Source organism: Pithys albifrons, chromosome Z (genome assembly GCF_047495875.1).
Source record: "Pithys albifrons albifrons isolate INPA30051 chromosome Z, PitAlb_v1, whole genome shotgun sequence".
NCBI lineage: Eukaryota > Metazoa > Chordata > Aves > Passeriformes > Thamnophilidae > Pithys > Pithys albifrons.
In genome coordinates, this window is record NC_092497.1 from 69,489,237 (window position 1) to 69,551,097 (window position 61,861).

At 37.8% G+C, this 61,861-nt stretch overlaps 1 protein-coding gene across 4 annotated transcripts; it reads right to left on the reverse strand.

Annotated features, from left to right (window-relative positions):
• Positions 1-12,862: 12,862 nt before the first annotated feature.
• On the reverse strand, positions 12,863-54,858 carry ZDHHC21 (zinc finger DHHC-type palmitoyltransferase 21). 4 transcript variants are annotated; one of them, XM_071581119.1, is made up of 10 exons: positions 54,826-54,858; positions 52,460-52,529; positions 50,784-51,009; positions 49,696-49,891; positions 48,861-48,959; positions 45,726-45,837; positions 44,618-44,756; positions 34,530-34,646; positions 21,480-21,523; positions 12,863-20,946 (listed from the first exon to the last, which is right to left on the reverse strand). In XM_071581119.1, the coding sequence occupies exons 4-10, from the start codon at positions 49,847-49,849 to the stop codon at positions 20,814-20,816; spliced, it is 798 nt and encodes a 265-aa protein (XP_071437220.1). In that variant the 5' UTR covers positions 49,850-49,891; positions 50,784-51,009; positions 52,460-52,529; positions 54,826-54,858; the 3' UTR covers positions 12,863-20,813. The 4 variants fall into 4 exon arrangements, with proteins under 4 accessions (XP_071437220.1, XP_071437218.1, XP_071437219.1 ...); XM_071581117.1 differs by lacking the exon at positions 50,784-51,009 and having other exon boundaries at positions 54,826-54,852; XM_071581118.1 differs by lacking the exons at positions 50,784-51,009; positions 54,826-54,858 and adding an exon at positions 53,654-53,738.
• Positions 54,859-61,861: the final 7,003 nt, after the last annotated feature.

Sequence of the window (61,861 nt, forward strand, 5' to 3'; positions counted from 1 at the left end):
CAACTAGTTCTATCCCATTTCTTTCACAGTTGTCAATTTCTAATAAGTTCTTGACTTCTTCAGGATACCCATGTTTGTTACTGGACATGTTAAATGCTATGACAAAGTCTGGATACATTTTCTTTATTTAATATGCCATGGAAATCAATTATCTTTAAAAATGTGTAGATGGATGTATTTTATTCTTCCTTTGACACATCTCTGCTGTATTTTAGTTCCATTTTTAATTCATTTCCACAACTTCAATTCTTGCCAATGTATCTTTCTATGTTTTGCATTAAAAGTTTGTTTGATGTGAGGGGAGGCTATCTCCAAGACCTTTTGTGCATTGTCTTCTCTTTTAACTCAGGTGTCTCCTTTGCTTGTAACCAGCCAGAAGTGGAAACTTTTTTCCCAATTTGATAGACTTCAGAATTTTACTACTGACTTTGCAGTTCTGTGTATGGGCTTCAACTGGTTTTGTGTGGAAAGGTTCTGGTAGTAGGGCAGCTGCTCTGACAAACTGCTACAAGTAGCCCCATGTTCAACAGAGCCAATGCCACTCAGCTACAAGACAGGCCTGCCACTGGCCAAGACTGAGTCAATCAGCAATGGTAGTAGCACCTTTATGTTAACATTTAAGAAGAAAAAAGTTATTGCCCAGATGTAACTGCAATCAGAGAAGAGGGGGGTGAGAGGAACAGCCCTGAAGACATCAAGGTCAGTACAGAAGGAGGGGGAGGAGGCCCTCCAGGCACCAGAGTTGAGATTCCCATGCAGTCTGGTGAAGAACATGCCTAGACAGGCTGTCCCCGTCCAGCCCACAGAGGTCGATGGAGGAGCAGATATCCACCTTCAGCCTGTGGAAGAGTGCTCGCAGGAGCAGATAGATGCCCAAAAGATAGCTGTGATCCTATGGGAAGCCCACTGTGTGCAAGATTTCTGGTTCTGTGGAGTGAGGAGCCCATGCTAGAGAAGGTTTGCTGGCAGGACTTGTTACCTCATGGGGGACCTACACTGGAGCAGTCTGTTCCTGAAGGACTGGAATCCCTGGAGCAGTTCATGAAGAACTGCAGTGCTTGGGAAAGACTTATGGTGGAGAATTTCATGGAGGACTGTCTCTTGTGGGAGGGACCCCATAATGGAGCAGGGAAAGGACTTGCCTCTTGAGGAGAAAGCAACAACAGAAGCAACACGTGAGGAACTCACCATAACTCCCTTCCCCATCTCCCTCCACTGCTGGTGGGGAGTAGGTAAAGAATCAATAACAAAATTAAGCCCAAGAAGAAGGGAGGAGTCAGGGGAAGGTGGGTTTAGGATTTTATTTACTCCTCAGTATCCCCCTTTGATTTTGATTGGTAATAAATTCACCAAATTTCCCCAAGCTTGGTCTGTTTTGCCCATGAAAATAATTGGTATGAGTCATCTCTCCCTGTCCTTTTCTCAACACAGGAAGTTTTCATTATATTTTCTTTCTCCTGTCCAGCTGAGTAGGGGAGTGACAGCGTGGCCTTGGTGGTCATCTGGCAAGTAGCCAGCATCAACTCACTATAGGGCTTTCTGGGGCCATTCTGCCCACAGCAAGCAGTTCTGACCCTGAATCCATAGTCACTACATATGCTGAGCAGTCTGCTTTTCTCCTATCAGCTGGTTAGGTGCAAGGACTACTTACTCTTGGGTAAGGAGATGTGAGATTTGATTTAAGATTAGAAATCATTTCTCTTTAGCTAAAGATTGTCCAGGCAACCACTTGGTATGGCAGATCACACCTGGGATGGGAAGAAGGTAATAGGCAATTGACTAAGGGACAGAGATTTTCCCATGTGGTTGAACATCAACTCCAGGGCCTGACAGCAAATTCTTCAAGGGCAGAAAGACTGGGCATGGGAAGTGACTTGGTTTGAATGCTGGCCAGGGTCTTGAGATGGCAGAGCTGGAGCAGAAAATACAGACTCCACCAGTTTTATTTGACGAAACAAAATTCCTGAAGAAGTGAAACGCAAAGAGGATGACCCTGTTCCATCTGGGTTTTTTTTAAATATTTATATTTAGTTTCTGTATTTTGTTTCAACGTTTTTGCTGGAATGACATAAAAGGCATTTGTTATTAGACATAGGCACAAGTAATGAAGTCTTGTTGGGTTTGGGGACATCATGTATCTGTGTTGCTGAGAATAACCCAGGAGTATCAGAGTAGATGCTGGCTTACCTCTGAGTTGCTTTCATTCCACCTGGATACTCAGGTAGTAATGGTTAATGATTTCCCCATGATGAGTGTTTTCATGGTCTTTCACATCCTTCTGCAGTTCACAGTCTGATTTTTGCTTGTAAAGAGAAAACTACGAAGTCAGGGCTAAGTTGTATGTACCACTTGGCATTGTGGCATGACTGTTATCACTTTTACTTCTTCATTTTCTTCACCAATCCATTTCTGGCAGGATTTTCTCCATTCCAAATATTGCAAATCAATCCCCACAAATAGGCCAGGACTAGAAGAAAAATTCCTATGTGAAAGATGTAGTAACTTTATTTCCTGTTAACCCCTGGACTGTTCAATATTTTTGACAGCATCTTCCAGCAAAAGGAATCCTCCTTATTTTATGTTGTTAGCAATCATAATCCCCTCCAGATACTAGGCAAAGACTTCTGACTTCATGAAGCACCAGGCTAAGTCAGGCCCAGAATCATTTTGTGATGAATGCTAATGCACTAGCTGGATGAGTTCCCAGCTGCAGGAACACAGGAAAGCACAGGAGGCTTTTAAACAGTGTTCAGAAGTATGGTCAACACTGTTAGTCTTTGCAGCTGCAGTCACAGAGGTTGTATTACTCAGGAACTGAGCATACACCTTGGCAAAAGTCTTCTTTGGTCTTCCAATGAATCACCATTATGAGTCCTACACAGGGGGTATAGAAGCAATCTCTGTAGATTTGAGATGTTTCTGCTGGAGTTTCTGTTGTTAGAAGGACTGTACCTGCCATGATTTTCTTGTTAACATTCCCTCCTGCTCAGTTCTGATAGGTTGGTGCTGTCCTAACAGACAGGTTGTAGCCTATAGTAGGCAAGCCAGATGGGCAAGAGTCAATGCAGAAATATTTTGCCCAGAGTTTTGGTGCCACAACATTGGACTGCAAATAAGTATCTGTTTCATGCCAGAGAGAGTTGACTTCTCCCAACAAAAGCAATAGCTGGACTGAGTAGTTATCAGTAATCCTGTGACTACAGGCATGTGATTTAGGTACCATCTGTCATGTGAAAAGGGAAAGATTTCCTTGACCCTTAGTGTGAGGATATGTCCTCAACTCTTAGTGTTTGGCTTGTCTGTTGGCATCCTAGGAAAGCCAAGAACCTTGTGTCCAACCATTCTGTCAGCATCCCATTCTGGGGACCCTTCACTGAACAGTCCTGCTGAACTGAATGGTGGTTCTACCGACTTATTCAGAGACATGCACCAACAGCATTAGGGAGACCTCTAGCAAGTCTTCCCACTTTATTAGAATATGTTACTCATTGCCAGCAACCACTAGTGCCTGTGAAGGACCTACACTAAGAGTTTAGAGAATAAGTCAAAATTGTGACAGGTTAAGGTTTGAGGGTCGCTGGTGATAGTATCTGAACTGCAGAAACATATTAAAAGCAATACACAGACAAGCTCTAATCCTCAGTAAAGATATTCAACAAGCATTGAATATGGTTCTTACCTGATAGGTGTCCCTGTGTGGGAGAAGAGAAATTCAGCCCATCAACTAATCCCGGCAGTTACAATGGAGTCTTCCCCAACTTTTCCCCCATTCTTGACTTACTTTTATACTATTTCTTTATGTTAGGTGGACCAAAGTTATTTCAGTGACTTTAGTCATAAATACCTTTGTTATTGATTGGTGTAAAATTCTCTCACTTTGCTTTTAAAGTCAAAAAATACAGTGTATTCCCAGTGTGGGATGGTATTATGTTGGAGGTGAGTAACTTTGAGATGGAGGTGTGTGGTGATATTATAACTAGGCTTTAATGAGCCAAGTCCATCCAAAAGAGAGATTTCACCACAGTTGTTGGCTCAGCAGCAAGACATCTTCTCCCATCTCCCTTGCATGACAGATGCTATGAGATTTACTGCTGCAAAGTACCATTGAGTTCCCTTCCCCACAAGGATTTCTCCAGAACCTCAGTGCAGTGTCTCCACTCTGCTCCCCCTCTACTCCATTCCCCTCAGCAGGTGCTTATTGTCATATAAGGAATCGTTATGGAGCTGCCAATCACATTCCATCCAGGAAATAGCAGTTGCATTTCATCCTGTAATTTCTGTACCATTATAACTTCTGTCAGAATGTGAATATAACTTCTCAGTTTCCTCTAATTTTACCCCCAGCCATCTCTCTATATGTGCTGAATGCCTGGTACTATTATGATTTGACTTGTGAGTTTTGGCCTGCTTTGTTGTTTGGGTTTTTTTCATATTCATGTGTTTCTGCATCTTAATTTCATTCAGTTTTACCAAATAAAGGTTAGCATTATCAGCAGAGTATGAAGTAATCATAAAAACTAACAAATCCTTTGCTGCCACATTAGGTACCCCACACCCACAGGAAAAAGCAAACATAATGAATTAAAGTCCAAAGAGAGATCAGTGGTGCAGCACTAGAAGAAGTTAGATGCATTTCTTTCAGTTCTTCATCTTTCCATACCCCAATGGAGCACAGAACATCAAGCTATAACAAAGAATATCAAGCTGTGTGTAAATGGAAAGAAGAGTAAAATTTAACTCAGTTCATATCTGGGAAAAATATTGCCTCTCTGAAAATGGCTCCAGAGCCTTAGCAGTGTCTATTTTTTAAAGCTTGCTCTTAAAAGAACTTATATAATAGTGTTGTTCAATTAATTTAAGCAACTTAAAATTCTAAGGACATAATAGACAAATTGAATCAGTTATTCCAACCACTTAGCCAGCTCCTCTGGGAGATAAAAATCAAAACATATTTAGTTCATGATACAGAGTCATACCTTCAAATGCCCACCGTCCTTTGTGAAAGAACTGCACAAAACATTTGGATAGGGACAGCATATCCAGCAAAGAGCTCACTAAACAAGTAGAACCACAGCTGTTGTCCTTCTCACGAACTGATTTTACAATGTTTATTTGCCATTCATTTTACATGATAAATAAATACAGCTCATGTTATGCAACAGTGTTTTTGCACATGACTACCACTGTAATACAATATAGACCTTCATATTCAAAAACTTCAGCAATTACAACTGAAGTGAATTTAGGGCACATTTGTCAAAACCTTTTCTTGCCCTAACACTGATAAGTGGACATGTACTCTTCTAGATGCAGATGTAACACTTTTTCCTCCACCCTCTTCTAAGCAATACATTAATATTTACTGCCTATCTTTTATGAGAGAACAAATTGCACTCTGTGGTACTTTTAGTTAGGCCTTTTGGTAGGCCTCAGTTTTAGTAGGCCTGATAGTGCTACATAGATTAGGAGAGACAGAGAAATATTTCATACCAGATGATGCAAACTGGGATATAAACATAGTAGACTAGGAGTTCTCTGAGTTCCTGATGGCTTCTTGTCCGGGAAAGACATATCACATTGTTTTCCTGGACCAGGCTTCAGCGCTGCTTGCTCCTATGGTATCTTAGGAAACTAAAATATTTATTTTTAGTCTTCTCTCTGCTTGGCTCTGTCCCTGAGGGATTGAGTTCTCTCAAGTGATTTGCAGCTAGAAAGATGAGATTTGTGTCCGGTGGGGAGTTATTTTTTGTTATTTCTGACTTGTGTAGGCATGTGTTATATTGTAGTCTTCTTTTAATTTTCTCTCTTTTTTCTAAATATATATATAGTTAGTTCAAGAGGGTTATTTTTCTCTCTCCCTTTTCTCAGAGAGGTTGGGGGAAGGGGACTGACTCTGTATTGGGCAGTTGGCATTTTGCCAGTTTAACCCAAGACACATAACTTTTTTCCTAATTCCTTTATCAGCATTAGTCACAAATTAATATCAGAAAATTTGCCGTTGTTGGCTTTCTCAAACAAACCAGATGCAACTGAGGTAATTGTTTCAACTAAATACTAATCTGTATCATCGGCCTTTCAGATTAATGCAAGATCTACTTGAAAGCATAGTAGTTTTTTTCAGAATTCTTCAAAATTGTGAAAGTATTCATTCACATCCATACAAGCATACTAACTTCAACAGTGGAACTAATTTTTCACAAATCTTTTTCTAAGCAGCTAAAATAGGATATCCAGAGAGTGACACATCTTAGATGTAGCATTAACCTCTGGTTTTTCAATTGTCTTTGAGCTAAATTTTCAGAAAATAGCACCTACGATTTAATGAGAAGACTCTCTGAAGTCTACGGATACCAATTTGGCTGGCTAATACATTCAGGACAGGAGTAACTTTTGCTGCTTTGAAAAAAGGCAGGCAGGTAAGAAACCTGATCAATAGGACATGACTGTGGCTGAAGTTCAACAATTCCTTTAGTGCTACATCTTCTTCTTTTAAATACCTGCAGTTCTGACAGACTTGAAATGTCTGGTTTTTGAAAAGTGAGTTCTACAGGGAATTTGCAGGAATAGTCGGGAAGAGTGCACTGTGTGTCCCAAAAAGATGAACTCATTCATAACAACAATTCCACAGGAAAGCTCCAAGGAGTTGTGCTTAACAGAAAAAATGCAGCTGAGCTGATGATAGCAGAAAGGATAAGAAGACCAAATAAGAGCCTTCTCTTCAGCAAAAATGCTAGTACTTAGCATCAAAAACATCACTGCTTTTACCTGCAAATAGCTTTCATATATAAACAATTTCAATGTATTTCATTGTGGCCTTCTGTTAACATCACAAACCTACTCTGTGGCACAAAGAATTGACTTTCATGCCCCATGCAACACCACCAGGAACAAACTAATAGACAGGAATTATTAGTGGTAGTGAAGATAAAGGCTTACTGAAATGACGCAAGCATGGTTGCAGATCTTTTGACAATAATTACTTTTGACAACTTGCAGTCTGTGGGTTGCAAAAATGCCATTGTAGCATCACTTTGCCAACACCAGAGCTTGTGTGTCTGAACTGAGATTTCCAAAAATACTGAACAGAAAGTCATTTTGACTGAGAAAATGAAGTGAAATGGCATTGGCTCAGAAATATAAAACAATCCTGTTGAAACAGTCTTCATAAACAAACATTTTCTTCTAAAAGGTCTAATTTAAACTGCCATTTTCTAGTGAAAAAGTCAATTGTATATACTTTAAAATTGGATGTTACTTTAAAATTAGATGTTCAAAAGCATTCTAATTTCATTGAACAGTCATAAATCAGATGCTGAAAAACTATTTATTTAATTCAGAGTGTACAACTCTTCATATTCACTTCCTGAGGTCCACGCACACCTTTTACCTGGAGAGCTGCAAGTAAAGCTGTGTTTATGCAACAGATACTCAGACACAGTGCTGCAGAGCTGTTCAATTCATCTATGTTCTCATTAAAAAGGTGTAATGTGGTCACATGGTTACAATTCTTCTCCTTTATCTTTTTTCTGAGAAGGTATAAATGTTGCTGAGTTGACCCTGTAGGAATTCTACATTTAGCTGCTCAGTAAAACATCAGCAAAAATGTCTTAGGATTTTATAGTTTAGATTTCATGTGATTGTTTCCACAAAGCAGGTCTTTTAGAAGGGATTGTACAATCCTTCAGTTATCAATTCCTGCTTATCTGGTAGTATGGGCCAGGCCACTATTTAAATGGAAGATGACAAAAAGCGGAGTGGTTGAGTTCCACCTGATATCAAGCATATCTTTCAAGCAACAACACTTGAGTCCTTTGACTTGAAAGAAGCTTACAGAGTCTGTCAGAGAAAAGAGAAATTCCTGTTCAGGTATCTCACCTACCAAAGAAAACCACTGCCCAAGTTTCCTACAGGTAAAATAATTTCTAACTGCTGCCTCTGTGTTGATGACAAAAATTTTATTTCCCTGGCTTTTTAAGACCCTCCTCTCCCATTCACAAAGATGGCTCTGAGGCAAGAAGCATGATGCTAGATCCCTCTATTCATACAAGAAAACAAGCAAGAAAAGTCACAGAGAGACAGTGCAGCTCCAACTCTTCCTAGTGTGCTGGGGCTGGAGTGCTGTAACTTCATGTGCTTGAAAACAACATTAGGTTAAAAATCCATGCTTTATTCCTCAAACCTTCCCTGTGGACATCCCCTTGTCGCAAGGGAGAAGCTTGTGTGCCCTCATGAGGTTGCAAGCTATGTTGGTGGTGGTATGTGCCTGTTAAAAGTTCAAACAAAGGAAGGTGGTGTTGGGAGGAGTCCTTAGAGAATTTTTCTCACCCTACCAAAACAAAGGTTTGGGCACTGAAGTGCCAGGACTGAGGACTAAAGAGTGGCTGATGGCTTCAGATTCCAACTGAATGATGGGGTGGAGGGGAGAAACAGAACCCCAGCACCTGGGGGTGGGAAAGGTTTTTCTCCTGTGTGCTGGCTTGACTTTTGGTTTTGGGCAGGTGCAGAAAAAGAGCCACTGTTTGCTAGGCTGGTGAGAGCTTTTTTCTGGCTCTGCTCCTTGCCTTCCCCCCTCCATCTCTGGGCACCCTGAGCTTCAGAGAGAGAGAGAAGCAGCTCTGCACGCTTAACATCCTGCTTTGCAGAGGCTGCTGAGCTTTTTGGGCAGGAAGACAGCTTGAAGACAGAAGTTGTCTACCAACCTGCACCTCAGGAAGTCTTTCACATCCCCACATCACCACAGGCAAATAAGAGCTTAAGTCAGTCCAGCAGTTCACCTGTCTGGGAAGTATCATTTCCTCGGACATAAGATTGACAAAGAGGTTGACAACAGGTCAAAGGCATACAGAGTTTTGGAAAATTCCATAAAAGAGTCTGGTCCAATAAACGCCTGAAGAAAAGTACAAAGAACAGTGTCTACAGAGCCATTGTACTGCCTACTCTTTTATATGGGTCTGAATCATGGGTCATCTACCACCACCACCTGGGCAGGACACATCTCCAGGATGGAGGATATCCGCCTCCTGAAGATTGTGCTCTGTGGTGAACACGCCACCGGATGCCACAAGACAAGAACCCCGAAGAGGAGATACAAGGACTTTCTGTAACAATACCTCAGCCTTGGCCATATGGACTCCATCTGTGGTCCACCCTGGCCTCCAGTCGGGATTCATGGAGACACACCATTCACGACGCTGCTGCTTCCCTTGAGAACCTACACAGAGTCAGTCTCGAGGAGAAAAGGCAACACAGAAACAACTGTGCCTCACCAATATCATTAAAGGAGACTTTCCGCTGTGCCTTTTGTGACCAGACTTGCCTATCCTGCATCGGCCTTTAAGCCACCAGCACGCTTGCAGCAAGTGTGGGTACTGCCCTTCCCAAATCTTCGTTTGCAAAGCGTAGCTGCTATGATGATGATGATGATGATGATGATGATGATGATGATGATGATGATGATTCCTCAAACAAAATTTTTTTGACTCTTCAAGATGTAGGAAAAAAACAAACCAAAAACAGAAGCAAAAAAGAATCCCCACACCAAAAGAAAAACAAAAACCACACAAACCAAACAATTCAAAACCAAAAACACTATCAAACACACTCAGACCACTGGAAAAGGCATTTGCCTCTTTAAGAATATTTAGTTATGTATGAGATTATTTGACTATGCAAAAGATAAACTCTTGGCTGTTTTGTTCTGTCAGTATTAAAGTAGAATTTCAGTGTAAGTAGATTTTTCAGTGCCAGGTCTAAGAAGCCCTAACATAAAGCTGAACAGCTGATGATGCTGAAGATGTTGTCCTACTGGTGATGGAAGAGCCTTACAATTAAAATTTTCGTGTTCTGGATGTTAGTGACAAATAACCAGAATTATTCCCCATCCATATACATGCTGCATGTGTGGGCTTTTGCAGGCATATGCCCTGAATATGCAACTGTATAGAAAAGAGCAAATTTGATGCAGAAAGGTATTTTCAATTTTTCTACTAGTGGTACAGCCAGATTTCACGAATGAAGACTTGGCAAAGGCTCTCCCCTCGTGGGTGTGCCCATCCAGCCTGTGCAGTGGATTTTTCAGGTGAGGCACAGCGTGTGCAGAACTGGCCCCACCCTTTAATTCCTAAGGTCAATTTGCCACAGCCGAGTGAGCTTGGACAGTGACAGGGAAGTCTTCGGGACTGTCTACAGTACCTGGTACTATCCAGGGCTGACCCTGCTGAACATCTGAGATCTGATGGGATCGGATGGCAGGGAGGCATTGAAATCCCAGCAGATGGTCCCCACTGAGACTCAAACTCAGGTCCTTGGGATTCAGAGTCCAGAGTGCTCTCCTTCACACCACAGGAGTGCCCCATCTTCCTCCTACAAGTAGTTTCTATAATAAACGAATATACATAAAACTTCAATATTTGAAAACAAATGTATCTCAACATGATCACCAGAGGCATACTCATCTATTATCCTTTAATTTAATCCAAATTAATAGGTAGAAAACTAAATGCAGATTATAGGATCTTTCTTCTTGGCCATTGGTGTATCCACAAAGTTTATCAGGATGAGCTGAAAAAACACATGTACTTTGAATTCCAGTCACCTATGCACTATTGAATGTTATGAAGCCCAAATTCTTTATCTGACCTGTGGGATATGGCTGTTTGTTCTGAAGTGGATTATCCAGGTTTCTGTGACATGGATAATATGCCTTTCGCTTTACAGCTTAACACAGCTCCCACCTCGGAAATCTAGGTGTCTTCTCCAAGAGAACCAGAGGTCACACAGAAAACTGGAGGCAGAACTTCTAAGTTCCAGACTTGCAGTCTAATCCAGTGAGTTAACACCCATTAGCATTATCAAATTCCACCTTTACAGATCTCAAATTACTGCACTGTCTGCATTTACACCTCTTACACTTTATTCTTACCAAAAAAAGATGAGCCCGTCAGTCACATGACAGTCAACAGACTGTGGATTCTGAGGGATTTTGGCCACAGCTTCAGGAAAGTCCTAGCTTCATGGTACAAGAATGAGGTTGTGAAGCATATCCTAACCAGCAAGATCATGTTATGTTTGAGAATAAATTATTACTTGGGCTTCATACAATTGTTACTCCTCAGCAGTTCTGAGTTCTATTCCTGTCCAGTTCATTTTATGTTGATCTCTGGGCAACTGAAATATAGCTTTATGGCTTATTGTATACAAATAATACCTGCAGCATTACTTCTGAAATGATTCCATCAGCAAAGAGAATGTTTTTCAGATGGGAAGCCTAATGAGAAAAAAATTGTGAAACTAGAGGACATACAAAGAGTGTGTAGTAACTGATACAAACTCTGGCCTGGTATTTTTTCAGTTTAACTTAGCCATACTTTATTCAGACTAACATAACTGCCATCCTTTCTCAATCCTGTTTACTCAGCTGGATGCCTACAGGTCCAATTTTCCCTCCAACTGCCTTTCACTCTAGTATAATTGCCGTTCATATGGGTAATTGGTCAGTCCACAGAAGTGTTTGCATGTATTTGTTCACCCTTACTACCTGGATGCCTCTTAAAATGAATTTGTAGTCTCAAAGTACTGTTCCATTCAGTTTATACACATCAAGAAACAATTCCAGGAGCTTTAGGCACTAGAAATACTGGAGTATACATATGAAAATATTTTTATGTGTGAGTGGGAATTTTCCACACATCAAAAACATGGCATGAGTCGTATCAAACTTGTAAATACTAAATTTAATAAACTTCATAGCAGAAATAAAAAGATTTGAAATTATTATGTGGGGGAAAGAGGCCCATTGATATTTCAGACAAAAGAAATTGAAGTTGTTGGCAGAAGTACAGCTTTCTCTGGAATACACACAGAATTTTAAAGGTTGGTTTAATGCTATTGTGGAAGGATCAGTATGGAAGTGATTTTTATTACTGTTACTTGAAGAATCCAGTTCTCGGATTGAAACAGAAGACACAACATCTGTGGCCACAAACCATCATCATGTACTTTTTGCTTTCTTATTCATGAAGTAACACAGTTCAGGTATTTTAATAATTTCCTTGCAGGCATAATCACTGTTTTTTTCTTTGGTTACTAGTCTTGCAGCAGATCTTCCCAGGTGTCTAGAATCTTCCCTTTACCTCTTCTAAATTTGAGACTAGTATGCACACAATACTGAGCAGTTTTTCTTTTATTTCTCTGATACTTTTTTCTGTTGCCTTTGCTGTACTTCTTTTTGCATGTTTAAAGCCAGTATCTCATTTGAAACAGACAAAATGGTATGAAACTTCTCTGCATCAAAATCTGACACAAATTCACACGTACACAAAAAAAGACCTGCTGTTTCAGATTCACATAGCTCTCAAAAACTACTCCAAGGATGAATGATTTAATACATTGTATAAAAAACACAAGCCAAAGATTAAAAAAAAAAAAAAAAAACCAAACCACAAAAAAACCCCCCAAAACAACAACTCTGGTTTTGCAATCTGAAAAATGGCAAGTTAGAGAACTGTTAGTCTATACTTACATGAGTGATTCCTATTCTGGTTGGAGCTATAGCGAACTGTGCTTACATAGGAAAAAACAATAACCAAAACTGTAACTAGTGTTGTTATACCAACACTAGTTGGTACACTAATCCCAGCAGAGAAAGTTTTCAGTTCTTCCACCAACATTCAAGCTCTTCTCTTAAAAGCAAACAACAAAGCTCAGATAATAAGTACCTCATTAACTATTCACGAATTTTTCGCAGTTCAGTTTTTCAAAATTATTTGGGATTATAGCTTATTCTCTTGTCACAATAAAAAATATTCAGCAGTGAGAGTAATTTATAACGGAAATAGAAAATGAAAAAACTGACTGGAAAAATATTATCAAACTATTTACACAACTTTAAACCAATGTAAATAAAATCCACAGCAGAAAAAGAAATTATTTTTATTTAAAAATAGGATTTTTTAAAAAATACAGGACAAAAGAATTCTCAGTATGTATGAAAAAATAATCTGACTTAAATCAACTAAAAAAAACCCACAGTATTATTACATTAATGAAAAAAACCAAATATTAATTAAAAAATACACTGCTTATTAGCTGGATATAGTGTTGCACTTTCAGATTTCATTAAAAGAATACCAAAGTAGGCTTCCCCAGTTTGATACTATTTAGCCATTCACCTCACACATTATCCATTCAGGCATAACCAGTGTTAGACCTTGTAGTTTTCAACAAAATTATTCAACATTATTGAAAAATCAAACTAAGAACAAATTAGTGAAACTCAATCACATCCCCATGTGTGAGCTACCAAACTGAAAACACTAATTTACAAAAATCAGTATTAATTTGCCATTTGCTAAGTTGATAGAGTAATAATTTTCTATCTGTAGATTACACTGTGACCTACAGTTACCAGCCTTGGGAATCTGTACAGAATACTTACCCAGAAATGCACAGAAATAAGTTTCCTATTTTCTAACTCAAAAAGCACCTGTTCTACCGTAAATAAGTTATTCTTACACTTACAGAGGTGATACTTAGATGGCCCTTGTTGCAACAACTGGCTTTAATCATTCCACCACATGGTGGGCAAGACAGGAGATGCCACTGTGCAATTTCAGCAGAACTGAACTTCTAGGCCTAATACAGCCCACAAATACAAGTATTTCAATGCCTCCTTAAGTTCAAAAGCTCAGTGACTGAGGAAATGGCATAAAAATCTTTTGAAGAACACTTTCTGAAGTATCCAGTCATGGCACATGTCGCCTAAGTATGGACTGTATTTAGAAGTACTTATTCTTCCCAAAAGCAATTCCTAGCATCATTCACCATTACACAGATGGTTTTGAAGTCCTAGTATTCCAACTAACACAGAATTAGATTCAGCTTAATAGCAGGGGATAATCACCTTCTTCAGCCTGTTGGCCACACTTCTTTTGATGCAGCTCAGGACACAACTGGTTTCCTGGGCTGCAAGTGCACATTATCAGGTCATTTTGAGCTTCTCACCAACAAAGCATGATTATGTGAATGTCCAGCTATTCTGAATTCTGCTGAATGTGAATGACAATGTGGTTTGTCATGATGTGTTAGTATTGGCTGAGGCATTTTCTTCAGAGTAGCTAGTTTGGAGCTGTGTTTTGGATTTTTGCCAAAAACACTGTTGATAACATGTGGATGTTCTTCTCACTTCCAAGCAGCACTTTCACAGAGGCAAGGTCTCTTATGCTCCTTACCCCAGCTCACCATTGAGGAGGCAAGGAATAGAGAGGGAACACAGATAGGACAACTGACACCAACTGACCCAAGGGATATTTCACACCATATGGCATCATGCTCAGCACATAGACCCGGGAAAAGAAGGAAGGCATGAATGTTCAGAAGGATGGCATTTGGCTTCCAAGTCACTGCCATCCATGCAGAAGCATCCTGGAGATGGTTGAACACCTGCCTACCCATGGGAAGTAGTGATTTAATTCCTTGCTTTTCTTTGCTTGTGTGCACAGCTTTTGCTTTCTCTATCAAGCCTACTGTCTTTATCTCAAAACATGACTTTTCTCACTTTTACTCTTCCAATTCTCTCCCATATCTGTTTGGAGGGAAGTGAGTGAGCAGTTGCATGGTGCTTAGTTGCTAGCTGGGGTTAACTCATGCTACATAACATCGTACTTTGTGTTTTATTAACCATGTGTTCATAAAATAATGAATCAAAACAAATTATCAGGAATATATGAAGAATAGCTCAGAACATATTTTAAAACAGTCATGCATACAAATAAAGACTGATGCAGTGGAGATTAGATTTATTCTTAAAATTCCAAGTATATGAGAATTCAAGACTCAAACTGAACCAATTTTAAAAAGCTATTTTTTGGCACAATAGCCATGGCCCACCCACAGCTAAATGTACCTGTGGCAGCATCAGAACATTACATATACTGGTTTAGGTTAGGAGATACTGACTCAGGAAACAAGTTAAAAACAACTTGAATTTTATACAAAATAATGATGAAGGTTACCAAAACCTCAAGCTCTGCTTTATTACAGAAAGGGGCGGGGGGTGGGGGAGGTAGTACTTGCTCAAAACCCATTAAGAGGTGTGACAACTTCCTTCTGCATATTTCAGTGTAAAGAATCCATAAGAGATTTCAGATCACTTAGCAACTGACTATTTGCTCTCAACTCAAATCCAAATAAAACCAGAAATCTAGCACTTTTTTTTTTTAACTAACTCAAACCAATACTCTGTATCTCAACACCTTCCTAAGCTACTTTACCTCACTGTCAGTTCTGGCCAAGATAAGATGAACATAACTGCAGGTGGGACTATTCAGTGCTGTTGTGTGCTCAGTGAAAAGAAAGGAAAAGAACCATTAAAGTTGGAAGTGAGCAGAGGAATGAATGAAAGTAATTTTAGGTGGTTAACTTTGCAATGGTAAAAAATGGATGACAACAGAAGTAATTTTTTTCCGGGTAAATGAGACTCAGGTACAACTAAGAAAGCTCTGACCTCTTACATAAATCATAATTGTAAATTCCTCACAAGTAGAATTTCTTCCCTGGACACGGAAATGCTTCTTGAAACAATTCTCATTGGCACTATCTGGACCCTTCCTATCATGTAGACATGTTATGGAAACATTAAAGGTCAAACAGCAAATCCTTCGGGTAGAACATCTGAACCTGAATGAGAAATCACTATCATCCTGATTTTATGTGAGAGACTATCTGCAGCTTCAACCTCTGAGTCACTGACAGAAGTTATTTTTAAATCTAACTCCTTCCTTGTCAAACACAAAAATTCATCATGTCATTAAAGACAAGCATCAACTTCTCAGCAGGAAAATTAAGTCAAACTTAAGCCTTAAGTCATTAAAACAAAGTGCAAAGTAAGCTTCTAGAGATCTGGGACCTGTAATTTCAAAGGCCCTTCAAGGATTCACACCAGTTAGCACAGCAGAAAATTTAAGCAAAAGATCTAAGGACCATCTAGGGATAATCTCAAGTAAGTCTCTACCTCTTACCTGACCAGTAACATCATGCAGTTGGAGGGTAATAAGCTAAGGTCTACCAGGACTTGAAGAAGCACACCAGTTGCCCACTACTCATTCAGCCCAGGTAATAGCTAATGGACAGCTATAAAGAGGCTATCAGGTATGACTAACAGTGATTTATACTGGGGGTGGGAAAGAAAAATCCCTTCAGAGGGAAATGGTCTGACTGAGAAGGGACAGATACGTACCTTGGGCTTGCACTATGTAAATACAAACTTGCCTCAGATGATTTTTATCAGTGGTGCTGCGCAGGTGCAATGCTCAGTTGAATCACTTCATTAGACTCAAACCTTTCTCCAGAGACTTTAACACCAGATATGAGATTTTGTGGTTAACTAAAGCTGGTAATTTCCTCAAGTGCAAAAAACCAGCCAGAACAGTGCCCTTGTCTTCAGACAGTTAATTTTCAATCAGTTACAAGACTATGACTTAAAGTGTTTTGTTTATACACAATGCTAAAAAAATTATTTTTTTGTGCTTGCACACATAACACAGCTTTAGAAGCACAAGATAGAATGAGAAGCACTAGGTGTTATTAATTAAGATTCACATTGGTTTATGCAATTCTTATTGAGAAAGTGCACTTGGATTTTATTTTAGAAATAGTTTAGGAGTGCCAATCTAGTATTATTGATGGGAATATATTTAGAATAAGCAGCAATTTTTGTCCAGAATGATCACAACTCCACTCTACAAATAAAACACTTCTAAATATGCAGTGATACTGGGATATTGAGAAAATTGCCAATTGTCAATTGTATCTGTAATATTCTTGTTCCAATGAAGCTACCTTGGCTTCCTAACAGTGAGCTGCAGTGAAATTGGAGTGTATAGTGAAGACAAAAGTGGAAATAGCCAAATTAAGTAATACATGTAAGTGACAGCATCCTCAAATATCTGTCAGAAACTCACTGCTACAAGTGAAGTGCTGCTGGCAGAAAGGCTAGTCAAATACAGCACAAAATGCAGTACAAAAAAAAAAAGGGGGGGGGCTTATGTCAACTAACAATTTCAGATTAGCAGAAAACTTATTATCATACGTTTCATATGAATGTAAAGCTGACTTGAAAAATATTTTCTTTCACAGTATGGTAGAAATCCCGCCTTTGTTACTTCCTTTCTTACACTGGCCAATGTTGGACTGCTATAGCACAAAACAAAGAATTAATTGATAATTTCTGAAATTATTTACTGAATAAATCTGAACAAATGTAAGATGAGCATTGAAAGACATCACACAATGATGGCCTGAAAATTTCATCATGTAACTCCTGCTGTTTGCAATCTCATTTCAACTGGTAAACTTTGATATCAAAACAGTACTTTTAGCCCATCTCCATTTTTTCTCCGTACTATTATGAATCTTCTGTTCATGTCTGCCCCCTCTAGATGCACAAGAAGGATTAAGCTGCCTAGTTCAAAACCTATCCTAACAACTGGTTCTTAGTTTCTTACTCGAGAATCCTCCTCAAGACTGAAAATGATTGTGTAGCTGAACTACTCTAGTAGCTGTGTGATGGAACCTCTACTTCAAAGCAACAGATGGGAGGACAGGTTCATAGACTTTATTTAATGCATTACCTTTTATTTTAGTGAGGATTTTTCTAAAGAAATCTCAAGACCCTGATAATATGAGAAGATAGCAAGGTAGCATTCTTCAGTCATACCAGGAGCTCCCCATACAGCAAATAATGTTTTCAGGTGTTTTTTCATTGGTTCTCTAACTTCTCTTTGTGCCTTTCAGGAAATCAGGAAATATTGCTAAGTTGGAAGCTAATATCCATTGTACTCAATAAAGTATATGTTGTTCCAGTATTATATTCAGTAACACGGTCTATAAGGATTTTTAAATGCATAACAATGACAAACACTAATCAATTTTAAGAGTGCAACCTCTACTGGAACAAAAAATCATAAAGGAGACCTGGAGAAAAAGTGGGATTTTAAAGGAAGAGTTCAGGGTATTCAAAAATCTCCAGGTCTGAAGGATTTCAAATTAAATCATAAAAGTCTACCTGGTGTTTTCCTGATGGAACAACTCTTTCTGAGAACTGGTTTCAGAAACATTACTCTTAGAAACTAATAACTTGATAGGGTCATTCAGTGAAATTTTAAAAAAATTTACTACTTTTACCATTTTAGAGCCCTCTCACTTAAAGAATACAGTTCAATACCTCCTAGAACACGAAGCTTTTCCAAGTTTTCCTTTCTGTCCTCCAAATACTGAGAAAAGGGGCAGAAGTGACCTAGCAGCCTTAATCATAATACATATTTATTTCTAACGTTATGATGGGGGGAAAAAAATCCAGTACAGAAACAGCTGAGATACTGTGAATTTGGGAAAAACAACACTTTTGTCTGAGAATTGGGCAAGATTTTCACAGACATGACGCTGCACATCTGGGCTGTGCAAGACTCCCAGGAATGGTCCCTCACCTGTGGGAGCACATGGGTCGCACACAGCCACTGCTGTGACACGTGACTGACAGGGGGGTACATAGGATGCAGAGAGGCTGCCAGGCCGCATGTGTGGATACCTGCGGAAAGCGTGTGTCTGCTGTGGGTCCTTGCATCTGGGGACTCATGGGGTTTTTTGTCCTCACGGAGCAGGAAATATTGAAGAGCCCCACTGCTTGGCTGCATACTGGGTACAAAAGTGAAATGCACTGTTTGTAACCAAGTGTGTCCTGTGTTACAGGTTTGATGCCCCATGCACTGATCGGTAACACAGTCATACCACAAAACAGAATGAACAATTTTGTACCCCCATGGTAAATGTATCAAGAATAGTTAAGTTCTTGATTCTCTTTCAGAATAAGGTTCAGAACTGTATAATCCACTAATTATGATAAGTGATTAGCATGAAAAACTTTTTAAAAACTACCATGTTTTGCTCCTGGAAGACTTGAATATTGGCACAGAAAATGAAACTGCAATTATTCCCCTGTATATTCCAGTGAGTATAATAGTGGCATTCCTTAAGAAAAGAAAAAAGAGAAGAAGGAAAAAAAGAATAGAGTCATTAGTTTATTATGTATATCCACATTCTTTTTAATTTCAAGCACTGCTTCAGTCTTTCGGTCTACTTTTCTAAAGATTCTTTTTGTTTAAATATTGCTGCCAATACCACCTTAAAAAAAGTAAGAGTTCATTGACATGAAAAAAATTAGGCTTCAAATTCAAAATAATAAAACACTGCATCTATTTTTAAAACAAGAGGAAAGGTAAAGCTGGATCAAATGTTAGAAGTTTACAAAAGTTTAAAATTCAAGGGACTTTTAAGATGCACCCTTTAGAACTTTCAGTGGATCATCAAAATCTGTTAATTCAATAAAGGGACACCTAACACTGGTAGTAACTGTGTTAAAACTTTAAAAGACTTGATCTAAAATTTTTTTACAAACGCCAGTCATGACAAAAGTTGCCCTTTTTTTTTGACTGAACTGTTCACAAATAAACTTTCTACACAATCTACATATATTAAATCCTGATTTTGTGTCTTTTATTGTGTCCATTGCATGGCTGCCATTTAAGGGGGGTCTTGGTCCTGTTAGACTATGTGACAAACACAGCAAGCAGCATAACTGAAAACACCTTCCACAATCAGCTCATGTTGGTATTTGTATAGATGCAGAAGGCTAAAATAAGTACATAATTTTCCCAGAAAGAAAGGCTAAGCCAGCGGTTTGGCAATTGTAATTTTACCAGATCTGAAGGATGCTTTCTTTGGTTGACTGCTTCCATTTTTAAAGTAACAACAAGCTATCTACATCAACCTAGTACCCTATTAAATAAGCTAATACACTTCACTGTACAAGTTAGTAGCAAATCTATATTTAAATATTTTTAAATACTTTTATTTCCAATGTACAAATGCTAGGACTTCCCGCTAATCATGACTAAAGAAAATATAAAATTTATATCTTTATTGACCATATACTCTTCTTATGCTTACTAACTACATCTGCATTTTTAAAAAGTAATCATTCTAGTATTTGCACCATGCAACTTCTTTGTTTAATTACTGCAAAGAAATCCTTGGAATATAGAGAAAACATGCTTTCTATCTGCATAGTTCACCCTGGAAAATTTAATTCCTCTTGTTGGCATAGAGACGTGAATATGTTTCACTCAAATCATATTTAGGCTGAAAGATAACTGTAGGATGTAAGACTTCTCTATAAACACACACAGAGAAAGTTTTAGCAAGTAGTCTGCCTCAGTTTTAAATGTTACCTTTTATAGTGCAGTGCTCCAGGATTGCTCCATATCATAAATAACTGGCAGTATCATAAATAACTGGCAGTATCAGGGAATCTTAAACAAAAGTAGCAGAAAATAAAAGACAGACTGCTGCTAAAAACATTTAAAAAATCAAGGCAGAATAAGATAGGTAAGAGAGAAGTCTAACTAACCATGTAAACTTCAGAGCTTCATAGGAAAAAAAAAAGACAAAAAAGAAGAGTCAATATCAAACAAATAGAGGAAGACTGCATTTCAATTTGTTTGCTTTTTGTATTAAACTCAAAACCAAAAGAAATCTCTTTGAACAGCTAAATTGAAAGTAAATATACATATAGTTAAACAATAAATTTGCAATAATCTCAGAACAGAACCAAGACCACTACTAAAATAATGCCTGGGGTACATTGTGATGCCTACAATTGAATTTTAATTGACATGAAGACTGTCATAGTCCCCTATTGTCATAAAACCTGTAACACACTTCCAGCATGGAGGACCCATCTGTGCCCAGCATCCATCTGTTTAGACATGATTGGCAAACTGGTAGGGAACTTGCAGTGGTTGTCTCTGTCTGAAAGGAATAAACCACAGGATCTTCCAGTGAGTGCCAAAAACTTCTGAGAAGGTCTGCTGCCATGGCTTACGGGGCCTCGATCTACAGAGGACAGCATTATTAGTGAAAAACAGCATGCCCACAATGCACTTCAGTCAGCTAAAACAATGTAGGTTGGCTGAGAATCCATTACTGGACTCTCATGAATTCTGTCCCAGCATCACAAATGCAACTTTTCTTTCATTACAGCACACAGCCAAGACTTAACTTTGGAAAACAGAAACTATCTGTATCATCAATGAAACAAAAGCAACTTTTGAAGTAGAGGAGACCTCAGAATCAATGAAATCTATGTCAAAACACAGCAGGAAGTTCCTTTTGATCTGTAATTTTGTAAGAAAATACAGTTCCACTGGTTTTGAGTAGGAAAAGAACAGGAATGACGTGAGGCTACTTTGTGTACAATCACTATTAAAAGATTAACAAGCTGCTGCTAGAGATAGGAAGTACAAGACAAAGTATCATGCAAAATCACCTTAACCAAGCACCTTCAGTTCCTTTAGTCTCTCACCCAGTTTAAGAAAAAAACCAGCTACTCTTTTAGCATTTCATTCTAGAAATCTTACAGAACTTACATGTCTTCACAGCAGTTTGACATTTTTTCTATACTTGTAGTATCCTGTTTTAAGAAAACACAATGAAAAAGTATTCATTTACATTCCTAACTGTTAAAATGGCACTATGAAAGCAACTACTAAATCAGGGCATCAGTTATTAGTGTACACTGCTTTGACATTAGTTCAGTAGATTCAGTATGCCATATTAGTTTTAAATGAATGTGGAATTACACAAATTTTACTCGTTCTGGTAAACAATTTTTACAAACACAATGTGAAACTATATTGTGTAGTTTGATTGCAATACCAGAGAATGTCAACAGAAACTTATACATTATTATAACTAAAATTAATTCAGGTATTACAATTAATTCATGAAACATGTAGGAGCAATATATATAAGGTACAGTCTTGCCACACTTTTCACAAGAACCCGTTCCAGACTTGAAGCAGTCCGCTCACATAACAACAGGAAAATTTAGTAAAATACAACTATTAACAAATGTAGTATTTTGAAAAGCAGGAGCTAGTAAGAGGTTGTTAAATCATTATCTTCATGAGTATTATAATGCAAACACCACCACTAGAAACATACCATGAGCTTCTACAGTTGCTACAGTTAAATACCAAATATAAAAATTATTCGCTTAAAATGAAACTAAATAAATACTGTGCAGTGTGAAGGCAACCCTGCAGCTAATAGCAACTTAAATTTATACTTTACTTTTCTTAACATGATTTGATAAGTCATAGATTTTATTACTAACACCTCAGTTTTAGCTTAGACCATCCCCAAATAAAACTTTTAAAACTACCAAAAGTATGTTTTTCTCACTTTTCACTATATATTTCAGAAAAAAACTTGCTTTGTAAATGAGTATTAAGGTTTTCAATACACGTTCATAGTTCATTATGTCCCAAAATCACTCGAGAAGTCCAAAATATCATAATTGAAATACTTCTCATGGTTTCAACTCCTGTTTATTGGCAGTCTGGTATTTCCCTTTACTATTCACTGATTAATTCAGTCATGCACATAATGTACCTGTCAGATTACACTACTATTTCAATAAAACCAAGAGCTAGTCTCAAAATGGCCCCAACCATAGAGAGGCACATGGAGTGTGGTTTAATTAGGCTGCAACTTCATTGTCATCTGGAAACACTACCTAGCAATAAAAACCATACTGTGTTCCTTGATTGTTCCTACTATCAGTGCATGCAAATCAGTGTGGGCACTGCAGGGATTTTTCCCCTCTTTCATAAAGTTTTAAGGAGGAAGGCTAAATGTGAATGGGAAATAATGCACAGGAAGCTGCTTCCCTGCTCCACCACATATCGGTGGCCTCAACTCCCCCTGCCAAACTTGGTGCTTCTAAATCCCCTTCCCAGCTCTGGTAAGTTTCAGAACAGGATCCCTTACCACATGCCAAATGGCAAAAATCTTAATGTTGCCCACAACCTACCCAGCTGAATTCCAGATACATTATGGCAAAAGAAAGAAGTCTGCTCTTCTCACTTGAACCCACCAGGATGCACAAGAGCTTCCTTGTTTGTGCAGAGAAGATATGCCCAGAGTGGACTACATAAATCATTCTGGCCTCATCATTAGCTGGGTTTTAACTCCCACTTAGCAGTAAGGGAGGAAAGACTGGAGGCAGCAGACTGTAAATACTTTCTGTTTTTATTTCCACAAATAAACTGCTGCTCCTCTCACCTTACAGGTCTGTCCAGCATATCTTCCCTGCCACAAGCAACAGGACAGTAATTTTCCTTGTTAGGGAAGCACCTGACTGCACAGTAAAGGGATATTCTGCTTTCTTGACTAGCTTTTTGTCCAGCTCTTGTCAGAACACAGAATTCACACACAGTTTCCTGAATTAAAAGGACTGAGTAAACACAGAGATTACTTCCATGACATTTCAGCAAGGTAGTAACAGGATTTTCATGTGATGCTATAGCTCCTTCTGTAACTACAAAATTATTTCAGCTCTAAGAATTACTCTCTGGTCAACTGAAAGCTGTCTACCCAAGAATACAAAACAATATTGCCATGTTTGAAGGCAACAATGACAATTTTTTTTCATAACACAGTAACATGCTAGTCTACACTGTAAATTGATTTGTAGCTATGAAAGATTTGTGCTATCATTTGACAAAAGGAGCCTTAAACCAGCTTTGGGTGCAGAAGCAACATGACCAAATACTTTAAATATGGCTATGTTTCTGCACATTGTTTATTCAGTAATACATTTGTGCTGCTCCCTAAAATACTGTGTTTGAGATTTTTGGAGTAATTCCCTGGTTGAGAACTGGAGGGTGTATTTTGTTGTAATTGTTCTCATGACACGTTATCAAGACCTGGAAGCTTCTCATCAGGGAACTGCAGAAAATGACTGTAAGAAAAGACTGTCAAGCTTCTACACCTACAAAAGATTTTCAGTATTTTCCTTCCCTCCTTCCTTCCCGCCTTCCTGCCCTGCGTGCCTGCCTTCATTCCTCCCTGCCTTCCTTTCTCCTCCCTCCCCTTCCTCCCTCCCTCCTTCCCTTCCCTTCCTATCCTTTGGTCCCTGCCTCCTTCCTCCCCTCCCTTCCCTTAAAATGCCAACATATATTTTAGGTTACATTTTCTTTACAGGAAAGAAATTGGGACTGAGCAGTGAGTCCTTTCCTTCCAGAATATTTTTCAGCATTAAAAAAACCTTAGAGCCACATTTTAAAAGCTACAAACCAGGGTTGGAGGGAATGGCAAGAAACACTGCTCTGAAGCTAAGCCAATGAACAAGTGCTGGTGATTGAACTTAAGAAACGAAATGCTCCTCATAGCTTCCCTCCCCCAACACTCCTGCCAAAGAGGCTCATTTGAAATGTACTTTGAGAGTGAACCAATTTACCTTTTCACATGAAAGTGAAACTTCACAGCACCCCAGGAAAGTCAGTAGCCCCTCTGGAGACAGAAGATGAAGGAAAAGGAGAGGACCACAGTTGAGTTTTGACCTGTTATTTAAGGCTTTCTTCTCAGACATGAACTTTTCTTCTTTTGGAAACAGAGGATCAGAATAACCACTATTCTTCTGAATTACAAGGTGTCCTGCTCATTAATACATCTCACAAATGGCTTTCAACCAGAATATCATCTCTCTTAATTATGCATTTGATGTATGCCAAGGTTTTGCTACAACATCAGAATTACTGTGTTCAGCCTAAGAGGCTTTGGCTGTCTGCATCTACTATCAGCTTGGATTACTATTAATACAAATAGAACTCTGCTAAGACTTTTTTTTCCCCAGACTCACAGCTAATGCTAATGTTAAAACCTTTTGGATCATTGGCATTCATCCAAAAGTTGAAAATAACTTGGTATGAGCAAATGTATCTATTGAGTCTTACTCTCTAACTCTAAAAATTCCTTAAAATTTACAACTCCATTGAGATGAAATGGACAAACACATAACTGATTAATTTCACATGATGGATCATCTGGACCCCCAAAGTCTTCATCCAGATTGGAAACAACTATTGTTTCTGCACCTGGTTATTCAGAAATGCATACCCACTGAAAAGCATCTTAAAGCATCTAGAGAAAAAATACCTTAGTGAGAAAGGCAAAAGAAATTAGAGGAAATAAACAGGAATCATTAAAAACGTACCAGTTTAAAACAACAGTAAAAAGGCAAAGTGTTCAGATTTTGCTGAGTGGAGAAGAATATGGAGGTTTTTTCACTTTGAGGGCATACTACAAATATGTAAGAGAAGCTTGTTAAAACAGCTACTGCCACAGCTAAGACAGCTATAAAAGAAAGGAGAGGAATGGAGAGACATATGTAAGAGGACTGGCTGAGCTCTGCAGACCACCTTCAGATTCACTTGCAAATGAATGCACCCACGTCACCTCCTAAGAGAAATATATCTTTCACATCTATGTTTTTAATCAACATAGCCAACTGCTGGGAAAAAAAAAATTAAAGATCACATGCACTTGAGTACACATGCCACAGGATGGGTTTTGTCATGAATTCATTTATCAGGAAAAAAAGGCACACACAAAGAATAATTTTCTCTTACTGGTTCATGCTTTTCAAAGGGGGAGTTGTCACTTGTAACTTACAGGACTGCCTCCAAAGCATGCAGCCAGAATTCCTGGTTAACTTTTTTCTATGTTTCCTTAAAGTGACATGTAATCACGACAGCTCTACTTAATATAACAGAAGAATTTAATTATGCATTATGCTATGCTTTCAGTATTTTCAAAGGCTTGGTATAGATGAATCAGCAGAAAAATATTATGAAGCAGAAAAACAAAACTTGCAGGATTTGCAGACATTGCCTCTATCTGAAAATTCAAGACATACTCTCTATATGAACAATATACCTATCCCCTACATGAATAAATCATTTTTTCATTTCTTTTACCTAACATCCTTTCCTTGTAAGTGACAGGCAAGCATTTGAAGAATGTAAAATACTGAACACAGAAAGAATACTTCATCTTTCACAAATGTGTTCCCTTTTTTGGAATTAAACACATTTTGAGCTTGCCATTTGACCACTTTTTAGCATTTTCTAACACTTCTCTTCAAATAAGGTGATATGATTACTTTCATCAATTACTATTACATTCAGCCTGAAAATTACTAGTTTCGTTTTAACTATAAATCTGTGCTAAATTAAAAATGAAGCTACACTATGTAATATCGAGGGAATAGGTCTTCTGTCCTCTATGCTCTGATTAATTTAGATAAAAAGATTTCCAATATATGTATCAGAAAATGATTCAATGAAAACCTCTGATAAAAAATGATGGACATATCTATGAAGGAGGCAATACAAACAGATCTCTTAACTTCAGCCTATTTCAAATCTATGGTGTGTTTGCTGTAGCATGACAAGAAGACACAAGACAAAACATACTATTTTTCTTCATACTTACAAATGCTTTCTTGAGATCAAAATATGACAGGAAAAAACACTTAGGGCTTGTTGTTGATATTCATATTTTAGTGAAGATCATTTTAATGGCCTGATGTCTACATCTGACGAGCAACATGTAAACAAAATGTATTCAGCCCACAGAACACTCAAACATCATTTTTATTGTTACCTCTTTTCAATTGGTTAAAGGCACTTCCTTTACTATTAGTATTAGAAAAATAATTGAATTGTAAAAGGACTTCTTCCTTGAGTGATGAACAGGGGATACTTTTGGCATTATATTCTATGATATTTTATACTCTTTGCACAGTATAAAATCTCTTCAATAAACTTACACTTTTTCTTTATAATATTGTAAATAATTAATTTCAATAAAAGTATTCACAGTTACCTAAGACCTTCAGTGACCTAAATAAAACAGATGAGATGTTTTGCTACTTAAGCATGTCTTACACTTGAATTTATTTTTAAATTTTAAATAGCTCACAAAAGAATTTTTTAAAAATAAACTCGTATTTTCTTTTTATGGTAAATATGTGTTTAAGATTGTCAGGATATAGTCTTAAGAAAGTGTAAAACAAATTGCTAGTCTATCTGAGAAAAATAAAGATATAAAAGAATTTATACAGTTAACAAAATTGTAATCAAAGATCAGGACATTAGTAATTCCTGACAATTTAATTTATAGGACTTTATACATCTTCTAATAGATCTATCTATAGAAGGATTAAAGGTAGAGACAGGAAAAGGGGAAGGGTTAAGAATAATGCAGAAGAGGGAAAACAGGCAATGTTAATATGAGCTAAACTTTCTGTTACATCTCTAATTTCCAACTACCAGTTGGGTTTATAGTTCATATACCCTTTGCTCTCCCTCTACAATTGCTTTATATGTTACATTTTATTATAGCCAGGTAAAGAATATGCGTGCCTGGAAACCCTAATTTCCCCTACCAATCCCAATTTTTAATATGGTAAACTTAATTATCAGGATTAATAGTTCCTTGATTACACTTCTGCCATGTTTGAAAAAACAAGAAAAGCCCTTAGTAGTCACTAATCAAAATAGTATTTAATAGGTTATCTGATTAAAGATATGATTACAAATATTTTTTAATTATTACATACTTGTTTTAAAAGACAAAAAGCATTTCAACACAACTAGATCACTTGCGCACTCTGCGTATTAAATCAGCAATGGATCAATACCATGAAACACACACAGCATAAAAAGTCCTAGAATAACTGCAGCTACATTTTCAGTATTTTGCAATTCAACTTCTGTGAAAAGGTTGAAAAAATGCTTCATAAAATACCTTTGCTAATTTAAGGTGAAAAGGAGAAACACTGCAATAGGAAAGACTATCAACATTTTAAAATAGTTCTAAGGCCAAAAATTTATGTGGTAGGCACCATGCTGTGCACCAGAGAGGCTGTTGAACATCATTTTCCTTTCCATCCTCCCCAAAGCAAATAAAGGGAAATTTCTCTTTTCCACATTCACAGAGTACTGATGCAACACGATATTGGCATATCACTGTACACCATTCAAACAGTTAATTAACAGGAAACCCCGGTAGCATTAATTAAATTAATAAAGTCACTGTCCACTTAGTTTATGATAATACATCCACTACCTGCATAAAAACCACATGATATTTATTGAATTTATAAAAGCACATCCATTAAATAGTTCTGCCCCAGTGAAACAAGTTCTTTACTAAATAATGTGAATGAATTTTTTTCTTTGCGATACTAGCATAAATCACATTAAATCACTTTTAGTGGACTACAGTGTAAAAATGTTAAAAAATTATTTTCTTCCATGGAAATAGTTTTAGAACATATGGAAAATGAAAACACTGTTTAGTGTTTGAAATAAAAACAATCAAAGGTAATCCTTTAAAATTAGGGTTCAGATTAGTCTCTGCAAAGGATGCTGTTTAACTGAAACATCTGGTAGTGTTACATTGAGAGACAGGCCTTTTTTAACTTTGAAAATGAGATTAGTAGATCAGTTATTTCTAAGTGTCCAAGTAATTTCTAATTATTTTATCTGGGTCACAGATAATCCGCTTTTACAGGGCTCCCACAATGACATCAGAGGATCACTGTTGAACTGATTATCCTGTTACCTTCCACCATCCATAGGAAGACCGGATTTTCCTTTTGTACAGAGAAAGAGAAAAAAAGTGGCTGATTGCTTCAGACAGGTGTCAGCCAACAAAATAAAGAACCCCATAGATCTTGAGAGGAAGAAAACCACATATGCAAAAGGTACCAGCCTTAAAAAAATTGATATGAACAAGTATCAAAATAATCAGACAAGCTATTTTTTTAAAAACAGCACGCCTTATTATTTTATGGTCTACAGCAATAACTTATAGATCAAACATCATCAATGTAAGAATCTTACAGTATAAATAGAAAAACTGGGTATTATCATAATTTAACCGTTGAAGTGATGTGAAAGACACATAGAAGTACTTTCTTAAAGCGACAATGGAATATGAGTGAAAGAAATGTAAATGCCAGGGGTTAGTCTAATAATCTATACACACAAGCATCCTGACAGTTTCATCTTTTTTAAAAAGTCTGAAAAAAGGAGCTCTTTTTAAAAGAGCTCTTTACCTCCAATAATCGTGCATGAGAAAGAATCTGAGGCTGATAAAGGAGACTTTTTTCCCTAGGTGAATTTTCTATGCCTTTTCCTATGAATAAGTGAATAAATAGGCTAGTTGTGCTTTTTTTAGGAAAACAAACATACATATAAAAATGAGAGAGGAATTCTTAAAAAACACATGTCAAGAAAATATGCCTTGAGACAGCTTCATAAAAAATTGGAAATAAAGGTGAGTAACACAGATACATCTTTCTCAATACTTCTAGCTTAGTGTAAAAATACTCTTTTCTAAATATTTGCATTTGTCATTGGAATTCAATATCATTAATAGGTGTAGGCAGTAGTTGCATAAGAAAGATGGTTTGGATTTTTTGTGGAAAATTTTAAAACTTTTTAAAATGGACAAAATTATAATTTACCTATATTTCAGACATTTACTACTTTTGAGAAAACACCAACAAAAAAGCATCTCTTTATCTTCATGAAGTTTTGAACTGTCTATACTAGACCTATCTTGTTATTCTGTAGTGATTGAGGCAAAAGACAAATAATTGCTTGTCGAGTACAAACAACTAGAAGAGGTCTGAACTAAAGCAAACAGTAATTTTTAAAATTGTTACTGTCAGTAGGAGACCACTGAGTTTTTCTAGGGTGCAACTGCCAAAAATCTTCATGATATGTTTTGGGGGGTTTTGTTTGTTTTACTTAATTTTTATGCTAAGTTTGCTTCTACATAATTTCAAACAATGTCATTAAAAATATCATGCTGCCTGAGAATGTAGAATACAGGCTCATTTCCAGTTAAGAAACATAAAATTCAAAATTGCACCTCTAGAAATGACAGAGAATAGAGGACTGTTAAAGCAAGTAACAAGCATTGAAGACAAGCAGGCCTTCAACATAAATATATGATCATTTTGGAAATTACATTGGAGACAATATTTTCTTCATGGCTAAAACAGATTTCTTCTATCCAGCTCTCTAGAAACTTGAAAATTTTAAGAAGACTAATTGTAATGCTGAGATTTTAAGAAGAGTGTCATCTTAGGATCTTAAGAGTTCCTAAATTAGTAATTTAAATTTCCCCCAGTTTCAGAGGCTTATGAATTAGAGAGAACTTATATATTTCTATTTCCAAAGTATCTAAACAAAACTTCCCCAAGAGTAATGTTAGGTGGAGACTCAAAGTGTTAAAATTCGGGATGATTACAAAATCAGAAGCAAATACAGCTTGGGGAAAGCAACTAGAGAAGGAAGATGAAAAAAGCAACGTGCCCCTTCTGCTAGAAGTGTGTTTCACATATGCTAGTTTCTAGGGAGAAAGCACTAATCCCGTATACAGGGGCACCTCAGCTGCTCTCCTCCTCATCAGAACAATTCATGTCAAAAGTTCCTCTAAGGACAGTTTTTGCCAGCCAGCTGTTCTCTCATTGTAGGAAGTCACCTCCTTTGCTCTTTGGCTTCTTGGACCTCCAAATGAGTTATGAATAGCCTTATGCTAATCATACCCTACCGCAATACCACAATAAGAGAGGGGGTAAAAGTATGCTGAGAAATTACTGTGTGATAGGTTACTTTGCCTGTTCACCACCTGCTCAAGCAGTACAGCCTTAAGAACACTCTCCCTTTAAGAGCCAAATTTTAGTACAGAAGTTACAAAGTTTTCATTTTTACCTAAGTGCATATTTTTTCAAGCACTGAGTATCTGTTGAAAACACATGAAGCAGGATAACAGCAGAATACATACATATTTTTCTTAAAGAACTTTTACGTAATTGATCTACTGTTATAACCAATGAGAGTTAGGCAATGATAGGCACAGATTAGTGAACTGCACAAGAAACCTGAACTTTGCTAAGTGCCAGCACACATGGCAGAATACATCACCTGCACTTCAAAATAATGCTGCTTCACTTTTCTGTTTTAGTAACATCTTGTTCCAGAAAAACGTGCTGAAGGATATCAGATATATCCTTTCCATTATGCAGTCAGCTGGACATTTTTTGACTTCTGAAAAAATTTATCAAAGAGGAGAAAATGCCAATCTTATGAATATCCTATGAAAAACTTTCGCTCATTCTTACACTACTTAGCTCAACTCTAGTAAAGAGTAATTCTGCTTCTAAAAATGCTATATAAAAAAGTCACCTAATGAAAATTTATTCTACACATTAAACTTTATCTACCTTCCTGAAGTGTCAAAAGGATAAACTTTTGTAAATGTAATGACCAAAAATTTGGGATTTTTTTAACATGCATGTCCAGTACGCCTGGAAAAAGTGAAACAGCTTTATAGTACTAAGATGAAACAAAAACTATTGGCTTGATTTCTGGAAAATTATACAATGATGGTCAAGCAAGTTCACCTTATGGAGAACCAGGAATTTTTGTTATAAAAGGGCTAAAGTTTGATAAATCTTAGGTTTACTTTTCCTTAAAAAATACAATTTTTTTCAGCATTTGAAATACAAGTACATGGTAAGGTTAAAACCCAATAAACCTGTACTTGCTGGAATCATTTAACAATTGTTTGTATTAACAAAAGTTTAGATCACAGAGTTCCAATGTTGATTGTCTCCACTATTTCAAAATAGCTTATACCCAGGATCTAATCTTGCCTTATGTTAAACTGCAAAGACAAGCACAGAGCAGGAAAATGTGTATTACCTGTTCTCCTGTACAAGTTGCTTTGCCTTTTTCCAAAAGCCTGTGCTCTTGCCCATCTCTCCTGCACACATTTCTGGGCAGCTTCACCAATCACTGAAATTAAAGCTCTGAAGAATAGCTATGGAGCAATTAATATAACACGAATACTTTGTGCATATCCTTTCCTTCAAGCATTTTGAGTTTCTTTCAAATTAACCTCCTCTGCGCCACTACACTTCAATGATTACGTTCTGTTAAATTTTGATCTGTACCTTATACTAAGTTTAATTTCATAATTAATTTAGTATTTTAATTGGAACTTATTTCAGATACAATTTGTTTACCTTACACAGGAAGGTTAGATGCCAAATAGTAACTCTAGGACTAACCAAAGCTGTTAGTGCTTATAGAAGAAGCAAGTCCCCATACTACAACGGTGACAACTAAAAATCATTTGTACAGAAAGATTTTCTGACACTACTTGCAGACTAAGCACAACCTCACCAAAGAGACTTGCTTTGTTCCTTTGAAGTCTGACTAGTTGCTGCCAAGTAGATTTCCTCAAAATGACTGTATTGTTTATTCTTGCCAATTCTACAGGGATAAGACAATAGTGCTGCTGGTATGAAAATGCTTTGAGTGGGGGACAGACTACACAAGCTACATTCTTCAATGAGTCAGTGCAACATGGTGTGAATGAATTCATATTTGGAGATCCCAGTAATGGATTTCTGCTGCCCCAGCAATCCCAACAAGCCTCAAAACTTGTCCATACGAGGCAAGCAAAAGAGCCCCTCTGCTACTGGTGAGTAGGTAGGGTGCAGGTAAAGGCCTTAATGCAGGTCTATACTTTCCAGCATCTGTCTCTCATAGACCATCCATACCCACAATTAATTTAGCGTGTTTGTTTCACATTCGCAAACAAGAGAGTATACAGGCATACAGCAGCTCCGTGATCCTCAGGATTATGATCTGAGAAAAAGAAAGGGGGTCTGGACTTGAAAATGCTATTAGCCCACACCTATTCCAATGTAGCTGCCAGCTCTGTAAGTGAATGAGATGTATTCCACAGTGTATTATACAACTGACTTAGAAAGAAAGGGCTTTACAGCACTTTGTAGGAGTGCAGTGGTGGCAAGAGCTTGACAGTGTTAAGGCTCATGACAGTGAAGCAACAACTGGGCATTCACGTCTGTTGCAGAGGCAGCACAGTTGGTACCCTGTGTCAGAACAGAAATATCTCAGGTTTCAGGTTTATCTGATAGAAACAGGTTCAGTCTGAGAAGTTTTATTTCACATATAGTAATAGTACCTGAATTGATGCCAATGGCGACTGCTAAAATTTAGGCCAGTTTCTGTGAGCCCGCAGAACAGAATGAGAGACTTAGGGTCTGTTCCTTGTTTAGTTCTGTATCATTTCTGTGGTTTAGTGTAGTACTGATCATATGGGCTTTTTGTTCCTTCTCATATATATTCATTTAACAGAACTAAAAAGACATCCATTTTTCAGTCTCAGAACAACTAGGCTCCCTGACTTTCTGCCTCTCCCACTACTAGGGGTGAGAGTGAGCAGAATTCAGACGACTGTACCACTTCAGCTAGATACCAAAACAAGGCATAGTAGTGGTTTAGAAAAACTCCCAACTCCAGCGGGTGCAGACACAAAGGTGGTATGCCTGCATCTAAACAGGGAGGAGAAAACCTGTCAGCAAGACCCCAGAACAGAAATCAGGTACACAGTAAAGGTACATAAATGCAAATCTGTTGATCTGGGGGTTGAAAGAAAGTGTAGAAAGTAATCAGGTACAGCAGCTGAAGAATGGCAAAAGTAATGCACAACATAGCTACAGTCATAGAAAGAGCAAAAAGCAGTAAACTTACACAAAAGTAATACAATAAGACCAAAAAGCATTATTGTTTTATCTAACAGAAGGAAAAACTATACAGTAACTTTTGTTCTTTATTCCATACAAATACAGAATTACACAATACAGTTAGGAGGTTTTCCATTATGTACCTATAAATATTAATACTGTGCAAACCTTTATAAATCCAAAATGAAATCTCAGGCAGATCTCAATCAGTCACAAAGATGCAGTCATCTGGTACTTTATTGTCTTTAAAAAAATTGTTCAGTAGGCAAGATCACACACCCTTTCAGACATGTATAGACCCAACTAACGTACTCTGTTCAATATTTTAAACATTTACATAGATTCTCAAGACAACTTTAAAAAATTTTCTGGAAGTAATTAACTTCTAATGTACAGAATAGGATGTTACACCAAAACAAGCTTGTTTCTTGTACATATTTATTACATTACCAAATTCATCTAACTGGAAAATTTTTCCATGAAAAAGATTTATTTCTGTACCTTTAAATATAGAATATGCATTTCGACTGTAAATTTCACATTATTACATTCCACATTTGAACAACTAAAAAGATATGAACATAAGCATATTTATTAAAATACTTAACAAGAAGTCTGTATTCTCCGAATGTACAATTTATAAGTGGGCCTCACTGCTACATAATTCTGACCAGAACACATGAGAGTTTAAAATAAAATAAAAATTCAAACCCCACATATACTTACCTTGTACACTGCCCAATTCAGGACAATGTATGGATAAATTACACTAATAGAAATAGGGAAATTTACTTGATATATGGAATTATTAGACATTTTTTTGTTAGAAAGCTCCTTAAGACTTCCTGGTGTCAAAAGTCTTAACAGACAACATACCAAACAGCCTCATTGTGCAAGTGGTTTTCTATTCTTTCCCTAGACACATCTCCTTTCCTGCTTTTATTAACTCCAGTGAAAATAAAATGAACATATACTTCTAAAATTAGATACTTACAGTGAAAATACCCATTAGTTGAGTGTAAAAGAGTCGACTTATTCCACCTAATATTATTAGACCCATGAAGGCAGATACTCTTAGGAGGGCAAGTTCATGTCTAAACACAAAAACATCCTAGAACAAGACAGAAAGAAGTGAGAGACTTTAGCAGTTACAGATTAATTAAAGTCTTTGAACCAAGCTGGAACACTAGGTAAGATTTACATCTGAAAGCAAATATTGGATTTTGAGCTACATTGCAAATCATTGATATATTTATGTATTAAAAGTAGAAACCATTAAGCTCTTATTTATACAGGTAAATAGTTAGGGTTTTATTCTGCCAGGCCATTAAAGAAAACTCCTTAAAGTATTTAAGGTTTTGGCAATAGATCAAGCTCAAATGGGTTATTTCTGAATCTTCTACTACACACAAGCTACGTAACCTAGGAAAATCATTTTGTTAAAGTCTGATTCATTAAGACTCATATACCTCGGCTACCAGCCACAGAATATTACATTTTCACATCACCTCTTTTGTAATTAAAAAACCTAATATTCCAAGCTTTACTCTTGAAGATGGTACCTAAAAAATCCAAGTATCTGTACTGGATTTTTCTCACTGTAAAGCTGTCTATTATCCAACATGAACTTATCTTCACCTTTTAAATTTTGGCCTTGAGTAGACTGCTGTAACTCTGGATAAAGATGCACAATGAAGATGCTTCAGGGTACAGGAAAGTAGGGATATAGTGGATAAGCTGCACTGGAAAGTCTGTTCTCACCCAGCAGAAAATATGAAACGTGTTAAGAGAGACTTAGAGAATGTCTTCAAGGATAAAACACCTCATTTTTATCACAGGAAAATACCTGTACATTGCAGTTACATTAGGTGTACTGTGAGTTTACACACCATCTTATCCTGGGATGATCCTTGGATAAGTAAATTTTAAGTAAAAATTTACTTAAAATTCTAAATTTTTAAGTTACAATTACGTTCTCAAGGCTGTCTGTTGAATACACACATCTGTTTTTCCACTTAGAAATATTTGATCACAGCAGGAAAATATTAAAACCTTTCAAGTAAACTTTAAATTACAACCAGAACATAAAAATAAACTGAATGAAAAGAAAACAACAAAAAACCAAAAAGCTGAAACCACAACACTGCTTTTGAACTTTCCTTATTTACATTCAATGAGTAGGATTTAAGGAGGAGCAATTCTTAGATACTGGCTTTTAATTAAATGGAGAGCAGTTAAAACAAATTATGTTTAGCAAAAAAAATCTGGGTTTTCATTTCTACTATTTCCATTAAAGTTCAAACTATAAACCCAGCAGAAAAAGCTTTATTGCCTAGTAAAGCCTGCAAATAAAGAAAAAATTTAATGAACAAGTAGAAAACACTAGTTTAATCAGCTAAAACAACAAGCAATCCCCAAATGTCTTTTCTGAAAGATTGTGATAGTGCATCCCCTCTCTCCCTCCCACGTTAATATTGCCCTTTCTTCCTGCTGTAAAAAAATATATTCTTCATTTTCATTTTTTGAACCCTTCTTACTTATTTAATGAGCTAATTTAAATTAAATAAACTCAAAATAAAATCAATCATACTAATCTTATTTCCCTTTCCATTAGCCCATGAAAGCTTTAAAGAAAAGTAAGGTTAGTCACAACTTCTACTAGCAGTTCATATCCACATAGGTAAGCTGTTTAATCATATATGTTTTGATGTATTCAAAGTCAACTTCACAGAAAACAACAAAATGTAAGAGAAGAGTGCCAACAGTGAAGTTACGTTCTGGGTCTGACATCACACTCTCACATTAGCACTCCCTGCGACTTTCTTAATTTAGAAGACTTGTCTCTCTTGAGCATCACCTTCATCATGAAAAAGACAGATCACCCAACACTTAACAATGGAAAGTCTTAGCTTAAATAAGTGGTTGCATTTTCATCTGACCCTTCTAACGCTTGTTAAACCTAGAGGTACAGAAAACAAAAGACGTTTCATACTGAAGGTCACAGAATCCTAGAATGACCTGGGCTGGAATGGACTTTAAAGATCATCCAGTCCCAACACCTCTGCTCTGAGTAGGACACCTTTCACTAGAGTAGCTTGCTCAGAGCTCCATCAAACCTGGCCTTAAACACTTCCATGGACAGGACATCTGGAAATTCCCTGGGCAACCTGCTTTAGTGTCTCCTTATCCTCTGAATAAAGAATTTCTTCCTAATATCCAGTCTAAACCTACGCTTTTTCAGTTTGAACCCATTCCCCCTTGTGCCACTACATGCTCTTGTAAATAGTCCCTCTCCATAGTTTTTTGGCGGTTTCATTCAGGTAATGGAAGGCTTCAAGTAGATTACCCCAAAAACTTCTCTTTTCCAGGCTTTAAAAACCCAATCCACAGAATCAAAGAATTGTTATGGTTGGAAGGGACCTCTGGGCTTGCATTGGAACGTGTCCAGGTGGGTTTTGAATGCTTCAAAGAGGAAGACTCCAGAACCTTCCTGGGCAGCCTGTTCCACTGCTCTGCCACCTTCAATGTAAAATTCTTCCTTCAGGGGGAACTTGTTGGGTTTTAGCTTATGGTCATTGCTCCTTGTCCTGTCACTGGACACCAGTGAAAAGAGTCTGGCACCACCCTCTTGACACTTTAAGATATTTATTGATGGGATTCCCTTTCAGTCTTCTTCTCTCTAAACAGGCTCAGCTCCCACAGTCTCTCTTCATTACAGAGAGGATGTTAAGGGAGACAGTAGTAAAAGCCTTGCTGAAGTCAACGTAGACAACATTCACTGCTCTTGCCTCATCATCCATCCTGCCGTGCCATCACAGAAGGCTATCAGATTGGTCAGGCATGATTTCTCCTTGGTGAATCCGTGCTGAGTACTCCTGATGACCCTCTTATCTTTTATATGCTTGGTGATGATGTCCCGAATGATCTGTCTCATCATCTTTCCAGGCACTGCGGTGAGACTGACTGACCAGTAGCTTCCCAAATCATCTTCTTGCCCTTTTTGAAAATAGGAGTAACACTGGCTTTTCTCTAATCATCAGACAACTCTCTTTTCTCCACAATTTTTGAAAGATAATACAGTGACTTAACAACAACATCTGCCAGCTCCCTCAGCACCCATGGGTGCATCACATCAGGGCCCATGGATTTACGGGTGTTAAGTTTCCCTAGAGGATCTCTAACCCAACCTCCTAGGACCAAGGGGAAGTATTCCTTTCTCTAGCCTTCCTCTCTTACCACCACTAAAGACTAGGATTCCTGAGGGATGGCCTGAACAGTAAAGACTGAGGCAAGGAAGGGATTCAGTAATTACAGCTTCTCTGTGTATTCTGTCACCAGGACACTTGTCTGATGCAGCAGCAGTCACACATTTTCCTTAATCTTCCTTTCGCTGCTGACATACTTGTAGAAGCCCTTCTTATTGTCCTTGATAGACCTCAACAGACTTAATTCCATGGGGCCTTGATCTTCCTTGTCACATCCCTGCATACCCTGCTAATGTTCCTATAGTCCTCTCATATGCCTTCTTTTTCCACATCCCATAAATTTCTTTCTTTCATTTGAGATTTGTTAGAAGCTTCCTGCTTATCCATGCAGGTCTCCTGTCAGTTTGGTTCATTTCTTGTTCATAGGGATATACTGATCTTGAGTTTGGAGAAAGCGATGCTGAGTGTTCCTATGCCACTCAGACATGCACTCCCCCCAGGCTGCTGCTTGTTCTAAAGGTTTTTAAGTTCTATTTAGCTGCTACTTCTATCCATCCAGTCAAACTTGCAAGGATTCTGAGCTACCCATAAAAATGGTTTGAGATGTGTATGATAGAAACTTATCACAAAATAAATGTAGGTCTATAGGATTATGCTGAGGAATGAATTACAAACCACAAGATCTGGTATCTTTATCTTAACAGGCAATATCAAAACATGCTACAGAAAGCAAGTCTCTCTGACAGATTAACACAAGCCTTCCTCAACCCCATAGCAGAACACATGCTGTGTCTTCTTTCGTGAGCATCAACCGTAATGGATGATCCCTACGATGAACACTACCACAGACTGGAACAGCAGATATTACAGCCTTATCCTATCATACAGGAGAGAAGTCAAAACCAATGATGGTCCAGTTCAAGATCACACTCAACTGTACAATCACTGCTTCCAAATTTAGCTTTCTTCTTTATCCTGCTAACAATAACAGCATCAAAATAAAAAAGCACAAATGCATGTAACAGGTCTCTGCCATTTGCAGTACAGTGTTGATATTTATAAGTGTTTATAGTATTCCTTTAGAAAAAGCACACTGTACTGAGGACAGAGTTTTCAGCAGGAAACAGAAGACCACTGTACCTGTTCCAGAAGGAACAAAGTGAAAAAACAGTTTCATAATTTTTCAATTACAATGGGAGATTCATTTACTCAATATTTATTCTTTATTATGTATCACAGAAAAATTAATATACCATCAAAATATATTAAGATTCCTCATCTTTCTTTTGGGGAACAATACTTCATGTAATATATGTTAACCTCCTTGTCTACTCTCAGTTACAAATACCTGGGATGTCTGTCCCAGTCTGGTGATAAAGTCAGTTTAACAACTTGGCTATCATAAAAACTGTAGAATACAGAACAAAGCCAAGTTGTCAGATTCCAGAAAGCAAACCAAAAAATACAGACTGCGGATATTGTAGGAAGAAAGAGGAAGAAGAGGCCCAACGGGGAAAATTAACCTATGTCAATACAAAAAAAAGAAAATTAATTCACAGAATATAAGCTGAATTCTAATAAGTCCCTTTTTATTATTAATAATGACTGACGTTTATGTAAAGCACTTTTTTACTCTGGATTATTTCAGGTCTACTAGATGAGTAATTGTCCAGTCTGATTTATGACTGACTTGGTTTAAAGCAAAAATGGGGATAGCACTCTGATTTCAAAAATTATTGTCCATTTAGAGTCTAATATCATTGAATCATTTCAATAATTCTAAAATAATTTCATACTAGAATAGATTTTAAGGCCATACAATATTTACAGAAAAATTATAGTACAATACATTAAGTTTTAACAAAACGTTATCCTCTCAGTCTTTCCTATCTTTTCTCTAGAGACCATGTATTTACTTTCCAGACTTAATTCAATATTCACATACTCTCCTTATAACTATACTGTAGGAGAGCCGAGTTGGCTTGGTTGTGCAAAACAGCGAGAAAAAAAAATTATATTTTCTTTGTTTTTTAAATTCTCAAATCCTGGACATCATTTCATGATTCTAAGAGGAAAAGTTTCCTTTAGATTCTCTTTACAATATAAATGGACTTTGGATAGCATATATTTTCAGATTTTAATTAATATTAGTTAATGCATAAAATTGAAATAAATATTAATGCAAGAAATCTTTTCACAAAGTCTAACAAATACTTCCTAGCCCCTACTACTTGGAATTGGGTCCCAGACAGAGCAGGCTGATATTCCAGCAATGCATCCTCCACGTTCTTTCCTCTGTCCCCTACCAATAAGGCTCAGAACACTGTTATTTTCAGAATAAACAACAGATAACTGCAGAAATGGAAAGAAAATAAAACAACGAAAGGGCTTAGTTTTTTGTACATCAGAGTTTTTTGCTATGACAATCATTCTAGCAGTATTTCTAGCAAATAAAATTTATCAGCAGAATTTCTTTCACCTGCAAGATTAAGAGCCTTCTATAAACCAGGTAAAATATGCTGCCAGAGAATCAACTTTTGCTTCTATTTGATCAGCTGTGTCTAGAATCTGTGCCAACACAGCCATGGAACGAGTAACTATTTTAGTTATAAGAAGACTAGTATTTATTCTTATCTGGCTATTCACAAGATTGAATACTTCCTAAAAAATAAGGCCAGGCTTCCTGACTTTGATAATTTTTAACCAAGACACAAAATTAAAAATGCTCCCGTGTTAGGCTCTGAAAACAACAAAAACTTGCAGAGGAACGAATACACTGTTTTATTCAACCTATGTATTTTCCTTCTACTATGATCCCACATAGACAATTTGCCTACAATCTCCTTAATTTCTAGCAGGAATTGCACTCCTCCTGCTGGACAAACAGATGCAACAACCACAGTCCATCTGTCAGGCGTGTATCAATTACAAGAGCCAAGAATGTTATAAAGCAAGTTTCTGCAGTAAGAGTTGAAGCTAAAAGATCGAATCTGTATAGAAACAGCTTCCTCCACTACCTTTAAAATTATCGCCCTTACCTCAGTATACTTAATTTTTTTCTAGACCCCTTAAAAATAAAAGCACAAGTTTTAATTCAGAAGGATGCACTAACATGCTGACCACATTTTCATAATACATTAATCAGTACTGTAATAAAATTATATTTCACAACAGCACTAAAAGCAGTTTTAATTCTACAGCTTCTATGTTATGTACTATTTTATATCCAAAGAATAAAATAAGATAATGCACACCACCAAAAAATTCATAAGTATTTTTAATGAACAAGAATAAACTTATTCCGGATTACTATTTAGAAAAAAAATCATCCCGTTCTTTGAATCTGTGCTAAACACTAGCCACTGTCAATTCAGAAAATACAAGCTCTTGGTTATAGCCAAAATTTCAACAAAGAACAGTGCTTTTGTGAAACACTCTCTGGAACATTGCGGTACTTCAGCTTTAATTGATATACAAAGATGAAAAGAATCTTGCAGGATGCTTGCCTAAAAACCTAACTAATAGTAAGACAATCTTCTCACTGATCCTGCTCATTCGATGTCAAAATTACAGAGTTCTGACAAATTATTCTGGGGCATGAAGTTATGTGGCACTACATCCTCAGCAACACTAAAAAATCAGCTTCATGGAGCTCTAATGTCATCTTCCAGGCAGATATATAGACTAGGCACAACAAATTATGCCTAATTTTCTGTACTTCAATGTGTACCTCCCAATCTTGCAGCTGAAAAACTGAGAAAGTTAAATACTATTCAGTGTAACACTGTACTTAACAAAGGTCTGAACAGACCAGACCTGCTGTGTCTACTGTTTTTTGTATATTGTGTAAATATATTTATCTCTCGGGGGCACAGAATACTGTATACTGTAATGCAGATCCAGTTCTTAAAAGGAAGAGTAATATTTGACATGTTCACATATGCAAATTGATAAAACCAAAAACCCACAGTTAAAACTAAGCAAAAATAAACAGAACATAATATTCAATTTCTTTCATGACTCTCTGTAAACTTAGGCAGCCAAACACAGGAACCTGATCCACTATTCAGGAAAGCACATTAAAATAGACTAAAATAATTGTTGCACATGTATTCTACCTCCTAACCTGTCACCTGTCAAAGGGCAGATATTAAAAGTAGGCTTCTCTCCACAAGACTTCAAATTAATCCAGTTGTATCAGTGAGAACAAGTTTTAGACAACCTAATTTTTTTAACTGTCATCATTAATAACTATTATTACCTCTTTAGAAGCTGTACAAGGTCTGAAGTAAATATGATTTCTCTTTCCCTCTCTTGCACAGACCACTGCCAAGCAAAACATTTAGTTACCTTTCATAGGACTTTCAAAAAGCAAAGCTACCAGACAGACCTTGAGTTTGTTACCTGAACACAGTGTAATTACTGCAGTGACTCAGACCATTCAGACAACTCTCACAACAAAAAGGAAATACTCTACCATGATATGACATTATTAGAAACTTACAGGTCTTTCTCAGTGTCTATGGAAAGATGCTCCAAGCAGATAGCAAATGCTTCTCTGTTCCGTATTTCTTAAATAATTTAAATGGAAATATTGATATACATGGAAAAAAAAAAACTAAATTCCTTTAGAATTGAAGACTTTTTAAGAACTATTTACAAAAATCCTCAACTTTGGTACATTCCATATTAAAAAATGTTGATATCTATGAACTTGCCTATAGCACTTTTCTCAGTTTTGCTTTATCCAAGGAGTACAGTCTTTCTACATTTTCAGCTGTCCTTTGAAAAATCATCTTCACATACACTTGGGATGGTAACATCACATCCACTTCAAACTGATACAGGGGCAAATAAGAAGCTTGGAAGGCTACGCCCCATTCTTTTGAAGGAGTAGAATTTTTCATGAAGTTTAATATTCTTATATCATTTAGGATACAAAACTATAGAACAAACTGTATTTGTTCAAACTGAAAATGAAAAATGGCACCTGCCTTATCCACAACAAGAGGCCAGTCTCCATCAGCCTTGAAAGATGACTGTGACATCACCAGCAGAGGGTATGCAGAGGGTATGCACTGCAGGACTTGGAAAAAATCTCAACAGAATTTAGAGCACACTGCCAATATCTGAGATGATCTTAGTCTCTTCACTTAAAACATCTGGAATGTTATCTAATTTTGAACATGTTTTAAATTTCTTTACTAGGTTTTTTCTTTAGTGAAGGTGAGACCCTGAATTATTATACTGGATCAGGACAGCTCGGGTGTGGGGGGAGGGAGAAGTCGAATCTCATGGAGGTGAGGTCATGCCTTGTCCACATGACAGCCCCTCAAAACTTAACAGGCAACCCCAGAGCAGCTACCAGTCAATGGCAGTCCAGGAGCACACTCTGGAGCCGCTAACCCAAACTTATACTGGCTGACAGTGAGAGCACCACCACTCACCTGCCCTGGAGCCCCAGAGTGGCCAGTGGGCTGGAAATCCTGCCTAGGAGGGGTGATCAACAGGGCCAAGGCAGATAAAACCAAAGACACATGAACTCCACATGTTTGAACCCACTATTTCTAAACATGTAGCTGGACCTGCACTGGATCTAGGAATGGTAGTTATATCTCTCCTTTTATATCTCTTTCTTTTCTTCTTCTTCTCATCTCCTTTCTTAAATACTTTGGATACACTGGTTTTCACTGGGTTGTATGAATTAGCTTGTGTTAAGTCAATGCTCTGTGGAATGCTTTGTTTGGGTTGTATGTTACCCTTTAAACTTTTGCCAAGTAGTCTTATTTTTTCTAACATTTACCAGTAAAATACCTCCAGAGAAAATGTGTGCAGGTTTTCTCCTTTGCACTTTCTCTTAAGGTGTTGAAAGAACCAAGGGCTCTTACAATGTGGAAGGCAGACACTGTTGGAGCCTTGTATATTTTTAAAGTCAAACTCCCTTGGTGAGCTCTTAGCTCTGGTGCTGGGATCTTACATGTTCTTGTATTTGTTATAGTCCAGTAAAAATAAACAGTCCATTTCAGATTTTAGGTAGAAGTTTTTATGCTTCTTTATAAGAAAGATTTCATAACATTTTCTTCAAAAAAAAGAGTACTAGTTTTGTTTTTCTGGCACTTTCAAGCATTGAGAAACTTTCAAGCAAACTTCTTAAATATTCTGAACAGATAAGAGACATAAATGAGCACCAGACAGAGAGACTTTACAACTTAACTTTCAAAATGGAATAAATTCCATAATTTTTTACTTGATTCCAATCTGTAAGTCCATTTTCTCTGTTTGTGTGTTCAACTGCCTTTTACTGATGATGAGATGTGAAAATATGATGATTGTTTATATATAGTCCAAGTGAAAAAAAACAAAATAAATTCTCCCTTAACCCACATAACCTTCTCAAAACAACACAAAATACTGCTTCAAGACCAATGTACATTTTCCTCCTTGCAGAATAATCTTATGTTTTTCTCATTTTCTTCTGGCAATATCAGCATTTTTAAACAGAGTATTAGGATAGATATATACTCTGCACAAATTTACTTTGGAGAAGGTAAGAGGAAATTTGAACACACCTAAAGGAGTTACCTTGCTTATTCCCAGTACTCATAAACACTTCTAAAGAAACTTAACTGGTTCTGGCCTCCTTTCCAAGATTTCGGAGAAAACTAACGTGTTTTTAACACACAGAAATCATACACCATTTCAGAAAAACATTTTGCCACTTACCATAAATCAGTTTGCTTACTTGATAACATGTATCTAGTTGAAGTCTCTTCACTGTCAACAATTGAGCCAGCAGAAATGTGTGCTAACCAGGTACCAAATGAATGTATGGCAATACTAGCTATTTACTGTCTTTGTAGAGAAGGCAGATTCTTACCCAGTTTTCTTTTTTCAGAGGCAAAAAGTAGTAGTAATGGCAGAAATCAAGTATCAGCGTATAGGAACTAAGGATCTGAGTGTAGAAACACAGTTGTAAAAACAGCCAGTGATTATCTTCACCAACACAATTATTAATCCTGCAGAGAAATAAAGTGTGTATATATAAAGACAGAAGCACAAATACTTTCACACTGAAGTTATAATACTATGAATAAGAGACTTTGAGTACTTTTGGAGCAAACGTTACAAACTACTGGATCCCTTGCACTGCCACTTAAAGTGCAGATTGCACTACTAAGATCACTGCTTAGAACAGGAGACACATTTCTCTCTACTTTTATACAGCATAGATACTCTTGAAATTTTGAGTAATACTCAAGTAGTAAAACTGTTTTCTTAAAGTCTGCAAAATTGCACAGTAATATGTATTATCTTCTGCTACTCAACACATTTCACTGTCTGTGAACTAGGTAGAGCCCAAAAACTGCAAACAAGTGGTTTGAAATAAATGTGATCACAGGTTATCCCAATGATAAGTAAATAAGACTTAGGAAAGAGCTAAAAGAAGACAAAACAGGTATACCTATTCAGAAACTGCTTCTGCAGGAGTAAAGAAATCACAGGATTCTAGCTATATTAAGTATAAGATTAAAAACTCTGAAGTCTAGGTATAGTCTGCTTCACAGAAGTTACATAGATACAATTTTATACCAGCATCAGCACAGACATCATTACCAACCTAGGCCAGGATGACAGAAGCACTATACTGGCACTATTCTCTAAAGTGGCGATTGCCAAATAACGTAGCCTGAAAAATAGTTAAATCAACATAGAGCGATCCTGATGTCAATTCTGTCCTCTGAAGTTTGTCACTGTTGTCTTAGTGAAAATCAGAACTACTTACAGAAATGTTTATTTACACTTACTCTCAGATTTAACTGGTAGACATAAGAAATATCAAAGCTGTTACTTCCCTGCTCTAAATGTCTAAATGATTAAGCGCTATGAGGAAAGAAATTTGACAAATGAGTGGCAGTCAAGAGTACAACTTCAAAATTTTTCAGTAAAACAATAATAAATTGTTATAACAAATGTTCTGGTTTTACCATGGACAGTGGTGATCCATCCTTCTCACACAATGGCCACAACGACTGCAATGGTGTGAACGTTTTGGTCTCATCAAGTTGCATTTATTACATAATTCCCAATAATCTCTTTCTAGGTGAAAATGTAAAGACATGTTAGTGAGATTTAAACTCAGTATTGTGTGCTCATAATAAATCTGTATGCTTTTGATTCTACTTTTAAAAAATCTTACTATGATCTGAAAAGGATAAGCTGCATATAAAAAACTTTTTCTTACTGTGACCTTAATTAGACTGGAAGATATTACTACTACTCTGTGCCAATTTCCCTCTCCAAAATCCTCTCTCTTCCTGTATATTTCTACAAAGCAATTATTACAGCACAAAAGCTGTGACTCAAACAAGCAAGACTGTAACTCCGTTATTCTCTTCCACTTCTACTGTGAAAAAACCTGCCAGACAACCTTGATACAATCTCCCTGCCATTCCAAAATCTCCTGAGAAAATACTGCTACTGCCTGCTAAACAAAACACTATACACAATAAATACTTCAGAAGCATCTTCAGTCGCAGAGCATTTTAAGATGTGCATCTCACCACATGCAATTTTACACATACTGCAATCAAAAACCAAGTAGAGGATAGGCTTGTATTTACAAATATATACTATTATTAAAGGGCCAATATGCGATTCTTTAAAAGCTAATACCCGGAGAGATACCGAGTAGCAGAAAGTACCAAGAGCCACTGTTGCTTAGCCTAGCTATCGTTTATCTCAAATTGCACCATCCAAATTAGAGGAATTCTTTGAAAATGAAAATTCAAATTATATGTTCAGAAATTTCATCTTCATATGGGAAACAGAAATTTCATCTTCATATGGGAAAAAATTTCCATCAACACTGTGATAATTCCAGTCACAAAAGCATATATATTCTGTCTTTAGGGAAAATAAGTGGGTGACTGTGAAACTTAAATACTTTGACTGGTTGTTTCTACCTAAATAAACTTTTTTTGATGCACAGAAATTTCTTAAACACAGAGGTTAAAAAAAAAAAAAGAAAAAAGGTTATTTTTTACAGTAGGACATTCTGAATTTTTGTATCTTAAAACATTGCCCATAAAGTCAACAAACTTCAGTGGAGAGATAGGACTTCACACAACAAACCTATGAGATTCACAGTGAAGACATTTTATTACACATAGCGCACAGTTTATATATGGTTAGAACTACAGCTTATTGGCTAAAAAGAGTTACACAACACCACTCTAGAAACTTCAGTTGGTTAGAACCCATTATCTCACAAGTCCAATGTTTTGGAGAACTTATCCTAGATGTTTTCAAGAACCTCTCCAGTGTGCTGTGAGAAACCTGAGGAGCTCCCATGTGTAGCTAACTCCTTCGAGCAGCTGTGACTTGTTTATTCTTAGCTGCCTTCAGTCTCACAGGGTCCTCTATAGATCTGAATTACTCACTTGTGATTTTACCGTACCAACAGCCCATACGTAAACAAAATAAAGTTAAATTTAGCACTTCTGAGCCACATCCAAGCAGGACTAATCTGGCCTTTCTTGCTTCAAAATGACATTTGAACTCTGGAAGGAAGGAAGTCCAGTATCCGAGATCATTAAAGTAGCAATAATGACAGATGAAAACTGATTTACAATCTGTTCCCATAAATACGGTGCCACAAAGGTGTGATTCAATGATATGGTAGCTACTAGAGTTCAGAAGCAGTGCAACTGAATTTTAATAGAATTTATACTATGCAAAAATATATCCTCCTGTCAACCTAGAGAATACCAGAGACCTGAAGTGCTACTTCCAAAAGTAAAAAATCCCTGGTGTAACACCCACTTTCAAAAGTACAAAATCCCTTTTGTAACACCCACCAAATCAAAAAATTCTTGTCACCATCTAGCCTAAATGTTCCATCTTCAGAAATATCTATGAAGTATCATTGCTGTATGGACTGAATGGAGCATGCAGAGGTTAAAGAGTTATTCAAAGGGATACATTAAATTAGAAAGACAAATTTGTGCACAAAGGGCATTTGTACTGGTCCTGGTATTCTGCAGGTAAATGAACATTCTGATATAAATTTAACTGTCTGTAAATGTACTGAGTGTCTTCATTCTCCAGCTAAGGTTGCAAAATCCATGTTGCTCTTCCTACAGCAAGAACTCTGCAGGGCCCAAGTCTGGGACGCCTTATGTTTTACTGGAACAAAGGATTAGTTGCCAGGAGCAGAAAGACCACTGGCATGACATTTTCTGCAATTAGACAACTGAATCTGAGGGAGATACACTTCTTCCTGTTATCAGCTGCCCACTTCCTGCACATGATAACTTCAGAGCTGAGGTTAAAAAGATCATGTTTCCAAACATATCATTCTGGATTTTCAAAAATATCGGAAAGAGAGAGAGCAATGTTTTACTTCTGGCATCCACCACCTGGAAAGACAAGGCTGTTTACCAGCCCTACTCCATTCTAAACTGCTCTGTGAAAGCTCTATGCATTAGATAACCACCCTAATAGCATCAAACACTTCAGAAAAATATTGTCTTTCTCTGTAGAGAATCACTGTTTTTGAATTTTCTCCAGTTTCTGGAGCATTGGATACCATACAGAAATTGCGGGATAAATTCACAAGAACAGAAGAAAACTGCAGTGTTAAGTTGATGCTGTAAAGAAATGCAATGTAATTAGCACCATTTGGTTAAAAGTCCATACAAATATAAGCTGCTTCAAAAAAAAAGAGCTAAAATACACACAGATAAAATCCAGCCGATTACTACCTTCCACCACCACTTCCAATGTCTCATGATATAGTAACTATCTCTACACATTTTGTAATAACAAGTTAGAAATAGATGCAATATGTTTGAAAGCCTAGAATGCAAAAAAAAATTCCTTTTGTGGAAAAACTTCCTAGCAGAAGATCCTACATAACTGAACTTCTGCTGAAATACAACTTTTGAAAAAGAAACTTTGAGTGTACATAAAGGAAATGCTAGGAATTTGCCATTTACATACTAACTTTAATGAGCAGAGATAGCTCATAGCTTCCATCACATCTCACAAGGCAAATTTCTAATTTTTTTGAGGATATTACAGTAACTTTTATTCAATTAAATAAAAACATATTAATGTACCTGTAGTTGGTATCTTTGGATTTTCAGGTAGCTTTCCTGGATCTGCTACTGAGGCTCTAAGTAATGAACCTATACAAAACAATGAGCAGAAGTAATAACCTAAAAAAGAAATAAATAAGCTTTGTTAGTCTTTTTCATGTGTACAAACTATCTACTATACGTAACAGCAAAAATATAGATACTTCCAGTTGGAAATTACTCAGCCTTGTCATTCAGTTCTAGATACATTTTTGGTACTATACAGTCTACAACACTAAGTATTCCTCAGTCTTAAAAAGTGAGAGGAAAAGGTAGCAGTGAACAGTTCTTATAGTACCAGCCATAGTGGCCATACTACTGTTTTAAGAAGTTACTTCAACTATCAAATAACCACTAATCATTCTACACCTCAAAGCTTCCTGTGGAAGGATATTCCCAGTAGTGCATCTTTACTTTAAAGTTGGCTCCAGACATAATTCAAAGCCTTCTCTCCAGTAAAACCTAATAGCATCACTCATATGAGCTGATCCATCCAGTGATGTATGAAAAAACTAACAAAATTCAGTTTTTTACCACTCATCATCAGCATTACCACCCCAAATTCTGACAAGCACTAAGAAATGTGGACCTGAATCTTGTCAACAAGTTCTAGGTATAGGATCTGAAAGCCAGTTTCCACACAAAGATGTTCTACCATAACGTCTCAGCTTCTCAGAACACAAAAATGTAGGATACATTCCAGTAGTCTTACCCTTTATCTTTCACCTAATTTTTTATTTTCTGACATTTATGTTAAGTAGTGCCCAGAGACACTATTTTTACTAGTAGAGAAAACAGCTATGTTAAAATGACTTACACAAAACTGCTACAACTGAAATATTTCCCTCTTCATAGTGAGGTAAAAGGATGACCTTTGGAATGAAGATTGTATTGTACAGCCAGATGAAGATGATTAGACCCATGCAGCACCAACCCTGAGGGTCAACCACAAAGTGAATCCGTTTGCTCATTGAACATAAACAGGTATCACAACCCAGGAAGAAAAGATACTCCTAAAGAGATAAAGAAAATATTTAAAAGAAAAAACTAGAGTAAATTAACTAGTACAGTTCAACTTACAGGGTTCAACAGATATTCAAATAAGGAAGAAAAGAATCTGTCAGGTGTTGATTTAAGGAATAAAAACTTACAGATAATTCACATACACTTCAAATACCAGGTAGTGAAACAACTTATGATTTCATTAATTAGATGTATCTCACTAAAAAGTAACATTTATCATCAAGATGCAAGTAAGACAATTACCTGGGGAAAACTATTGAGTAATAGGTAAAGCAAGCAACTGTCAGCCAGGTGGCAGTAGCATAGGATATAAATATTAAAGAAAAGTCTTCCATCAAAATTAAAAGGCTGGAAAGCAAACAAGAAATACGGGCAATAACTTATGTTATACAAAGATTCATCCCACCTACCTATTATAGTCTTCCCCCTGTATTTCAGGATTGTTTTTAAAAAGTTTTATGCTAAAATAGTCAAAAGATTCCCAAGGAATTTTCTTTTTCCTAGTTTAAAAACCTCCTTCATGACATTTATAGCAAACCCAAAGGAACCACTACCCCAACATTTGTCACACAGATCATTAAGTATCACACAATATTAAGTTTTCTAATAATCATACTTAAAATACTGAGATTTCCATTCTTACAGTTTTGTAAGCTGTGTTCTTTTTTGTTTTAGACTGAAGAAAGCCCAATAAGTCCACAGCATGAATTTCTGAGCTTCATAAACTGATCTCCACAAAAACACAGCACTAAGTCCTAATCACTGTTCAGCAGAACCTTCAAGGGAAGGATTACTGTTTTATTGTAATGTTACCTTCATATTCATATCTTAATATCGCAACACACACATTTATCCAAATCTACTCTACTAATCATTAGTTACCCTGATTTCTGTGCGTCAGGAAACTTGTCCATTTCAGATGGATTTCTTTCCATTCCTTTCAGCTTCTGCTTGTTACATTGAAATTTGATTCATCAGTCAGACATCACTGTTTCCAGGGGCTTTGCTTACTTGTTTCATGTTTGACTGCTCTCAATTGTATTCACAATTTCTCTGCTTAATATTATTCCCAAGATTCATTGATGTCTTTTCTTCTTTTTCAAGATCTCTAATCAAAATTAGAGCCAAACAAGCTGTCAGTTTCCCACACTTCTCCTTTGTACTATTTATCATAACCCTTTGTTCACCATCCTCTAGTGCCAACAGTGTTCCCATTGAAGTATATAGAAAGCACAGTGTCTTTTTACCCTAAAAATATACCAAAATTCTAACACTTGTTTTTAAAACCATGTTGTATACTAAATACAGCTATTGTAGTGTTAAAATTGTTTCTAAGTTCATGATAATCATAAAACCTATTTAGGCCTATATTTACTATTTTAATACATAGCATACTTGCACCACAGGCTGTTATATACATGGTATTAATACACTACACACATATGCAGTCCCTCGGCATAAAATGATGGAGTATTATATTGAACCTTCCTGTTCTTAATGTGTCTCTTGTAAGCTAGTTTTGGCTAAGGTTTAAAACACAAAAGCATTTTATATTCTTCTAAGTGTGCACTGATGAAGGATATGCCTCATCAAGCAGAGAAGATTTGGAAATGAGCAGACTGTACATCAGGATTCCTAAAAGGACCTGATTCCCTCCAAGTTCCTGAAGCTACAGGAACCCCAATGCAGCAAGGAGAAGCAGACAGAGCCTCAGCTTATCAGGCTGAACATGGAGTGCAGCAAAATCTGGGAGCCTGTCAGCTCAAGCACCAGGAGGGCAATTCCTGCTCCGCCTCCAGTTCTGATTCAGAGTAGGTTCTGAGCCCTGGCAGCAAATATGGACAGGAAGTTCTGTTCAAGGAAGCCTCTGAGCTGTCTCTGCCTGAGTCCTGTAGCAGTATGGGAAGAATGGGATTAAGGAACAGTCGTGGGACAAAGACACCCCTGCCAGCCCAACCTATCACCTGGCAAGGTCTGCTGCTTGTCAGGCACCTGGGTACTGGATACCACGGAGAGGCTTTTACTGATGCTGGTACTAGTCTGGCCCTCAGATTATTACCTTCAGCTGTTCTTCCATATGGGCACCATGGAAATAGCATGGGGAGACCAGGAGCATACTACATGACTACAAGGCTCACAGGGTGCTGAACAACACCTGGTAGGTAAGCAGTGTCTCATTCATCCTGCTGGTGGAAGGGGAGAACTTGAGGAGGAGCAGACAGATCCTGCAGATGAAGGAGTGGCTATGCAAATTGTGTCAAAGGCTAGGACTCAGCTATTATATCCACAGGACCTTCTATGAGGATCAAGAACTGAGAGGGAAGGGGTGCAGGATCCACATGAAATTATGTGGGGTAACAGCATCTTTGCCCAGAGGCTGGTCAATCTGCTAAAGGAGGGTTTAAATTACCAGAGAAGAAGATGGTGACCTCTGAATGAGCTCTGAAAGAAGTGGTGGTTACGGTTTGCAAGCAAAGGATGCAGGATGATGTGGACAATAGAGATCTTATAATCAACCAAACAGGTGAAGTGGGGCCACATCAAATGTGTGTACATACCTGATACAGGAACACCAGTTGCGTGCACTGGGATAGGGTTAGGAAAGCCAAGGTCCACCGGGAGTTGAATCTGGTGAAGGATATAAAGGTCAAAGAGAGTCTTTTATAGGTACACAAGCAGCATAAGCAATCTTCCCCTAGAGGGGAAACATCAGCCTCCTGCTGAAATTGTCAAAATGATACAAAAAGGTCAAAGCGCCTTCTTCACCTTGCTCTTAACAGTTTAACACCTGCTTTCTGGAAGTCCAGATGCCTGAAACCAGAAGGATGAAAGAGTAGAGGATGAAAGACTTAACATTGAGTAAGAGTGTCCTAGTTCAGCAGTCAGGAACAGTTTATCACCATGTGGGTGTGATAAAAGCTGTGTATTCTACACCCACTATGTAATTTCTTATGAACTGTTAACAATGGACCATGACTGAGTTTTTCCTACACAATTAAGAATTGTTCTTGACTTTCCAAAAACTAGTTCTATTACAGGATGCCTGGACAGTGTTTTTCCTAACTCTTTTCTTTCTGTCCAATTCAATTAATGGTAACACAAACTCAGTTTTGTGTTCACTACTATCACCTGCAATACAACTCCTCATGTGACATCCACATGACCACAGAATGAGTCATGCAGGCAGAAGGTAAATTCCAAGAAATGAGGTTTTAGGCTAACCAGAAATGATAACGTGAAGCATAAAATGTTTTGATGGACTTATTTAAATGCAAACTTTAAAAAAAGTAAACAAATTTGCATCAATTGTACCAAAACATACTTAGAAAATTGTGTTTCATAAATAAACCTAACATAAGCGGTACTCAATTTCTCACTCTACGAAGCATGACAGTCAGCTCTGCTGACACCCTGCTCCTTGCACCTTCATGGGTGTTGCACTGATAAATAACTAAAAACTATGTCTCACTTTAGTCCTTCCTGGACGTGGCTTTGGAAGAAAAGACTTCTGCAACCTGACTTGCAGAACTTAATTTTCCCAAATCCCTAAACAAGTCAAGAATGACACTGATCAGTAATTTATTGTACTGCTCACTGTGAAACAAACTTTAAAGACTCCATGCAAACTCAACAATACTATGCTCTATCATACATACTTCTAGAGTGGAAAAAAAGACCACTTTCTAAAAAGGCTGTACACTAAGCAAGTCAGACAGAAAAAGGAACAGAGAGTAGAAACACAAGAGATATACCTGATAGCCAAGGCAAGGCCTTATCAGTCAACAGCCTCCATTAATTTATGGATCCAGCTGCAGTTTTAGACTAGTGACTTTCCAGACATCTTAAGAATTCCTCCCAGAAATTACTGATACAAAACTAAAAATACACTTCAACAGGAAAAAACGAAAAGTGGATTTGAACTAATCAACAAAATTGCTTTCAACTAGATTTTAAAGAAGTCATGTTATATTAACAAATGTCAGAATTGAATTAACATTATGTCTTTTGCAGCTCCTCCATTTAACAAAACTGGTATCTGAATAACCAGAAATAATAAGCAAGATCATATTTTTGCCCTGACAAAACCCCATGACCACATACATGCAATGGATGGTTGTTAGTAAAGCCCTTGGCACCACAGTTTGGTGGCGTGGACAGGTTGGTTAAGGTCGGCAACACATCCCCACCCAGTTATTATTCCTTGATAGGATCTACCAAAGCACACCTGTAAACATTTGCTGCATTCACAAAAAATGTTACACAGGCTTGAACACAGACGTGGCTTAATATTCATGCAGACACACCGTATTCCCGTGATCACAACTCCATGAAAACTATGTTTGCCTGCTGCTGACCAAAGAGTTACTTGTAGACAGGTAATATATTATTTAAGCACATCACTGTTTGTATCATCAGCCTGAGAGGAACGAAGACCTACAATTTCATTTTACTGAATTATTAGAGCTGGCAAATGAAAGTGTGAAACCCAGCAAAGGCAAGGTCATTGCATTTCCTTGTTGCCGTGCTGCTGGAGCGTACGGCCAGCCAATGCCACACGCCGCTCCTATAACCAGATCGGCAGCAGCAAACACCCTGCTCATCATTTGTGGCACCACCAGCACTCTGGGAGCTGCCTGAAAGCGAAACACCGTTTCCTTAATTCACAGCTGGGGAGATACTCCAGTCTGCCAAGGGCTTCTCTCCCCAGCTCTGCACACACCCACCCGCACGCCTGAGCCGAGATGCAGGGATGGCGGCGCAGGGCACGCGAGCAGGAAGCCCAGCCCCAGTCGCCCGCCTCCGCACGCAGGCACCCCGGGGGCCGCCCCGCTCTCCGTGCCCCTAGCACGGTCCCCCCTGCCCAGGGCCGCCCCTCCGGCCGGGCCGCCCCCGCCCCCCGCCCCGGGCACCGGCCCGAACCAACCGTGCCCTTCCGCCGCTCCACCCGCGCAGGCGCGCTCGCACCGCCTGGCGGGGCGGGTCCCGCTCCCGGCAGGAACGGGGACGGGGACGGGGACGGGGACGGGGACGGGGACAGGGCGGGCGGCGCTGCGCGGCGCGCACCGGCTGCCCTGCACGGCGGGGAATTCGAGGGCGCGGTCACGGCGAGGTTCCGCACCTCGTCTCCTGCGCGGGTGAAAACAGCCGCGCTTGCAGGTTCGGTGTCCCCTGCCCGGTGGGAAACCCGTGTGCCCGGTCTGCCTCTGGCCCACCAGCCGCTTTACCCAGGGCTGGAGATCGCTGTCACAGGCCCATTCCCGGCACAGATTTTGGCCGTCATGAGCCCTTCTGTCTTCTCCGTCTCTGCAGCGTCCCTTAGCAATCCCTGACAGAGCACTAGTGCCGCGGACACGGCCTCTGCATTGGTCTCCGGGCTGCTGAGAGCATCTGGCTCCCTGACAGCTGCACCAGCGAGTCTTCGTAGTATGGAGCTGTGCGAACCTAATAATCTTATACTAGCTTTGTTAAAAGATACTTGTTTTACCTTACCTACTGCGTAATGGTGGTTAAGTCAGCATAACAAAGGCTGCAGCTCATTCCAAGGAGGAGAACAGCCCCCCCACCCCCACCCTCCCCACCTTTAAGATAAGGACTTTTTGTTTCTTGGAATCTTAAAGCCATCCATGAAAAAGAAGGTGCCCCTGGACTACCAAAATAACACAGGTTCCCTGTTCTTTCAATATCTCTGAAAAAAACTCCTATTACCTGTTGTCATAGGTAACTGTAGCAAGACGAACTCCAGGAAACCTAAAGCAAGAATCAGATGGGCAGTGGCACCGTAGATTTATAGTTGTTTCTCAGCACAAGAGCTGTAGTGTTTTATGTAATGAGTGATAAAATCGTATTGTATCTGAGTGTATGAAAGGTATAGTAATCATTTGTAAAACACATTCAGTGTGCCCTGATTTGAATAGGACAATTCATGCCCATGAATTAGTATCTGTATTAATTCATATACTTTGCATCCTGGCCTTTCTTCCATCAGCACAGACCAGCTGCAACATTTTCAGGACATGTAAGTCTCCTGCTATGCTCTGTCCCTTGCTCACACAGGTTCCTTACAGAAGGTCACAGAAGCCAATCGTTGTTTTAAAGAGGTAATTCAGACCCATGAGGGATTAGCTGTGGCTAAGAGCAACAGACAGCTTGTAATGGACAGAATTTCAGTGTTCCCAGCTGGTAATCATGCCTTGAGCACCCATTGCTGATGCACATATATGATCTTTTGGCTACCTAAAGGTATCCCCATCTGTCTGAGTGGCATAGTTCCCACTGTAAATTAATGGGCTCTTGCCCTGGAGCATTTTTCCTTCATGATGATAGATGAAACGATGCACAGTAATACAGTAAACACCAATGCAGAAAACTCATCCTTATTACTAATCATATTCTTCCTAAAATTTAATCATAATAATTATTCTGAAAAGACAGAACCCAAAAAGTCAGTTTAGTGTTTAGGTGGTTTTCAAGCTTTTGACAAGATTTACAGGCCTTGCCATGATTTCAATGTTCACAGTCTTCCGTTATACAATTGTTAACTTTTCAACCTAAAGTCACTCTGAGCTGAAAATAGATATTAGTAGCAGAAACTGTACTAAAGGAGAAGGAAGCATGTTCCATCTAAACCAGAAGAGAGCACTTCCTCCAAACAACCTACAGATGTCCCTATGAGCAGGTAACACTGAAAATAGTAGAAATATTAATTGGACTATTAAAAACAAAAGGAAAGGAATAACTGGAAAAGTTGTTGTAATGAAAAACAGCCTCTGGCTCAATTCCATGACAAAATTCATATATGAATTTATGTCTATATGTAAAACACATACTAAGCTGTGAAAACTTTTAACTGATTTGAAGACTACATGTTGATGGGGAAAAAAACACACAGTCAAGCAGTTTGAAGAAAGCCATATACTTGGCAAGTAAAATGGAAATACAAGCAAAGAAGGATAGTACAATCAATGAAGGTTTCTTGTACAATGACAGAGAAACAGTCAGGAATGTCATCTGCTGTTTGAATACCAGGTATTTACATTTATGAAGTGGTACACTGATAATGGCCAGTCATTACACCTGTCAGACCAGTTGTATTTTTCTCTTCTCTACTCATGGATGTGCAGATTAAACATGAGTTGTGGAACAAGGGCAGTGGTTTATTCTGGCTCAGTCATCAGCACAGCAGTCTCCATTTTTTAATGCTTCTTTTGAGGAAGCACAGTGCAGGAAAAAAAGCAAGGAGTTGTATGCTGGACTTCCCAATTGAAGAGGATCAGACTACAGATATTACCTGGCACTTTTGACAGAATATCAAATCCAGGCAGATAATGAGTCTTGGTGGTGAACTATCTGAGTGAAAAACATACCTGGGGGAAATACTAACTTTGCATAATATGAACTTTACATAAAATCCAATAAGGATGTATTACACAAAGATTATTAAAAGTCTGCAAAATTATTCAGATTCTTCAGTGTTGAATATTGTACAATAGCATAGAATTCCTCTTGGAGTTTTTGATGTCTGTGTTGTATTGGTGCTGCTGTTTATAAATTACCACAGAAGCCACCAGCTGTCACCATATGAATTTTATTGGCACTCTGGAAATATTAAATCAGCATGCTAAAATCAAGCCATGTGCAGTAACAGCTGATGCTCTGTTAAGGAGAGCACGTGCAAGAGAGAGGTGTGCACTCTGATGCCCATGATTCTCATGGCTTACAAGCCCCTTGCCTCTTGACACTGTTTTCCAGAATTCATTTTGAGCCCAGTTGGGCCCCTTAATCAATGTGCATTGTATGTTCACAGATATCTCCTGAGCTGAGACATCAGCCTTCTCCCAGTACTTAGCTGCCTGGGTCCTTCTAAATTGTGTGATTTGTTACTACCACTTCTTTCTTGCAGCACCATGGTGTTGTTCACTTCCTTGTAAGCCTTGATGACATACACAGAAAACACTTGTTAACTCTGGAATGGTAGCAAAATTCTTCATGTCGTGGAGATTCATGTTGTGAAGACAGAACTCTGTGTCATTGACACAGCATGCTGAAACAAAACTTGTCCTGGCCCAGAAGTTTTGTCAGCTCCAGTGTGACATACTGAGGATAAGGTAGTAGATGTTAAAGGAAAATGTGTCTTTTTGCTTTTCAAGTTGAAGTACATTTTGGTGGTGCCATAGAGCCCAAGACACTGTAAACTGTAAGGATAATCTTGTTATCAATGTGAACAATTAACAATTTAACAACATTCTTGCAACAAGGCCAACTACAGAGTCTAATCCATATTCTTTCTTACCTGAGCAGGGGAAGTGTGCACAGCTGCTAGGGAATGATTTCAGGGGAGCTGACGTTGGTTGCTATATACTAGATATTCAAAGAGTTAGGTTTAGCACAACAGCAAATGCAAAATCTTTGTAATTCACTATTAGTGTTTCCTCTTTCCTGGCAAAAAGCCTGATGGAGGACCTGAAGTAGCCCTAACTCCACACTTCTTCCCATGCACCAGTCCTGCACAGTACACACCTGTGAGTGCATCCTAGACATGATGTGATTATGCAGCTTATAGACTTGCATAGAGCTTCCACCTGAGTAGGGAATCTTGTTTTGCTATTGCAGCAAGGAGCTGGTACATTTAGAAGAAAACACTGCAGGAGATTTCACTATCTGTCAGGAAAAGCTAGTCAGCTGAGAGCCGTGGCCTTAGCTGTGAACATTTCAGAGGTGGTGAACAAAGTACTAAGCACAGGATGAAGTACTGAGTGCATTTTCAGAGACTTTTCCCCCGGGGTTGTGCAGCTGTGCAGAAGTCAGTAAGTTTGATGTAAGTGTGGTGTTTGATGTATTTTCATGCATTAAAGCTGGTTGCATTAAATCCACATTTAAGGGAATAGCCTGTACTGAAGATTTATTTTGCTTAAGTAATAGGAAAAAAACCAACACTCCAATTATTTTCTAGGTAAAGCATACCCCTTTGGAAAACAAACAATTGGTCAAATAAAAGTTCAGAAGTGTAGAAACTTTACTTGGAATTGATCTGAATTTTCAGAGAGCTCTGCAACTATGGCTTAGTCTTGTTCTGTAATACAGGTTTACACATGAAATTCTCTGAAATAGGTCACAATATCAGGACTAGAGTGTAAGCATAGTTACACTGTAAAAGTGGAAAAGCTTTCATTACAGAAAACATACAACCTCTGAGCAGACATAACTAAATTAAAGTCATGCAGGTTTGTTGCTATAATGGTGTTACTACTGGAAGCATCCATATAGTGATCATATGGATCACACCCCATACCTTTCTGATGCACAGCATCCTGCTTGGAGAGGCCATTGCTGTGCTGAGAGAGCAAAATCCTGTTAGCCCCTGGGTACAATGTATTCCTAATATGGAATTTTTAAAGGCTGAGAAGTCTGATCCAATTAACACATTGATTGATTTTGCAGAACACTATGCTAATTACATGCAACCAGTCGTTGCTGGGTTAATTAAACATGCATCCAAAAAACCTACAGCACTAATCTAATTAGCAATTACTACAGCTGTCATTACCTCTCTTCACCTCCTTTTAAGCTGTGCAAATTCACACTAAGAATCTGGTCCTGCAAACACCTTATATGAATAGCTTTCTTTGACTGCAATAGTCCACCAGCACACAGAAGGAACTTTAAAAGTAGGCTGAATACTTTGCAGTCCACAATAGAGTTTCAGTTCTCACATCCTCATGTGCAAAACGCACAGTTTATCAGGCAGTGTTGTCAAAATTACAAGTCTGTAAGATTTTTCTTTACAACTGACCTGTGAACTTACTGGGAGTGTATGCAGGTCCTACCTTCAAGTGATTCTCTGCAAGTATCAAACCTTGTAAAAAAACACGTACAAATCAAAAACGTGCTTGCATGTCAGAAAAAAAAAAAAGAAAATGCAGACAAGCATTCTTCAAACATTCTGATATATTCACACAGCTTTAAAATATGGATCTAACATTCTGAGTAAAACATCTCAGAATACCTGGCTTTTTCATATTAAAAAATAAATTTGACAATAAAGAGAAAAAAGTTGAGAACTTTAATGTTTCGCATGTTTTTCTTTGGCTTGATTAAAAATGAGCACTAATAATCACACACAATACAGGGATCACAGAATCACAGAATAAGCCGAGTTGGAAGGCACCCACAAGAATCTTTGAGTCCAATGCTTAGACCTGCACAGGACCATCCTCAAGAGTCACACCATGTGCCTGAGAGTATCATCCAAATACTTCTTGAACTATGTAATGTTTGGTGCTGTGACCACTTCCCTCAGGAACCTGTTCAATGCCCAGCCACCCTCTGGGTAAAGAACCATTTTTTAATGTCCAGCCCAAACCTCCCCTGCACAACTTCAGGCCATTCCCTCAGATCATCTCACTGGTCAGCACAAAGAAGAGATCAGTGCCTGCCCCTCCTCTCTCCCTTGTAAGGAAGTTGTAACTGCAGTGAGGTCTCCCCTCACCCTCCTCTTCTCCAGGCTGAACAGACCAAATGTCCTCAGCTGCTCCTCATACGGCTTCCCCTCAAGGCCCTTCACCATCTTTGTTGCCCTCCTTTGGACTGTCTAATAGCTTTATATCTTTCTTATATTATGGTGATCAAAACTGCAGATCTTGACAGAGTTACTTGGAATGACATCATGTTTCTTGCCATAACTTATAAACAGCTACATGTAGGCTTCACATCAATCCTTCATGTAAAAGGATAAAGAGAAGACTTTTTTCAGTTTTAGTATGCATATTTTATTTTTTAAAAACATGTTTATTTATAATGAAGGGTGACTACATACAGTTTATTCACTGCAGGTGACCTGCAGAAGCAAACAGCTTCAGTTTCAGCATCAGAATATCATTCAGATGCAATTTTTAGTAAATACTCAACATGGGCCTTACACTCCAAAGCCGTGCTGCATATATTTTTTAACAGAACATCAAGACACTTCTGATTCCATTGCAGTTCAAATACAGAGAATCATTTAGTCAACCCTTGAATTGACCAGCTAAATCAATAGTGATTTCCAATACCCATCAAAAGAGCTGTGACACTTTAACAACAGTGGCCCAGATCTGAGAGTTTGGCAATATCAGTGGAGCAGATTCCCAGAGGACTGAATTTAGAATTAGTCTGAACTCAGAATTAGGCTGAACTCCGGTTGCTGGAAGCTGATCTCTTCCTGGTGTGCCAGGTCAGCAAGAGAAATACAGGGAGAAGCAGCTGGAGAGAGCAGGAAAACCAGCAGCCACTGGTGCTGCATTGCCTAGCAGTAGACTCGGACCCTTCCTAGCAGAGTTCTCTCAGTTGTTCCTGTGAAGCTATGCAGGTATTGCCATGAAGATAGTCACTCTGCAGATTTTCTGTCACAGAAATGCCTTTCCTGGTTTAGTTTAAATGTTGTGAACTTTACTTAAACTTTATCTTGGATTCACTTCAGTGTTAAAATTCATCAAACTGGAAAATCTACATTGTCTTTCCACAGTGAATTTAAGTAATAGTAATAACAACAATAATACATTCATCTATGACTTGTTTTCTTTGAGAGTCTAGCAATTTTTATATTTTTTTCCTTGTACTGTGTAACATTTGCAGTTTAAAAAAATGTGCAGAGCAAATGCGGGCATGTAGGAAGATAGCAAGTAGTTTCTATGGCAAAACATCCTTTGCAACCACTACCTATTGGTGTAAATTCTGACATATATTATTTTTCAGTGGGAACTGAATTCCAGGTGGGAGCAATCAGAATGACATTTACTAGTCACAGCTTTCTATATGTCTTATGTCCATTTATGTTTTACACTCTCCAGCCATTAATCTTGACGTAGCAGTAGACCTATTTGTGCAGGAAAGAGATACAGTCTCAGCTTTGTTGCAAATACAGCTGTGTTGGCAGTCTGCTAGCAAAGGCAATGTAAACCAGTCAGTACATTTGGGTTTTGCAC

Bases quoted from the DNA above. Each gene is read 5' to 3' on its own strand.
- ZDHHC21 (XM_071581119.1), bottom strand. From the start codon at position 49,849: ATGAGCAAACGGATTCACTTTGTGGTTGACCCTCAGGGTTGGTGCTGC. The intron at 34,647-44,617 runs GTAAGAATCTGC...GTCTTGTTCTAG, and splicing joins CTCTGAAAAAAGAAAACTGG to GATGTTTTTGTGTTTAGACA. The intron at 21,524-34,529 runs GTAAGTATCTAA...TTCTTAAAACAG, and splicing joins AACTAATGGGTATTTTCACT to GATACTACAAGTATAGAAAA.